The following is a 72,089-nucleotide window of genomic DNA, read 5'->3' on the forward strand; positions in this document are numbered from 1 at the left end:
CAGAGGAGTAATGAATAAAGGCGATGAATAGGCCGAAGTGATGATTTGAGTGTAAATGAGGATGGACAGCCGTGCTCCTCCTGTGCTGTCCTCACTTCTGAGTCTCTGACAGCCCACAGCATACAGATGGCACTGCTAATTACACACTGCAAAGGGAGAGGGGCAGCTTCTGCTTTCTCGCTCAGCAAAACCTAAATCTAAACGATGCAACTGCGCTAGTTTTCGTGCCCGTTTGTGCGCTTTCTTCAGCTGTCTTGCTGACATGTGTCTTTTTAGCTGCTAAAACTGTCTCGTGTCTTTGTGATAAAGGGAGAACCATTTCAGATGACTGCCACAGTTGGACATCTCATTAGTGTCCAAACAGACGGAGGGACAAACGCGCACAGAAAATACACAACGGCGTTTGGTGTCTAAAAGCACAACGCTGCACATGTGCGCTTTGGGTACATGTGAAAGGCGAGGTAGAATAAAGTTCTGTATGGGGAGATCAAAAGTTTTCTAACGGGAACTTATTTGTTGGATAAATATAATAAAAATAAATAAAAAAACAGGGTTAAAACTCCAGCAGACATCTATTTTATTCCAAATGCAACAGAGGAGCAAATGGTGCACCTAATCAGCCAGTCCAACCTGTGAAAGAACACAACAAAGAAGTCAGTAGATTAAAAATGCAAACACAATCTGGAGTTGGAGATATGCAGCCAGCAGCTCTTCATCTAACCGCTCATAGTGGCTGCTCCTTCTTGTTCCATTACTCACTACAATATTTAAAACTCATCCGCTTCCTAAGAAATGCTGAGAGTGACTGTCGGCGTGCTTCAGCGGGCTGATTTTTCATGAATCCCTCACATGTAGGTATGCAAATTGAATCCAGCTTGGAAACGCATCTAACACTGAAGGTTAATTACAGAATGTACAAACAGGGAGTGGTTCTAGCGAGATGCTCTTTATCGGTTTATCCGTATGAGCGACTTTAGTTTTGTACACCACTCTACTACTGCTCCTTTGCAATAAATTCCATAGAATTCAGAACCACTTGTGCGGGGAGGGGAGGCCTTTCTGCCCTCCTCTCCCCGCACACCAGCACGTAACAACATACAATCTGTCATCTTAAAATAAAGAGTTATTCCCGGCAGAATGATCTTTCCTTAATTGCCCACAATCAAACAGAAAGTACAGTATACGACCAAAGTGCACGCCAACAACACTAAAACTTTTGAAAATAATAACACGGCAGAAATGAGACTGAAACAATGGGTAAAAAAAGAAAGAAAAGAAAACTCAGAGGCTTCAGATGGCTGAGTATCAAATACAAATTATTCATGTACCAGTAACCCATTTAGTTGCATAACACCAGTGATTATGTATGCATAATTGCGCTTGTCAGAACAGAGAAAAGTCGGGAATATTTACTGGGAGAAGAATGGTGCTGGATGAAAGGATACCTCCACTTTATTCCCAGTCTCCTCTTGACTGCTTACTCTCACAGAAGCTGACCCATTCACAGTGTGTCTGTGGGGATTAAGCATCATCTCAGGTGATGTTCACTCTTTTTAATGACAGATCATAAGCCTTTTTTTATTGAAGTACAACACACTAACTTTCAAGCAAGGCTTACTTAATTGAAGAATTGTTCCAGAGGCTTCACACATAAAGCCAAAGGTTATTTATTCTGGCCAAACGTTTGGCTGGAGTTGGAGTTTATGCAGGCTAAATTTAGTAGGTGTGAGAACGGTATCCCAGGATCAAATTGGTAATCGACAGTATTTTGCTCAGCTAATCTGCTCCGGAGAAGGCTAAAATTCAGCAGATGAGCTCACAACCATTAAAGAAGCAGCTACTCGCAAGTCAGATTTCAGAGTGTACAACAAAGTGACAAATAATAAAGAGCAATCAATATTTTTCTACATTAGTCATATTGCATTGCTTGTCCACAGGTCTGGTTTTAGAACAGAGCATTTATCACACTAAACATAACGATGTTAGCGAGATTTAAATTCTGTACAGACGATCTCATTCTTAATGTGACTGACACTTTGTGATGATCTTTGGAAATAAAAACTAATCCCTCTGTTGTCTTCTATTAAAAGTGTGATCAAAGATGTTAATCAACATACATGATTATAAATGTACCGTTACAGTCATCAGATATGAAGTATTTGTCTTCTCTCCTTTCATTTTTTCTCAGTCTGAATGAGTTTATCCTGCATTCATAAGAGATCAAAGACATAAAAAGAAGAAAAGAAAAGAAAAGAAAAATGGGGCAATAGCTTTTCTTGCGTGTGTGTGTATCTATATCTATCTATCTATATATATATATCTATATATATAGATATATAGATATAGATATATATAGATATATCTATATATAGATATATATATCTATATCAGTGTCTTTATATATACAACAACACCCAGCACGCCCCTGCGGGCGGTTTATCCTTCAAGCTCGGGTCCTCTACCAGAGGCCTGGGAGCTTGAGGGTCCTGCGCAGTATCTTAGCTGTTCCCAGGACTGCGCTCTTCTGGACAGAGATCTCCGATGTTATTCCCGGGATCTGCTGGAGCCACTCGCCTAGCTTGGGAGTCACCGCACCTAGTGCTCCGATTACCACGGGGACCACCGTTACCTTCACCCTCCACATCCTCTCGAGCTCTTCTCTGAGCCCTTGGTATTTCTCCAGCTTCTCGTGTTCCTTCTTCCTGATATTGCTGTCATTCGGAACCGCTACATCGATCACTACGGCCGTCTTCTTCTGTTTGTCTACCACCACTATGTCCGGTTGGTTAGCCACCACCATTTTGTCCGTCTGTATCTGGAAGTCCCACAGGATCTTAGCTCGGTCATTCTCCACCACCCTTGGGGGCATCTCCCATTTTGACCTCGGGACTTCCAGGTTATACTCGGCACAGATGTTCCTGTACACTATGCCGGCCACTTGGTTATGGCGTTCCATGTATGCCTTGCCTGCTAGCATCTTGCACCCTGCTGTTATGTGCTGGATTGTCTCTGGGGCATCTTTACACAGCCTGCACCTGGGGTCTTGCCTGGTGTGATAGACCCCAGCCTCTATGGATCTTGTGCTCAGAGCTTGTTCTTGTGCTGCCATGATTAGTGCCTCTGTGCTGTCTTTCAGTCCAGCTTTGTCCAGCCACTGGTAGGATTTCTGGATATCAGCCACCTCCTCTATCTGCCGGTGGTACATACCGTGCAGGGGCCTGTCCTTCCATGATGGTTCCTCGTCTCCCTCCTCTTTCTTGGGTTTCTGCTGCCTGAGGTATTCACTGAGCACTCGGTCAGTTGGGGCCATCTTCCCAATGTATTCTTGGATGTTCGTTGTCTCATCCTGGACTGTGGTGCTGACACTCACCAGTCCCCGGCCCCCTTCCTTCCGCTTAGCGTACAGCCTCAGGGTGCTGGACTTGGGGTGAAACCCTCCATGCATGGTAAGGAGCTTTCTTGTCTTTATGTCAGTGGCTTCTATCTCCTCCTTTGGCCAGCCTATTACCCCAGCAGGGTACCTGATCACGGGCAGGGCGTACGTGTTGATGGCCCGGATCTTGTTCTTACCATTCAGCTGACTCCTCAGGACTTGCCTGACCCTCTGCAGGTACTTGGTGGTTGCAGCCTTTCTAGCGGCCTCTTCATGGTTCCCATTTGCCTGCGGGATCCCCAGGTACTTGTAACTGTCCTCTATGTCTGCAATGTTGCCTTCTGGTAGTTCAATCCCCTCAGTTCTGACTACCTTCCCTCTCTTTGATACCATCCGACTACACTTCTCCAGTCCGAACGACATTCCAATGTCATTGCTGTATAGCCTGGTAGTGTGGATCAGTGAATCGATGTCTCGTTCACTCTTGGCATACAGCTTGATGTCATCCATGTACAGGAGGTGGCTGACAACTGCTCCGTTCCGTAGTCGGTATCCGTAGCCAGTCTTGTTAATGATCTCACTGAGGGGGTTCAGGCCTATGCAGAACAGCAGTGGGGACAGAGCATCTCCTTGGTAGATCCCGCACTTGATGGTGACTTGTGCTATGGGCTTGGAGTTGGCCTCTAGTGTTGTACGCCACATCCCCATTGAGTTCCTGATGAAGGCTCTTAGGGTCCCATTGATCTTGTACAATTCTAGGCATTCCAGTATCCAGCTGTGGGGCATTGAGTCATAGGCCTTCTTGTAATCAATCCAGGCAGTGCACAGGTTGGTCAGTCTGGTCTTGCAGTCTCGGCTGATTGTTCTGTCTACCAGTAGCTGGTGTTTTGCGCCTCTGGTATTCTTGCCAATTCCTTTCTGTGTCCCAGTCATGTATTGACCCATGTGCCTGTTCATCTTAGCCGATATGATGCCTGACAGGAGCTTCCATGTAGTACTGAGGCAGGTTATTGGTCGGTAGTTGGAGGGGACCGGTCCCTTCTTGGGGTCCTTGGGGATCAGGACCGTCCGGCCTTCGGTTAGCAGCTGGTTCATTTGTGCTGCCAGACGCTCGTGGAGTGCAGTCAGCTTCTTTAGCCAGTAGGCGTGAACCATGTCGGGCCCTGGTGCTGTCCAACTCTTCATACTGGAGACCCTTTCTTGGATATCTGCCACTGTGATGGTTACTGGACCCTGTTCAGGGAGGTCGCTGTGGTCTGCCCTCAGATCCTCTAGCCACTGAGCATTGCCGTTATGGGTTGCGTCCTTCTCCCATATGCTCTTCCAGTATTGCTCCGTCTCCAGCCTTGGTGGTGCTGTTCTCTTATTATTGTTCCCTTGCCACTGAGAGTACACCTTTGCTGGTTCTGTGGAGAACAGCTGGTTTATTCTCCTGCCTTCTATCTCTCTGGTGTACCTCCTCAAGCGGCTGGCCAAGGCTGTGAGTCTTTGCTTGGCAGTTTCCAAGGCCTCAGGTATGGACAGCTTGCTGTATTTCTTATGCACCTTCTTTGTCGCACCTTTCTGCAACTCCGTTAGTTGGCTAACCTCCCTCCGTGCTACTTTGATCTTGCCCTCTAGCCTCCTTCTCCATGGAGGGTACTGCCCCTTGTGGCTGTTCAACTTGTAGCCAAGCATCTCACTGATCACTGCTGCCGTATTGTAGATCAGCTTGTTAGTGTCGGTAATCGTGGTTGTAGGTATTGTCCGTAGTGCTGCATTAACATCATCTAGCAGACCTTCTGAGGGTACTTTACGTAATCTTGGTAACCGGCTACGGGGGATCCAGGTTTCAAGCTTGGCCATTATCCTATTTTTCAGGTCAGTTCCTCTCGCACTCAACGATCCTTCTCCTATCGCACTTGGGGCTATGTACCCAATCTCGTGTGGGGGTGATGATATCTCCCCTCTGACCTGGCGTCCTGACTCCTCCTTGCCGTAGCATTTGTGTTGTACCTCGTCAATCTCTAGCTGTGAGAGCAGTCCCTTCTTTCGAATGTTGGAACACTGAGCTACTAGTTGTTTCGCCGTCATTGTGGATGTTGGGTATCGAAGAATCCATAGGTCCATCATCCTATTCATGTAGCCCCTGCCGCCGGGGTTACTTGCGTAGTAGCATTCCAACAACGCCCTGTTTTCGTCTCTTGCCCACCGATGCCTTCTTGTTCTGAGCCGGCATGCCTTCATATTTATCTGTCTCGCTCATGTCTGCGGTAGGCTCGCTTAGCATAGGGGGTCTAGCCTACATTTAAGTTATTAGTGCTCTCCTATTGTAAAAGAAGTCTTCGCTCCAAATTACAATTTCATTATGAGACAAACTCTTAAAAATATGTCTTACACACCTTAAACACATGAAATGCTCACTATAAATATTATTCTTGCAGTTAAATATGTGTTAGTTGATCCCTCCCACATATTCTACTCTGCCAGGTTAATGCTTATTATTATTGTTTGAGGGCGGCACATGGAAGGATGTGTTCTTCTTCACAGGAAGAGCTCATAATGGTAATGGGAGTACGATGTAGTAATTGGGGTGGTGTAATACTCTGAAAACTACAATGTATTATAGTGAATGCTGTAGGTGGCTGGCTGAGCAAAGGGAGTGGTTGTTCAGGACCTTGGTGAGAAAGCCATTGCAGGTAAACCACAATCAGGCATCATCAGTCAACAGCAACAAAACCTGCAACATGCAGACAACACGTCTGCCATGGGAAATTAGACTTACACTGCCCTCTATTTCTCCCGCTGCCCTGCTGGGTGGTTTTCTCAGATTTCTTGTAACTGCACATTTCCTTTCTGTGTCTTGCTTGTTTAGTTTAAAGATGTTTAGACACAGTTGAGCCTTAAGGAACTGACTGAGTTTGCATTGTAGACACTTTCTGAATGAAGTGGAGGATATTGTATAGGGGACAGAATTCACTGAGAGACCGTACAAGCAATCATCTTGTGGCATTTATATAAAAAGAGCCATTCATCCTCGGAGAACTGCAAAAAGTAAGGTCGGAAACTGCTCTAGATACTGAGAAAAATCTAAATTACAGCTTGTGCTCCTTGGCCTTTTTTTTGTGTGAATGCTCACAAGCCCTGAAAGTAGAGCATTTACTGTTGCAAATTCATGATATAAGCTCTCCTTAGATTTTGTTTTCTTTGCAGTCACTGCTGGCATCATGCAGTCAATACAGATACAATTAGAGGTCTCAGATCTGTAATCTCTTGGAATATGCAAGATGCAAAGACTTGCTCTGAACACTAAAAAAGGATGGGGGCTTTTATACAACAGAACAACAGTAGCACTTGAGCTAATTTGACATATTAATAGTTAGATGCTAATACTTCAGAAAGCTGCATTTGCATGATGTGGGAATTCTGGTTAATGAGCATCTTGTTTCATATGTGAACAATTTGTGGGCACTGGTGCAGTGCAGAGTCTAATTGCAGACAGCAGACTTGACTCGCTGCACAGCGTTTAAGTACAAACCACTAATAGAGCAACTACTGTGAAGATGATTGCATGGATCGCAATAAAGCCCTCGCTAACTCAATCTGGCTCCTTTCTGAAGTCTTGACATCCCACCCGGAGGAATGTCTTTGTGTTTTACATTGGACTTTTTATCGGTTAAAACGCTGTACTGAGTGAAGAGCAGAAAAGGTGCATGTCAACATTTTAATCTCCAGTTTGGGTGGCAACAATGGTCATGCAAGCCTTCTGCATGTCACTGTGTGTGAGATGAGTGTAAAAATGTGCTGCTTTGCAGGTTTGTCAGAGTGTGCAATGAACACCAGCTGCAGTGTGGCGCTGAAAAAGATGGAAAAAAAAACATGACAGGAACCACACGCCATCAGGTCATATCATGCTTCAGTGGTGCGCTATTTGTTTTGGAAATACAGCAAAACCTGAAGCAAGCTTTAAGTGACTTGTCTGAAAAAGCATCAAAAACTTTTCCAAGCAAGGAAGACAAAGGGAGAATGGACCTCGCTGTGTTTTGGGAAGTTTTCCCGTTTTATAATTTAATCTAGTTTGGTTTGAAACTAAGAAACTAAGACAAATACAGAACAAATTATCATTTTACCATAAAAGTTAACTTTTTTTTTTACTGATCTTCATAGATAGTCAAATGATATTGATAGATTTTAAAGATAAAAATAGTATCTGCTAATGGTCTTGCTGCTGCTAAAAGATCATTAAAACATAATAAAAGAAGATGTGTGCTTTTGGTTTTTGTAAGTCTCAGCATGCACGTGTGTGTATGTTTGTGTGTGTGTTTGATTTCCATGTGCATGGACTTGATTTTCTTTCCCCCCATTTAACATGCATCTAACATCACACTATGAGGCAAAACCTTCATGACATTCTGGCAACTGTCAAGCTATATCAAAGGCATAATAATTGGGATTTGTCTGTGTGGAGTTCACGGTACAAAAGCTGAAGTATTGAATCAGAGCAAAGCGCCCATCCCTCTCATCTGAGGGCTACAGATAGAGACATGAGATGATTCCAACTGACCTCGAGTCTTTTGGATCAAATAACATAAAGTGGCAGTGCTTTATCTTCTGTGTCTCTTTTCTTTATGTACATATATTGACAATATGGGGAAACTGCTGAAATTAATTTGTTAAAAATGTGATGTCATGCAGCCTTGTTATTAAAATGGCACAGCATGTGAACATGTTTGATTTGGAATATTTTAGTCTAAATCCACTTGAACATGGGTATTTTTTAAAATGTGGATTTGCCACTTTTGAAAACACAGTGGTGATCTGGTCCCTTCATAAAGCGCCTCAAACACAAGATCTAATGGACTTAAAACAAAAACACTGAGGTTATATCGGAAAATTCTAAAATTTATGGATTTGCTGATCATTGCAAACGCCAGGTACCCCAGGTGTGGTGCCCGATCTTCAGCTCCTTCTCCTGTTAGTATGATCATTTTTTGCTCTTTGTGACACATGACTTCTGACATCCGCAGTCCGTCTGTATCACCTTTTCATGATAATGAATGCAATGTTTTCTCCTTTGCACTGCAGGCAGATCATTCAAAGAAATCAGAAGTCTTATGTCTGAGGCAAGCTCAGTAACCCAGCGGTGGTGAAAGGAAAACAAGGATGGTCACATGTGTCGACACAAAGTGTTACATAGCTCTAAAGGTGATTTCTTAATAGCAATTATATATGCCAGTTCTATACATCTTCAGTTTATTCTTATTTATTCATGTCTACTCATCCATCTAAATAATGCTTGCAAATTGCCTTACCTTCAGTCTAAATGAAGAGTAGGAATGTGATGTTTGAAACATCCTGTCAATTCTCTGAGAGATGACCAAAGCTCCACTCAGGCCTTGGAGCCTGTGCACATGCTCATTAAATTCTTATGATTGACTTAACTCTGAATGACCTTTCAGACTTTACTAAATAGAGAAGACCTGCTTCAGACAAAAAAAGAAATCCCTCTATGTTCAGTATTTTCTGTTGGCTTTTTTTGTGTAGATGATGGATACCTTACGGAAGTGACTTTCTGTCATCTTCAAGCATTCAGAGCCATATAGAAGGCAGAGTTTCCACAGCAGTAGTTCAGTCTCATTTTTGTGTGGTCATTTACTCTTCTGTATTATTGTTTAGCTTTTGTAACATGCTTCTGGCCTTGTTGAATCAGCTGGCAATATTACTATCTGCACCTCCAAACCTGATGCGTAAATTCTTCTGGCAGGTTTGCCAGAAGACTGATTACAGGTTTTGAATTTTCTTTATAAATATCTCTATTCTGGTCGATCTTTAAGGCTTCTTCTTTTACAGAGACCACAGACACTTTACCAGTGAAGTCTAGTTATCTTAGACACAGTCTAGATATCTTGCAAAGATACTTTTGACAAGATGTGCAAGTATATGCCAGACTATCTGTGTGCATACCGGTTCTTTCCTGAATGTGTAGTCATTTATACCTGACATTACTCTACAACAACTTCAGCAAATCAGTTCATATGATGAATTTTCTTGGAATTGGTAAAATATCCATGGTATAACCTTTCCCCGTATTCTTAGCTGTAGTCAGCATTTGACAGATTTCTGGTCCATTTCTACTCTCATTTCCTTTCTTCAGAATGATAGCTACACCTCCATGATCTTGGTAGTCATCCTCAAAAGATTAAAGTACTGTCTCCTCTATGTGTTGGTCTTGTGCATACCTGATACTGCCTGTTTGAGCTTACATATGGCCCTCACAGCTTTTTCATTTTCATACTAGGCCAGTTTCCTTGCCTCATACATGGTCGACATGTTCCCAAGATGATCCCAGTCTTACATTTGAAGTTCTTGAGTTCTTGTCAGTTGATTCATTCTGAGTCACACTACTGATGTTAACAACTTTTGATGAGACTAGGAGCCTATCCCAACACTGAGAACTAATGGGCTGCACTTTATTGGGCCTCTATCGTCTTGATCTCTCCAGTTCTCTCCTGTTCGAAGAGTTCCAGGGTTTCGTTAGGCATTCAAGCATGTCAAGGTGGCAAGTATATATAAATATAGTTCCCTAGGAAAAGGACATCTTGTGCATGCCAGGGATAGAGAGTATGTGTCCTCCAAACACATTATATGGCATCAACAATGCAACCCTGACTCTCATGCCGAAGCTCAATCCTCTTCTGTCCCTTCGATGACTCGCCCCAGAGCATTATAGAAAAGCCTTTGAAATACAAACATGCAATTGCGCTCACATATCGCTATGACTAGAATGGGATCACACTTGAACTGTGTGTGTTTGAAGAGTTTGCTTAGTTTGAAGCTTTGCACGTGTTAGTATATGCATGTCTAATCTTGTGTGACCATTAGAGGTAGTTTACTGCACTGCTGCGCTACCAACAGATGGCCATTATCATGTAATGTAGCACATCTCAACACTAGGCAGGGGCCGCTCTCAATTCAGCAGTGAAGCCTCAGGCACATCGTAACAATAGGATATCTGCGTTCCCCCTAACACGTATAATACTGTAAATGTTCTCCACTCTACAGTAAAAAGATAGAGGGAGTTGTTTACAGTGCCTCATTATTTATGGGCCAGTGTAGTGAGAGAAAAATTTGGGGGGCCCGTTTTTCAGCAAAACACTTCCTCAGCCTCAAAGTTGTCAGGAAAACTGTAACACTGAAATTGGATTGAAGGGACTGAGCTCTTTTATAAGCTCATATTCACCTCTTTGATCTGAAAGAGGCACTTGGTTTCAAACTTCAACGTTTCAGTCTACCACTGAGATTTGGCAGCGTATAACGGAAAGAAAAGAAAAGAGGCGGGGAGACGGGAGGAAAACGGGAATGAAAAGCAAAAACAGATGAACAGGAAATAAATACAACTTCAGTTTGGAGTGTTTCTGTCACTGATGCAATTCGTCACATGCACTGATTTCCAAATTAATATTCAAATGTAAAGGCTGCCCTTGCAATCCATCAGAATCTTTACTTGATCAGTGCAGTAGCTTGGCAAAAAATGGGGGTGTCAAGAATGACTCTCAAACATGCATCACTAAAAGTCTTCCTTTGAGGGAGCTTTTGGCAGAAAAACTGGGCGGGTGACCAGATTGCACCATATACACAAAATAAACACACATTCACACAACCTGCCTGAAGGACACACACACACCACGGGCACCATATGACTACCTCTAAAGCTCATCCCACCACAGAGAGGCCTACAGTAAGAGGCTGTGCAAGAAACTCTTACCTTAAAGGGATACGCATTAACCTAGCTAATATTGAGGAGGCTTCAGTAATTAGTCATACCTTTAAAAGCCTCATTTCCATTGTCAGGAGATTTACTGGGTCACAGCATTTGGAGAGTCATTTTTAACATGTTTTTTTTTTACCCTCTCTAATGATGCTTCAGTTTCTTTTAGCTTATTTTTTAATAATCAGTTCCAGAGATTTAAAGTCCTCTTCACTTTTTTTGAGTTTTAGATGTGGTGATACTGTAGCAATGACACAAAAATTGGTCTGTAAAATAATATCTGTGATGTCAGTATGACATTATCAGATTTCTTCTTTTTTCTTCCAATACTATGTCTACCTCCTACATTTTTTTCATCTGCTTGGCTATCTGACTTCTGAGTGGCTCCATACTGACTTGGCCACAGTGAGGTCAGGCTTAACATGAACAAGTTGTTCTGAAGCCACTCAGTGTCATGAAAGAAAGAGTCCAGGCGCCCGCTACTCCGAGCTCCCTAACAGATGGGATGGGAATACAAAGCATTAGTTTCCCAGTTTGTTGATTTCACTCATTTTAAACAGAATATTGTGCCAAACGAACCAAAGCTCGACAGTGTGTCATGTATCTGCCTTTAATAGGACGAACTAAAGTGGTTTCAAAATCCCATGTCATATCGTTACTGTGTGATTTCAATTGTAAGGGTAAATGTAAAAGCAGTCACCGTGCAAGAGGAAAATATCAGCAAAGAAAACACACTCACAGCTGTTTAATGCAATCATGCACGCATCAAGCTCTACTCCGCCATGCATAGCAGCCTAATTTGTGTAGGTTGATTGTTTTGAAATTTAAAGATTCTGTGGAAATGTCTCAAATTGTTGCTGGACTCTCCTGTGCGCTCGAGTCTATGCCACAGTGTTTGTGTGTGACCATGAAGGATGCTCGCGTGCTTCTGTTTGTACTTGTGCGTTTATGTGCGTGAGTAGATGTGACTGGAAGGGAGGTGAAGTATGAAATGAAGTCATGGGAGCTAAGTTGAATTTGAACACAGAATAGGGAGGAGAGGCTACTACTAAGTTACCTCGGGGCCACTGCACTGTCTCTCAGACTTCATCTGCAGTGTGTGAGAATTAGCTTCCAATTATACAAATGAAATTAAGCGTTAGTAATCATCTGCCACAATGCAGCATGATAGGACCAGTAGATGCAGGAATAGGAGATAGAAACAGTGACTGTGTGTTGTTGGTGGTGGCGCAGTGGTTAGCACTACAACTTACAGCAAGAAGTTTAACATCCTGCTGGGACTGTTCTATATGAGGTTTGCATGTTATCCTTATGGAGTCTATTGCAGCTGTCTCAGGGCCAAAGGTGGGCTGTAAAGTAGATACAGAACATACATAGAAGGAAGTGTTTCTTCTTCAGTCACCTTTCTCACTCACTATGTGTTGATAGACATCTCTCTTCATTGAATCATGCTTGTTATTAATCTCTGGCTCTCTTCCACAGCATGTCTTTAATCCTGTCGTCCTTCTCTCTCCCCAACTGGTCACGGCAGATGGCCGCCCCTCCCTGAGCCTGGTTCTGCCGGAGGTTTCTTCCTGTTAAAAGAGAGTTTTTCCTTCCCATTGTCGCCAAAGTGCTTGCTCACAGGGGTCATGTGATTGTTGGGTTTTTCTCTGCATGTATTATTGTAGGGTCTACTTTACAATATAAAGCACCTCGAGGCGACTGTTGATGTAATTTGGTGCTATATAAATAAAATTTAACTGAAATTAATTGTATGAATGACTTGAAGGTCTTGAGCCACATCTTATTTCTGTATATGCTAGCAAAAATGGGAAATAGGGGCACTGATTTTTGAAATGTGCAAACATAAATGGAAACATGATTGTCAGCTGACTGTTCATGGATCACATGTAGGGTTTGTCAGCAAACTCTGTTTGATAATCAATAATTAAAACTGGTGCCTGAGTTGATATTTAGGTCTGTATCTTTTGCAGTCCTTGAGAAGTCAAAGACCATTTCTTTCTTTCCAACTCCAACTATCCCCACTCTTCCACTGTGCATCTCAGTTTTTGTCTGTTGCTTACCTTGCAACTTCATAGGCGCTCATTCTTAGGATAATCTTACCACGTGTTAAACAGACATGCTAGCAAAATAGCACATCAACTAAATGTGTCAGTACAAGATGTGCAAGAAAGCACAGACACTAGATTTATCTTCCCTTTTCTTTCCTCGTGCTCACTCACGCTGCAGCCTGAATTTGGAGATCTCAGGAAACATGTCACTCACTATTTCTACTATACCTACTTCTTTTCTTGCTTTTTATTTGTTTGTTTTTTAGCTTCAAATTGGAATTAGAATACAAAGTCTTAAAAAGAAGGGCTGATTTCTTGTAACACATCCATTTTCGCCCTGCACTAATAACTTCATTATTTATGATTATTTTTGGAAATTCTGGTAACACTTACTCCCCTCAGAGTCGAGTAATGTGGAGAAACAAAAGCGTTTGGTTGTTTGGAACATAGCAGGAAGTTAATTTGATAATTATAAAGTCAGTTACCTTTTTTGACTTCCGTGGGATTTCAAAGGTATTAGGCTGATAGCTCATCGTGTAAAACCATCATCCTACCGGCTCAATATCCTATTAACCATGTTACCTTTAATCCAAATATTGTACTGATACAACCATTTGATTGTTACCTTCTTCCGCAATACCTAATTATTCCCTTATTACAATCAGACAATGATTGTTTCCCTTATGCTGTTAAAAGTTGAACTTTCTTGAGTACTACAGCCTGCAAAATGTTTTCAGTCAATAGCTTTCTAAAGCAAACGACATAAGCTATATTTTATATTTTAACTTTAATATATCAGTGACTATAATCATTATAATCAGTTCATTACTACTATTATTAAAATACTCAGAGTTAAACTGCATCTTTTATTCTGTTTTATAAAACTTACAATAGAATAAAAAATTATTTTACTTACTATTTGGTCAAGTCTAATTTATCATCCCTCATTTCTTTTGAGATAGAAGAAAGCGTTGACTCTTTTTTATTATTAATATTTTCAGCCTCATTGATAAATGATGTGTTTAATTTGTTATGAAGCTGTTTGATGTGTGATTAGTGTTTGAAAGTTGGGGAGGATATCACCAACGTGCTATGCAAGAGGCTTATCTGGTTGTTACATGTTTATCACTCTGTCCTGGAAGTCTCTCTTGTTTTTCCAAATACGAGCCTCTCCAGGGATCCTTTCTGCAAATGTTTCCCGCTCTCCAGACGTGTGATGATGAATATCTCAGTTTTTTGTGTGTGTAGACTCTCACTCTCTCCAGTTCTCCAACCTGAATCATTTGAAGGCAGTGCTTTCTGTGGCGATGAAAACTATTTCGCAGCCCAAAGCTATAATTGCACTTCAGTTTGTCCATACTACCATTCAACACGGTCAGAGCTGTTTGAGTTTTAAGTTGTGCTTTTAATGATCAACAATCTGAGAAATGTGGAGGGACTTTAAACACTTTATGGTGCTTGAAATAACTACTCCCCACAGAGGATTCATGTACAGTTCAATAGGTTTATCATCTTCAGAGAGCTGCTCCTACTCAGATAAATATAGGTATTTGATTTTGGTCACACTTTGAGTGTTTATCATTCCATCAACTAAGGGTGTGATGCTAAAATCTCCCTGTCATAATGTTTATAGATCGACTGTAAATGGAATTAGATTGTTGTATAGAAAAAAAATATATATAAAAAATGTGTCTATATAAAGGTCAGGATAGTGAAAGATTTATTCTACACTTCTAATTCTTTCGTCACTTTTTCATTGCTTTAATAGGCTCAGGATAAAAACAAATGCAGTTTGGGGAAATTGACATTTTAAATGTAGAATGAAAATTTACCCCTCAAAAGTCACAAAAGTCTGATGCAGCATTGTCGTAACCCCGCCGGGTGGGGTGAATATGATAACTCCAGAACAAGGTGACGTATGAGTTCAATGCCATTGATGTAGCTACTAAAAATTGTAAATCTCAGTGACCTGAGATTTAGGTCAAATTCAGGTCAAGTTTTAACTTAAAATGCGATAACTCGAAAGTAAGGCAATGTAAGATTTTGAAATTGATAAAATATTTGTGTCTACTAGGAGGCTGAGCTCCACAAAGGCAAGACAGAAGATGATGGTTAAAGCCAGGTAAGGGACAAACAGCCAATCAGAAGAAAGAAGGCTCTAGAAAGGAGGGCCTTGAAGACATAAGATCTAAAACAACTTTTTTCAGACAGACTGAACTGACGTGGCTGAATAACATAAATACAACTTATAAATTAAAAACTATTTTTTTCTTAAAAAAAAGGTTATGTGAGGGCATTTTAACTTTAAAATCCTCCCAAGAATCTGTAACACATAGTTTTGAGACACTGAGTTTATGCTTTTTTTGCTCAATTTAACCAGAAGTGGGAAGTAACAAAATACAAATACTTCATTACTGTGCTTAAGTACAGTGGCTGTGGTGCTCACAGCCAGTTGTAGAAGAGATGAATCTGAAGCTGGCGATGCTTAGATTCATTCACTGAATTCAGCCTTCATACCAGCTCTGTACTGTCTAGTATAAAGACTGAATACTATCAGTGTAGGGGATGGAAATCAGCCAAGGTAGCTTGTGTAACATCTGCTTACATCTTGCTGAATTCTGTTGTGTAATTCCACAAAGAGCATCAGGTCAGCTAATAGCAGCCTGTACACAAAGAAAAAACCTACTGGTGCTGATTGTGAGTTCTGATAGGCCGATTTGAGGGTTCCCTCATCTGCTGAATCGCACTTTAACCCCCGACTGTGCTCATTTTTCTTTTTAGCTGTGGAATCAAAGTCCAAAAGAAATTTGTATCCCCATGTACTCATATTATCTAAGTAGTATCAGTTATCATTGCACAAAAATAGCTGGTAGAAACATCCTTCAAAGACTCATTTTTACTGTCTAACTTTGAGGACATTTCAGGGCCAGAAATGTGCTCAATGTGCTTCTTTACTCACTTTTACTTGAGTAAAAAAGTTGAATCGGTTCTTTAATTTTTAATACATATAAATGTAATTCTAAAAGAATGCCACCACTAGATTTAAGAAATCCAAAACAACATGTTGTTTAGAATTATAGGCAGCTTGAAAGATGCCTTTCTGCATTACGAAACCCAAAAGAGTTGCTTACAAGCTAGTGTCTTAGCAGCAGGTGTGCTTTTATTAAAGGATTATCTACCAGCCAACTGTTGATCTTGACTGGCTGATATTAATGCATCCGACATATGAGTGCAGCTTTTCTTAGTTTCTGCTTTTGTTGATGTGTGCTGTTTTTGTGTTTTACTCACCCAAAAAATTGGAAAAAAATAATAGATCAAGCTGCTTTGTGAAAATAAGACACACATAGATTCCACACCCATTCTTTACTTCAAAGAAAACACTCTAGGCATGTCTAAAGGTAACAATTTACAGCAAATGAAAAACTGGAGATCATAATCACATTTGTGAATTTTATCTGGTAGACAGCTTTCCCAAAATACATTCAGGAATATTTTAGATAAGACTTTCATGCCACATACACGATGTAGCATATCAATAAACTGATAAGTTGTCGTGTCATTTTTGACATTTTTTTTTTTGCAGCTGATGCTTTTTAGAGGTTGCCCAAAGAGACAGCACACCAAATAATACACTGGGTTTTTTTCTCAGAAATCTCAGAATGTGAGGCTCTCAGACAAGCAGACAATACAGCTTGGCTGTCATCACCTTCTTTAGGGTGTAACCACATTCATTTCCACATTCTGACTGGTTAATATCTAAAAAAAAAAAGGCCACTGAGAATTCCATATGTGATCATATCACATATAGTTTTGATTATCTTGACAGAATGTACAGTGTGTAAATAATAAGCGATGAATCAGATTACCGACTCATGTCAAAAGGAGATCCTATCCGGAGTCTTATTGGACAGCTGTCGTGTTCTCCAGCCAATGCGGAGCTGGCAGCATCATCTCTGTTGAAGCTCTGGGGCCTCTGTAAATTGATATTCAAGCCTGCATATTCTCTGCTCCCCCGGGGTTCTCATGAGCTCTCACTCTCCCTCCTTTTATCTGCCTGCATCCGTGTAGTGGTGTGACCCTGTCTTATATCTCACGTGTCAACAGACTCCATCAGCTTAGCTTCTTATGTCTTCGCTGACAAGGGGCAGCTTCCCTGGCAAGCTTTTTTTCAGCCACAGGAACAGCAGACAGCGAATCTCTGATGTTAACATGCACAGTCGTACTTTTCTCTCTCTAACTCAATTACTAGTTTCCTTGCAGTGTGGTAAAAGCACTATGTTCAAGCTGAAGGTAACAAGAGGGGGAAGATGGGGGCGAACAAATATTGTGAGGTTGCCATTGTATAAGTAATTTTCAGCTACTGGTATTATGAACTACTTAACACTGCCTACTTTTTAGATTTGCATTCAGACCTGTTGGGTCATCTTTTGCTCAAATTGTTGTTTTTTTTATGTAGCTTACTTAGTTCTAAATACAGGCAGTGAACTGTGGCCTGCTGGTGTATATGCTGAGGGAAATGAATGAAGTGGAGGCAGGTGAGTAAGAGGGCAGGGTAGGGTCAAGAAAGTTTACCAAGTGAGAGGGGTTGGAAAGTTATGAGCAGGAAAACGGTAACTGGGATATAAAATTGTGACAGTGTTACATTATTCAGCAGAAATACATGCAAATCATAGACACTGCATTGCAGTAAATGTATAAAATATATAGATAATATAATGGATAATATAATTTCCTTTATAATATCTAAATCTTTCAAAAATATTTAAAACTTGCTTTTTTGAAGAAAGATGCATTGATCTCATGTGCAGTTCTACTTGCTGGACTGATTGATGATTTTAGTTTGAAATGTTTGCTCTGAACATGTTTATATAAGATACAGAAACACAGAATGTTTACCACAAAACCCGAGAACTCAGTCAGAATCAAAAAGATGTATATGAGGCAGTGAATAACCATGCGGTTTTATTTTTTATTATCTAATGATTGCCTGATTTGTTGTTGTACCTACTTCACTGATCTTTGTCAAATTCAGGAAATGTGAGCTGTTGTGATGACCAGCTTGCAAGGTGATTGCACAGGTTGCCCGACTCAGATTGACTGCAATCACTCTCAGACATATTGGCAAAGGTTTGCAAATAGATGCTGTGTAACTTACGAATTCCAACACATTGTAGTCGGTCTGAGTCAGGCTGTGCCAGTGAGTGCATCTCGTCTCAAACGTGTCTTTTTGCAATAATGGACTTGACTCAACTAGTTGTATTCCAGTTATGTCCCTATATAAGAGCAAGGCTGCTGAGTGCCTGTGTTGCTTTGCAGTTAAATTGGTGTCCTGCAACAATTACTCACACCACTATTTGTGGAGGAGTTTCTAAATTTCCCTTTCAAATCTACAAGGTTCTGGCTGGAATCTGAGTGTAAGTGGTTGATATAAATTCAGGTTTAATGTGAGATTCTCTGAATATAGATGGCAACAGATTTGCAATATATTACCAATTTATCACTGTTAACTGTTAGATTTGTATTGTTGATTGTCATTTATGCTTAGAAATATTTACTTCTATATGCTTAGAGTTTTGTAATTAGTTGTAGATTGGTAGAGGTTTTGATCCTTGATAGTCTGCAAACTTTGTGTGTATTAGACAGCACTTTGGGAGCATGAGAGGTCATACCGTGTCTTATTGTTTTATGGTAGGATTAACGTAGTTGCGTCTGTTCTAGTCTAAGTGCTCTTTGTTTAGATGAACTGCAGGACTTCCTCACCGTGTTATCTAGGATGAACCATCTAGGGTGAGGGGGAGGCTACCCCCTTCCTGACCAAGGATGTTTGACCCTTTGATCAGCAGTCCACACACACACACACACACACACACACACACACACACACACACACACACACACACACACACACACACACACACACACACACACACACACACAGGCAAGGTACTCTTTGTGTGTATGTAGACATCATGTGTTAATGAACTTATGCATATTCATGTAACCTCAATAAAAGAACAGTGGTACGGGAGAACGGACGAGAGCAACTGGGGTCAAGCGAAGGAACGGTGCCTGTCCGGTTCTCTCCCGTGCACGAGAAACATGAAGAAGCTTGCCTACTTGTGTCTTGCTTTGCAGTGTAATTATATTGTCTTCAACGTTCCAGCGGATGGGTTCAAGCTACAAACCTATCATTAACCACCTTATTATAACAAACAGAAAGGATGTATGTAATTCACAACCCTATTCAATCACAAACTGGTAGCACCCTCAAATATTAAAAACATGGTTCTGTATAAAACAATGGCTGAAAAACAGTATACATTACAAACAACAGTTGGAATATATTGATGTGCCTACTGCAACAATACAGTGAACACAAAAGTGTTTATTAATACCCACACCATGAAGAAAGTCCCTAATTGGGTATTTATAAATGGTTAGTTGACTCATGTCATTTACTGCTATAATAGCCATGTGGTCTAGCATATGTTAGACAAACGTCTGGGGCATAGAGCCACTGCAGGTGGAGTGGAGGGAAAATTGAGAAAAACCAAGTGGAATAAATGTGATTTTTTGGAGGGAAAAGAAGTAAGTGTTTCTTGGTGCTTGGAAGTTCAGCTGACTGAAATTCAAAGTTGTTTGGCTTCTGAAGAGGAGAACAATCGTTTAAAAAGAACAAATATCATGAAGTAAAACTAAAATGGATCTGTCAGCATGCTTTTTGCAAATCTAAAACATGTTGAAGCAAATGTCTGTCTTTTAAAACACATGATGTAAATAAGCCTGTCTCAGAGTGATATAATATATACATTATATACCATAATAACCAACGTAGGAAAAATTACTGACAGAATAGAATTAGTGGAGTCTTAAAAGCAGAATTTAAGCGACTAGACCATATTTCCTTTTTCAGATGTGTATTTCTTCAGAATTTCAGTGCACCATGTAAAAACAAAAAGTTCATTCAATCTCGAGAAGGTTAATTAAATAACAGAGACTGGGAATAAAAGGAGAAAAATGCTGCAAGAATGACATTTTCTTTTGCAGGATGTCAGCGTTGCCCTCGGTTTTTGGTTTTTTGTAATCAATGAGAAAAATAAGCTCAGTGAGAAAAGGAAAGTTTATTACACATTGCACATTTTGTTCAGCAAGAGAATCTTAAAACAGTTCACATAAATGCAGTCACCAGAAGTAAAACACTAACCCTTTATGTGGCATGACACTGACTGTGCCCAGCAATATCAGTAGTCTCATTTAGCCTGCGAAATGCTGGGAAACAGTAAACAATATGAATAACATCTATCTATATATTTATCTATCTACACACACTTTGGCTTTATGTTGGGCAATATTAATTCACAAAAACACTGAGCCACAGTTCTGAGAGAATTTAATGCCTCTAAAGCATTAGGTCCCAGCAGGTATTTAAATTCACAGTGAAACAGAATCAAAGTGATTTTTTTGATCTTCTTTAATGTCACATATTTAGATGTTGGTAGGGTTGTTTTTCAGTTTAAGTAAAAAAAAAAAAAAAAGAGCTTTATTTTTGGGTAATATGAAAAGTTTGCATAGGTAAAAATGATTATGCAGAGCTTCCAGATCAGGACATATGATTTTTCAGGGAAAAAAAGAGATGGATTTTGGTATAAGTTAATATTTTTAAACATTTTGTCCCCTATATTGAGCTGTAAATCAACACGACTAACATAAATAACATATACTCAGCTTTCAAGAACTTTGAGAAGGTGTTGTTTTTATTTCAGTAAAGTCTATGGTTTACATGTCTGTTCAGTTTAAGAGTGCAGCAGGAAATGTGTGCAGACACATGAAGATAATAGAAATTCTGCAATGCCTGAAGCACTCCGACATTGTTTAATGCTCTGTGTCATAGTCTGGTTACACTTCAGCTATTGCAGGCCCTGTAAACACTTTTCAAACTGAATAAAAAATGTTTCTTCTTCCTTAACGTGTTTTTGTCTTAATCTGTCTCTTCCTTACGCACGTGCATCATTCCCCACGGTTTACACGAGAACGTAAATCAATGTTTGAAAAAAAAAATTAAATTTCAGAATAGGTATATATTAACACTGTATATGTATTTCTTTACAATTTCCAGAGATAGTTTAATTTAACCATTTAAAACAAAGAACAAACCATAATGTATTTATAGGCTAACTTATAAAACAACTAGAGTACAATTGAATTTCTCCTGTGGGCCTGTATAAATGTGAGTGACGAGATAGTAATTTACAGCAAACAAAAAAAATTTAATGATTTTTTTTAAAAATACGTTGTTCTACATTTGAAAAAGTTAGCTTCACAAAGAAAGCTGTTCCAAAATTGCTGTCTGTTTAGATACTTGCACATTCGTTATGATAGCTGTATCATAATTAGATCAAAGCTGTGTTTAGAGCCATTTCTGTGGTTATGACAGGATAGCAGGTGTTTGGAGAGATGATGAGGCACCAGAAAAGGGCAAACATTGTCCTGACAACGGTGAACAGCTGGTCGGGGCTGTGACACCTGTGTGCCCGCCCAGCGTTATGTTGGCCCTCTCCGGTACAAACTTCAATCAGGCTTTGACAACTGAACCAAAGCCATCAGAGCAAGTGCTAACAGCATCTGTCACAAATCACCAGGCTTACTGAGGAGAGATGATGAAGCAAGGATTTTGGAGGGCAGGAGGACTCTTCTGCAATGTAATGCTTACTCATTGGCATTGTTGTAAACTGGCTAAGGTCAGTGACAACATTTGGAAGAAACATTTATAACAAACTTGCATGACATTTGAAATAAAAGATAACATAAATTATGTCACTTAGGAAGAAAAAGGCTCCTGAACCGGAAACGCAAAACTAACCATACAAGTAGCAGTCACGGAAGAGGAGATGTCACAGCATCAGTCTCGCTTTGCAATTCTTGCACAGTTTACAGACTCGGAGTGATGAAGAGTTGAAGCATCTGGGTCAAACATCGGGTCTTTGCAATATTCAGTAGATAAGATGAAGACAAAGTCAAAATGTCAGGTTGAGAATGACACAGTTTGTACAATGGCAGATGAGGAGTCAGATTCTGGGCTCTACCGTGTCAGATGACGAAACTATCTTTGTATTTGTGGTTTTAAAAATAGGTTATCACAGCATAAATAATCTGGGATCATTCAGTCAGTCATTTCAAATCTTGCATCAACTATAGCTATCGCTCTTTTATTAAACTCAAAAGCCATGCTCATGTCATAGCGTATCAGTTACCGTAGCGTATCAGCCCCCAACAGGATGATGCAACTTTCATCAGAATATTATAAAAAGTGTGCACAGTTCGAAAGTAAAACTTCCTAGCTGTCAGCAAATATGTTGAGGCCCTGGAAAAATTAACAACTGTGGATCATGCTGAGTGGTTGCTAAGTGATTGCGAAGACTGACAGGTAGGTCTGAAAGCTCACAAGTTTCTTAGCAACAGAAGCAAAAGGGAGTGTGTAGTTATTACTGGGCATTTATTACTGGAGCTTTTCAGTTTTGTGAAGAACTATTCGAGAATTTAGTAGTTTTACCTGTGCTGGTGTTGTGCTCTTATATACTTGTACTTTTATTTTGGATTCAGTGTGACTGCATGCAAATAGATTAATGTAAACCAGAAAAACACCTTCAAAAATGTGCAATTATCTGTATTTATGTGTGCTGCATTTTAAAAAATAAAGGGGGGAAATTACAACCCAGCAATTACAGGAACGCTCGAGGCAGACAGCAGGAATCTGGAATAAAATATGAATCATTTTATCCAAATGTTTAAAGAAACAAACTAAATTTCATTTCAGCTTTTTCATTTTTTCCAGCATCACCATCATCTTGTTGACTTCAGCGACTTTACTAGTTATCATGGCAACAGCGAGCACATCCCAGGTGTATTTAGAAGTTTTTAATGCAGTTCATTTCAATATGTAGTTGTTTCCTCACTATGCATGTGTAGGTGTTGTCAAGTTGGTGAAGAGCTTCTCTTGAGCTGTCAGGGCCACAGGAAAATAAACAATCAACAAGCCCTGGAAATGTGTGCAATCAGTGCAGTTGTGTCTGAACGCACTCGACCAGGATGCATGTACATGTGATGTGCATATGTAATAGCAGGCATTAGGCCTGAGAATGAAAAGCTATTAAAGGCAAAAATGCTGTTTGTTTTTACACTCTTAGCAAAATATACAGTGTGATCTGTTTGACTCTGTCCCCAAAGAAAAATCTCTAGGGTCTTGTAGATTGGATCTGCTTCCTTCTAGAGAGATTAAAATAAATAAACCCTTTTTATTTTATACTACTATATCAAAAAGCAGTGATTTAAATCAATAATAGAACCATTCCCTGTCTAACAAAGATGAGTACCCAGTCTAGATGATGGCGATTGTTAATCTCTCTTATAGCCTTTATTAACTTATTTAGTCAAGCTACGCAATACCTACTTATGGTTTTTGTTTTTATATATATAAAGTAAGACAAATTAAAAGAAAAGAAAAATTAACCATGGGGCTCTAAACAAATACAGCTCTCCCCTCCATCGACAAGAATTGATTCCCACTAAAATCTAAATAATATCTACAGACAGGCCAGTAGCACAAACTGAAAAATGGATTATGGACATTGCTCATGACTATAACATCAACCAGCAAGCAGCAATAAGTGTACATCCAAATCTAAGTGCATTTATTTAACATTCACTTAAAGACTCACAAATATTGTTGTTCAAATCTCACAGAAAATGCCATTAATGCTTTAATCCCCATGCTCTCGGAATCTTCACACATAAAACATTTTGGTCATAATAGTTTAACTTGGTGAAAAACAAGGCTAAATTGATAAGAAACAAAAATTTTAAACAAACCACTGGCTCAGTCTGCAAACAGTGCATACCCATGTGAACTAACTGCATTAATAAAAGAGAAAAACAAACCAGTTTTGTTTAGTACCTATAGATTTTCTCATCGCCCCTAAAACCACAAATTATGCACACAAATAAAATCATGTAACCATATAAAACTATAAAACCATTCTGGCATCAGTTCAAATATGTACACGTACACCTTTTCTAGTTTGTGTTTAGTGGCAGGATCATATGGACGATATTATATAAAGAATTAATAATTTGAAATAACTCCACACATAACTATTCACAACTCTATCACCCTCTTCATCAACTGCATGTTCTCACCACAGCTCATATCAAACTCCATGCAGCCATTGGTGATGACTGTCTCTCTCTTTTGCCAAGGTACGCAATGTGTACCTCCATCTGCACGTATAACATTTGACAAGTTGCCCAGTGTACTAGATATTTCATATCTTGATTCCTGTGTGAATGTAAAGATATTTATTTTGCATCTCAAGCTCATTTTTAGAAAGTTTTTTTTTGGGGGGGGTGGTTAGGGGTTTTTAAATTTCAGGGCTCGAGGGTTCAGCAATAGCCTTGGTGTGTTTGGGTGATTCAGTCCCAATTGTTTATATGTGTAATCTGGAAAACTCCAGAGGAACATAGGATACTGATTTCAGACATCATATTACACTGACAGGTATTGAGGATAACGTTAATCAGGAGTGACACCAGGGATGTGGAAACAGGTTCCAAATGCCTGGTGCATATATACATATATATATATATATACTAGATAAGTCATCTAGTATATACAGTGGGGCAAAAAAGTATTTAGTCAGCCACCGATTGTGCAAGTTCCCCCACCTAAAACGATGACAGAGGTCAGTAATTTGCACCAGAGGTACACTTCAACTGTGAGAGACAGAATGTGAAAAAAAAATCCATGAATCCACATGGTAGGATTTGTAAAGAATTTATTCGTAAATCAGGGTGGAAAATAAGTATTTGGTCAATAACAAAAATACAACTCAATACTTTGTAACATAACCTTTGTTGGCAATAACAGAGGTCAAACGTTTACTATAGGTCTTTACCAGGTTTGCACACACAGTAGCTGGTATTTTGGCCCATTCCTCCATGCAGATCTTCTCGAGAGCAGTGATGTTTTGGGGCTGTCGCCGAGCAACACGGACTTTCAACTCCCGCCACAGATTTTCTATGGGGTTGAGGTCTGGAGACTGGCTAGGCCACTCCAGGACTTTCAAATGCTTCTTACGGAGCCACTCCTTTGTTGCCCGGGCGGTGTGTTTTGGATCATTGTCATGTTGGAAGACCCAGCCTCGTTTCATCTTCAAAGTTCTCACTGATGGAAGGAGGTTTTGGCTCAAAATCTCACGATACATGGCCCCATTCATTCTGTCCTTAACACGGATCAGTCGTCCTGTCCCCTTGGCAGAAAAACAGCCCCATAGCATGATGTTTCCACCCCCATGCTTCACAGTAGGTATGGTGTTCTTGGGATGCAACTCAGTATTCTTCTTCCTCCAAACACGACGAGTTGAGTTTATACCAAAAAGTTCTACTTTGGTTTCATCTGACCACATGACATTCTCCCAATCCTCTGCTGTATCATCCATGTGCTCTCTGGCAAACTTCAGACGGGCCTGGACATGCACTGGCTTCAGCAGCGGAACACGTCTGGCACTGCGGGATTTGATTCCCTGCCGTTGTAGTGTGTTACTGATGGTGACCTTTGTTACTTTGGTCCCAGCTCTCTGCAGGTCATTCACCAGGTCCCCCCGTGTGGTTCTGGGATCTTTGCTCACCGTTCTCATGATCATTTTGACCCCACGGGATGAGATCTTGCGTGGAGCCCCAGATCGAGGGAGATTATCAGTGGTCTTGTATGTCTTCCATTTTCTGATGATTGCTCCCACAGTTGATTTTTTCACACCAAGCTGCTTGCCTATTGTAGATTCAATCTTCCCAGTCTGGTGCAGGTCTACAATACTTTTCCTGGTGTCCTTCGAAAGCTCTTTGGTCTTGGCCATGGCGGAGTGTGACTGTTTGAGGCTGTGGACAGGTGTCTTTTATACAGATGATGAGTTCAAACAGGTGCCATTCATACAGGTAACGAGTGGGGGACAGAAAAGCTTTTTACAGACGACGTTACAGGTCTGTGAGAGCCAGAGATTTTCCTTGTTTGAGGTGACCAAATAGTTATTTTCCACCCTGATTTACGAATAAATTCTTTACAAATCCTACCATGTGGATTCATGGATTTTTTTTTCACATTCTGTCTCTCACAGTTGAAGTGTACCTCTGGTGCAAATTACTGACCTCCGTCATCATTTTAAGTGGGGGAACTTGCACAATCGGTGGCTGACTAAATACTTTTTTGCCCCACTGTATATGTACAAAGGGTCTGCCTGCACTGAGTAAATTCATTTTCTGTTAGAAATGAAGTAAACTAACTACTACTAGGAACGTCGTTTCATGTGGACTTGGACAAAGGCGGAATTTAATTTCCACCTGTGTCTCGTTTCTTTTTTGAAACACAGACCTTACTTCATGGACCCATTCTTCTGTCTCTTTCTCCTGCAGAGGTACGACTCTAGTGCTCAGCATCAGCTCGGAGCACCTGGACCAAACCAAATCATAAAATAAAGAGGGGGAGGAGGGGATTTTTTATTTGTTGTTAAAAACAACATAAAACTAATGCTAGGAAACTTTATTAGTACCTTGTGAAGAAAACATTATGTTATGGTGACAGGTTAATAATTTCCACTCAAAAAATTACTAACTGGCAGTTTTTTGGGCACCTGTCAGTCAAGGGCCCTTAGAATCGTCATCACTTTTCTCCCCCTTACAGCACCCCTGACTAAAATATAATTATCAATGAAGTTATTTCCTCTACTACACATTAATGTGAATTCTTGATAATGATGTGGAATACATTATGTGGGAGCCTTAACATATAGAGTTGGCCTACAACTCTACAACAACTATTGTTTTAGCCCACCACTGCTTGTATGAGTATGTGTACATGTGCTTGTGAAATGTACACAAGGTACAAATACTTATATTGACATGTGTGTATATATGCATGAAAAAACTATCGTTAACTTAACAAAAATGTTAAAAAGGAAGTATTTTGATGAAAATGTGACATTTGTTTTTTATTACACATCCCAAAAAATCTATCATTTTAGTGAAATTTGTGTACAAAGGAGAAAGTCAAAAACTTTCAATATTATTCTCATGTTGCTGTTATTTAGTTTATACATACTGGTGAGATTTCCTGGTGAGTTCAAGGATGTCTTGAACATAAAGCGTAAATGCTATTCATTTTCCAAAGCGTACTTCTGTGGCGGCTGAAACCAGAGGGTGCATAAAAGAGATCTCAAGTAAGGTAATAAAAATAAAAAACACTGAGAAGACAGGACGCATTCTGGATACTAGCAGAGGACCCCCACTTGGTTAGAGTGGTTCTTCAAAGAGATTCCTCAGCAGGCTTTTTCAGTCCTCCCATGAGTCTCTCAAGTCATCACAGCAAACTTCTTCCTTATTTTCCCTCTAAACACTCATTATTACCCCCCCCCCCCCCCTTGTTTGTTTATTCCTGTTGTCAATGTCCTAGAGATATAGCAAAATGCAATGTAAATTGTAAATTACTTATTATTATAGATTGGATATAGTTGGTCTCATTTTCATGATAAGGCAAGGAAGATGCTGAGTTTCTAAAAGTTCATTTTGGTATTTTGCTCTTTCTGCACTCTTTCAGATGATGAAGTGCTGAAAGAGATAATTTATAAATTGCAGGTTTTATAGATCATAACAACTCTTATTGAATAAACCTGTCCCCATGCCAGAGACAGTGTTGACTGAAAATTGATTTGGGGGCATAAATTGCAGACATTTTTGCTTTTCTTCTTCCCAGCTCTCCATATCCTTTTTTCTTTTTTCCTTTTCTTGCTTTTGCGGTGCTCACCAGCTCTCAAAAGCTCTGTTAAATGCTTTGGGATTATCAGTGCCTGTGGTGAATTCCCTCATCTGTGCCATCCTGTCTCCACCTCCTGAGCCACCCAGTGTGTTACAGACAGATACCTCACACTATGAACGGACAAACATCTGTCACTGTACGGTCTCGAGTAAAGCCATATGGCTGAAAGAAAGTGAATTTTTTAGAGACAGGAAGCTTCAGAGAGAAATGGCACAAGACGTTGACAGTAAAAATGCAAGCTGGAGAGTTTGGAAAAATGATAGCATTGGTTTAGTTGTGTATACAGTATGTCAGGAATGTCAAACTCATTTCACATCGAGGGTCACATACAGCCCACTTTGATATTAAATGGGCCAGACCTGTAAAGACCAGCTCAGTTTTTCTACATGATAAATGTTCAATATTACAGAAAATATTCTGGTAGCTCCAGAATCTTTTCTGAATCTACCCAAACTGTGCTGTGTGAATTTTTTGTTCGTTGAAAAAATGTTCTCAGTATATATTCTGGACCCAAAAGCAGACTCAACACAAATTTTGCAGCATGTACAAAGTTTCACTAGGAAACAAGAGTGAACTGAGAGCAACTATGGAGGTGAGTACCGGGAGGAGCAGTGATTGGGACTGTGGGAAAACTGCAAAAGAAGAGGAAACAATTATTTAACTGTGGGGAAGTAGGGGTGTGAGGACAAAACAGGATAAGGCTGCTGCAGGCTTACCTTCAGAGCCAAACCGTGGAGCTCGAAAGGGAAAGACGTCCGTGGGAGCGAAATGAAGTATCCAGCGTTATCCAGCGTGCAGGGCAGGCAGGAAGTAATTCCAGCGAACAGGATGGAGACCTGGGCACAAGGGAGCAAAATTAAGCACGAGCCAAAACCAAAACGAGAACAGAGCACAGGCAAGACTTAGTTACCACTAAGAGTGACTGAACGGACTGGTGTGGAGCAGCAGACCATGCTGGCTGAAGTAGTCCTCCTGTGATTGCCTGGGGATGGAATTCAGGTGCAACGCTGGTTGATAGGTTCATAGCTTAAACCTATTCGCTGGAACGTTCAAGATAATTTAATTACACAGCAAAGCCAGACACAAGTAGGCAAAGTTCTTTATGTTTCTCGTGCACGGGAGAGAACTGGGGTCAAACGCTGTTTGACCCCAGTTGCTCTCGTCCGCTCCCCCGTAACACTGCTCTTTTATTGAGGTTACATGAATATACATAGATTCATTAACATATGACGTATACATACACACAAAGAGTACCTTGCCTGTGTGTGTGTGTGTGTGTGTGTGTGTGTGTGTGTGTGTGTGTGTGTGTGTGTGTGTGTGGGGTCAGAGTGTGACCCCATAAACGACTTCCCTAAACCTGCTGGTCTGGAAGTCCAGGAGTACATCTAAACAAAAGGCACTTAGACTTAACCCTTGTGTGGTGTTCATATTTTTGTTACTCAGCCAGTGTTCATGGGTCTGGTGGACCCGCTAGAGTTTTGGCTTTTGAAATTAACACTATCAAACAATTTTATGTTAAATTACTCAACAGATGTTCACTTCATCCCAATTACAAACCATATGAACAGCAAACATGGTTAATTTTTTCCCTTTACCTTTGTTAGATCATATTTATGAATTAATGTGCTTCTCGTTTTTTGTTTTTTTTATAAAATGTTATAAAAAAAAATCAGTTATAATCAAGTGGAGTGAGTGGAAAGACACAACACATTTACACGTGAAGCAATATGTTTCACAACTAAATGGGATCAACTGCTCATCAATGGTGACATTAGGCCCAGGGTTGTAAAACAGGGGGAGGTGGTGCACACACTTATCCCACACTGTCCAAGCAGCTAGCTTGTCTCTCTGCCGTCGAGCTAGTCTGTCGTCTCGGTTATCAAAACAGATAATCCTGGAAATTTTGTGGAAGTTTTCCAGAGACATTGATGCACGGAAAGGTTCGTGCCGGTTTCTGCATCCCACAGGGATTCTGTCGATTCCCCTTTGGACCTGAAAACTCCTGCAAGGATAAGAACCCCAAAGTAGGCCTTTGGGGTTCTTAGATGAATTTTGTCCATCTCCTTCCTTCTTTCCAAAAACACACCTTCCTTCTAGATTACTGCAATCCAGAATAATTTTCTGGATGGAATCTGGGATGAAAAGCTCAAATGAAGACTTGATGTCCTGCACATGAGTAACTGTCAGCCGTGTTGGCCCTGGCTTATCACAGTAACAGCTCTGCATTTCTTGGGCAAGAAGACCATCCAATTTCACCAGTTATTGACATCCATATTTCTTCACTTGCTGACTGGTGGGCTTGTTCTGGTCCTGGAGCTGGCTGCAGATGGGGTACTCGTCTTCGTTTTGTTACTAAATGGTGCTCAACCTCATCCTCTTCTTCAAAGTCACTGTCAGACTCTGAATTTTCAGAAATGTGAAATATTCTGAAACCTCTTTGTCAACATCCGAAGCTCCTCTCTCTTCCAAAATCAATTGGATGGCCCTCGCAGCAGATAATCTTTTGCCATCTTGATCAGTTGTGATAAAGAACCACACTGGCAAAGTCTTATTTATAGTATTATGCCCCTAATTAGCAGGAGGGACAGGGAATGAGAAAATAAAATTTGGATCCCTCAAGAAAGAGGGTAAAATGTGCGGGAATGTAAGAGCAGACGGTGTTGATAGTTGAATTTTCAACAATGTTGCAACTTTCTGCGAGAGCAGGAGGGGAAGAAAACACTATCAGCAGCACCAGAAAGGAGGAAGACAGAGTGTGGGAACACAGGACCTTCACTTTCAACACTTTTATTAGACCTGGGTCCAGTGGACCCGAACACCTTGTATGTAATGTAAATGCGTGGGGGGAGGTACAGTATGAGGTCATTGAAAATTAGTTCGGATTTATGTTCTTCACAGAAAATAAGCCAAAGCCAATGAATTTCAGGTTGAAAAAATAATTAATTGTTTCATTTTTCTTTTGAAAAAAGGTGAAAACGGGTCTCACAGACCCGAACACCATACAAGGGTTAAACAGATATACAGTGGGGCAAAAAAGTATTTAGTCAGCCACCGATTGTGCAAGTTCCCCCACCTAAAATGATGACAGAGGTCAGTAATTTGCACCAGAGGTACACTTCAACTGTGAGAGACAGAATGTGAAAAAAAAATCCATGAATCCACATGGTAGGATTTGTAAAGAATTTATTCGTAAATCAGGGTGGAAAATAAGTATTTGGTCAATAACAAAAATACAACTCAATACTTTGTAACATAACCTTTGTTGGCAATAACAGAGGTCAAACGTTTACTATAGGTCTTTACCAGGTTTGCACACACAGTAGCTGGTATTTTGGCCCATTCCTCCATGCAGATCTTCTCGAGAGCAGTGATGTTTTGGGGCTGTCGCCGAGCAACACGGACTTTCAACTCCCGCCACAGATTTTCTATGGGGTTGAGGTCTGGAGACTGGCTAGTCCACTCCAGGACTTTCAAATGCTTCTTACGGAGCCACTCCTTTGTTTCCCGGGCGGTGTGTTTTGGATCATTGTCATGTTGGAAGACCCAGCCTCGTTTCATCTTCAAAGTTCTCACTGATGGAAGGAGGTTTTGGCTCAAAATCTCACGATACATGGCCCCATTCATTCTGTCCTTAACACGGATCAGTCGTCCTGTCCCCCTGGCAGAAAAACAGCCCCATAGCATGATGTTTCCACCCCCATGCTTCACAGTAGGTATGGTGTTCTTGGGATGCAACTCAGTATTCTTCTTCCTCCAAACACGACGAGTTGAGTTTATACCAAAAAGTTCTACTTTGGTTTCATCTGACCACATGACATTCTCCCAATCCTCTGCTGTATCATCCATGTGCTCTCTGGCAAACTTCAGACGGGCCTGGACATGCACTGGCTTCAGCAGCGGAACACGTCTGGCACTGCGGGATTTGATTCCCTGCCGTTGTAGTGTGTTACTGATGGTGACCTTTGTTACTTTGGTCCCAGCTCTCTGCAGGTCATTCACCAGGTCCCCCCGTGTGGTTCTGGGATCTTTGCTCACCGTTCTCATGATCATTTTGACCCCATGGGATGAGATCTTGCGTGGAGCCCCAGATCGAGGGAGATTATCAGTGGTCTTGTATGTCTTCCATTTTCTGATGATTGCTCCCACAGTTGATTTTTTCACACCAAGCTGCTTGCCTATTGTAGATTCACTCTTCCCAGTCTGGTGCAGGGCTACAATACTTTTCCTGGTGTCCTTCGAAAGCTCTTTGGTCTTGGCCATGGCGGAGTTTGGAGTCTGACTGTTTGAGGCTGTGGACAGGTGTCTTTTATACAGATGATGAGTTCAAACAGGTGCCATTCACACAGGTAACGAGTGGGGGACAGAAAAGCTTTTTACAGACGACGTTACAGGTCTGTGAGAGCCAGAGATTTTCCTTGTTTGAGGTGACCAAATAGTTATTTTCCACCCTAATTTACGAATAAATTCTTTACAAATCCTACCATGTGAATTCATGGATTTTTTTTTCACATTCTGTCTCTCACAGTTGAAGTGTACCTCTGGTGCAAATTACTGACCTCTGTCATCATTTTAAGTGGGGGAACTTGCACAATCGGTGGCTGACTAAATACTTTTTTGCCCCACTGTATATCAGTAAGAGCAGATATAACCTCTCTCCTGACCAGTGTTGGGTAAGTTACTTTAAATTAGTAACTTAGTTACATTACTAGTTACTTCTATCAAAAATAACTCAGTTACTTCAAGTTACTCGTTACTTTCAGAGTAACTAGTTACTAGGGAAAGTAACTTTGGTTTTACTCAGAATTCTCTTGTTAATGTGTTGCTTCCGTAACTGGATACCCAGCAAGAGTGCCAGTCTTCTAGCTTGCTTACTTGCCACAAGTGCACTGTGCCACCTACCAATAGAAAGGAAAAGATAATGTGCATATTTCCACGAGAGAAATCCCACGCCTGATTCTATCCTAGCCTGCTTTTTACATCCAACACAAAAACTGCAGTCGTGGTGCTTTCGATTGTACTCAGAACTCGGAAATTCTGCCTTCTGAATAGGAAGATGTAGGTAACACCAGACTGCAGATGAGCTGCATACAGGGCTGGACTGGGACAAAGAAATCGTCCCGGGCATTTTGACTAGAGACCGGCCGCCATTATAGGAAAAATCATAAAGCCTTTGAATGAAAATAAACACTGTTGTGACAGTGATGTACACTGTTCTGATGGTATATATATATGCATCAATCTATCAATCGTTTGTTGTAAGACTCAGATAATTATTTTTTTTAAAAGTGAGACATTTTAAATGAGAATAAGAAAGTATTTCTTTGTGCCCCCCTTTCCCTTTTAATGCCCTACATGGACCCCTGGCAACACTTTGCTAGACCCGCCCCTGCACAGTTACCAGCTGTCAACTACTTAGAAAAGGATCCTGGTGTTATTTGTCTCTCAGAAACAGTTCATAACTTCCCTTCAACTCATTCATGTCACCTAAAAGGTAAACCTGTTTCTCCATCACAGCTCTGATGATTCAGTAAGGACATCTCCTGGTTTCATCTTCATGTTTCCCTCTCACCACATATTCAAACCGACATCATGACCAGCAGCTTTACAGCTGTGGCTCCAGCAAACATCAGCTGATACTAGAAATTAATATTAAATAAATTCTAACAACAGCTGATCAAGCTTAAACGTGCTGCTGTTGTTTACCGCGACATCCGCTGGTTTCCTCTTTCTGGCGCAGAGAGAAAAGCCGATCAGCTGATCATTGATCAGTTTCATGATTGAAGTAGAAACAGGAGAGGGAGGGTGAGAGGATGAGAGAAGAAGAGGCAGCTGTGCAGCAAAGACACAGAATAACTTTGTGTCTTTTTCATTGTAGCTGAAGTCCGGGACAAACTGTTCCTTTTCACCTCAATACGAAACGCGTAATAATTTCTCTGAATATGAGACGATTCGTTTTTTACGGGACGGTTGGCAACTCTAATAATTAACCTTATGAACAAAATAAAGTTCAACATCAGTAACATAGCACCCACCCAGCTGTATAGAAACTCTGTCATGCTAGCTAGCACGAAGTACGAAAAAGTCAGCATAACGAAAATAAACTCCACCTACACTTGGTTCATATCTGACCCAGATGGACTGCAGGTTATAACTTCTTACCTGAAGTTCAGTTCACCTGACACTCTCAGACCAGCGGCTGCTTCGGGTCTTTCCTCTTGCCTCCCCTTCCCTCATCCACCTGCTGGCCTCCACCACTTGCTAATGTTACTGAATCTGTGGAAGCTCCGCGATAGCCACCACACGAAGTAACGAATAACGACCCTATCTAAATCCCAGTAACGAGTAATGCGTTCCCGGTTTTGGCATAATAACTAGTTACCGTGCTCGTTACCACAATAATAACGTAGTTACTGTAACGCATTACTTAATAACGCGTTAGTCCCAACACTGCTCCTGACCTTAAGTTGTGTGTGCATGCCAGAGTGCTCTGGGAGGCACACAGAGTCTCTACACACTACTAAGGATCAAACCTCTACCAACATGACATTGATTATAAAACTCTAAGCATATATGAGTAGATATTTCTAAGCATAAATGACAATCAACAATACAAATCTAATACTGGTGGCCCCGCCAGAGGGTGTAGCCGGAGAGCCATCTGGAAGCACTCCCGACACGATTGCTCCCACGGACCATGACATTATGTATTGCATAACTACTTTACTGTAGTATGAATGGCTGTGGGGAGGTCAATAAAAAATCCAATAATGTATGACTGTATTTTCCAAAGCTGTCCAGTGGCCAGATTGGAGTCTTTGCCAGACCAATTCTGGTCCCTAGGCCTTATGTTGGACACCCCTGCACTATATGGATGGAATTATTGGGCTATACCTCCTAATCATTGAATTCAGTTCATTCAGTCAGTCCCATGTGTATAAAATCAAGCACCTAGGCATGCAGACAGCTTCTACAAACATTTGTGAACAAATGTTTTGTTCTATTCTAAAGAGTTCACTTAGTTTGAGTGTGGTACTGTAACAGGATGCAAAAAGCTAGTTTGCTTTCTTTTCCCCTAAATATTCAACTGTAGGTGGTATTACTGAAAGAAAGTCAACCACAGACTACATAAAGTTACAGAGCGCTGAGGTGCAAAGTGCATCAAGGTCTCGAAAGCTCTGCTGACTCAGTGATTGCAGAGTTCAAAACCTCCTCTCAAACAATGTTGATGAACTAGAATGGACATTATGAGCCAAGCTCTCCCATGTAACAACAGCGCCTGACCTCATGAATACCGTTTTGAAAGAGTGGGCTAAAATTCCCTCAGACACACTCCAAAATCTTGTAGAAAACTTTCCCCAAAGAGCAGAAACTGTTATAGCTCCAAAAGGGGGACGAGCTCTATATTAATACCCATGGATTTATGTATTTACTGGATTTCACTGACATAAAAGCTGCTGAAGGTGTAATGTGTAGGTGGGCCATTACTTTTGTCCACATAGTGTAGTTTGACACCGCTACTGGGCTTCATGTTGTGCAAGTCCAAATAATTTGTCTAATGTGTGGAACTATAAAGTAAAGATTAGCTAGTCAACAATTTTAAGGGAGTGCTTGTTTTCTCAGGAGGGACATGTTTAAAGAGGATCAACGAACATCAGTTATTTGGCAGCGTTCTATCTTATTCTATCTTATCTTATCTTATCTTAAAGGGGAAACGCGAATGCGCAGGGGGGAGGGGGGAACAACTAAGCTGTAGTGCCTCTTCACCTCACTGTACAATACCTTGTGCAATACTTTTTGTAAATAGTCAACAGTGCAATAGACTCAATACTTGAAATGTGCAATTCACTTGTATTTTTATTTTTTATTCCTATTTATTCTATTTATCCCCTTTGTATATTTTATTTATATTTGTCTCTGTATTTATATGTGTGTATATATATATATATATATATATATATATATATATATATATATATATATAACAATTCTGTAACTTCGGTCGTTGCTGTGCTTTTTGGAAGTCGAATTTCCCAGAGGAACCCACCCGAGGGATTAATAAAGTTCTATCTTATCTTATCTTATCTTATCTTATCTTCTCAGCCCTGTCTTTGGCTGCTAGCTCATGCATTGTTTAGTCATGGATTTATTGTTTTGTAGGATTCTATCCAGAAACGGTTGAGTTGACAAGCTCGGGTTGTTTTATTTTTGTTGGACAGTGACTGCGTGTTAAATGTGCTCCTTTCAACATCTGCTACCGAGTTTGAATTTATGTGAGGCAGAGTTGTCTAACCAGCTGTGCTGAAGGGAAGATCTGTCACTTTTTAAGCACATTCGTTCAACTCTGCAGATTTTACATTGGTGCTAGTTCAGAGGGTGAGGGGAGGCCTAACACACCGAGCTGACATTTGTCTGGTGAGCCATTAATAGTTGACTGATGTTTCTATTTAGAATGAATACAACATAGTACTTGTTCCTTCCAATGCAGGAAAAGCTCTGCTCAGTGATGAGCATGTCTTTTGCAGCACTTTCATTTTCCTTTAAGAGAAGAAAATGAGAGAAAATGAGAGTCAGTGCATTAGTTGGACATTGCCTGGCCCAGCTCTTTGTAGCTGGCTTTGTATGTCAAGATCTTTAATCTTGTGGTCTGGGAATTGTAGGACTCAAACAATTTCACACCACCTGCAGGAAGAAACCTATTGGTGTAATCCGGATTAGGGTTTTCATTGCTACTAGCTGTCATTTCTTATTTGAGTTCACTGCATTGCATGACTTAGCACACATAACAATGTGGTGAAAAAGCCCATCAAACATCCATATTAAGTCATTGCATTCTTCAAAATCTTACAAAACACCAAGAAGCTTTGTTCTAGTTAACGTTCACATGTTTGGTGGTTTGTAAGGAAATCTTTTCTAAAGAGAGGCTAAGACATTTCTCAACATTTGCGGATTTTCAAAGTCTGTATATACCTCGCACCAACTGTGGAATCATTCATAAAAGCTGCTCAGTTACTGCATTTAACTGTACAAAATGTCTTCTTAGGATATGTAAGTACTGTAAAAAGTCATGAGCCACCATTAATTTCTTTATATTTTTCTTCCAAGGAGCCAAAAGTTCTTGTATAAGGTGGTCTTGCACAAAGGTTCTCTTGCCTTTCTGAAGGTCTTTCAAAGTTTTTCTTTGGACATTGGCTAATTCTTCACTCATTTTTAATCCAATCCTTGACCATTTTCAGGTTTGTTTCTTTAATTTGTTTGTTTCTTAAGCCACTTAACTCTGACCTATGAATCATTTAGGTGCATAAACATGCACCTTCCTCGCAACTTGCAGCACATCAGACAACTTAGCAAAGTCACACATTTAAGCAGACTTTTCAGGCACTTTGTTATAAGCTGCCTGTTGCAAAAACATTTGTTGTTATTTCTTTAGTTGAATCAGTTTCACAGAGGTAGTAAATAGTATTATTGCACCAATAAGGTGATCCCCAAAGAGCTATTAACCAAAAATCTTGGCATATCTCAGCACGGTGGGCAGTGTGTTCTTAAAACATTTAAGGAAACTAAACAAGTAGAAGAGAAAAGAAGAAGTGGTAGGTGCAAAAAAAATCTACAGCAGACATAAAATATCTGATAATCCATCTACTGTTGAAGAATAAAGGCGACCATACTGATGATGTTGACTTTCAAGCTTGTATGAAAGAGGATTAGGGCCACTGACTAAAAAGACATCCCCACTTTTTTCTTTTTCCAGTGTCCCTAATCCTTTTCCAGAGGACTGGGGGGGCAAAGGTTTGTTTGCCCATTTTTTCTGGCAACAAATAAAGATATTAAGAGCAACTCAAGACTTTTGCACAATATTGTAGCTGATTGAGGATACAAATTGCTGTGTCTTTTGTTAAACCTGCTTTTACGTTTTGGGAATGCCACTGAGTTTAATGAATGTTACAATTTGGAACTGTTAATATTCCTGTTTTCCTGTTATGGATTATTCTTTTTAAAAAAGTATATCATATTTCCTGTTCTGTTTATAGTTGCTTTTCCTTTAGCTGCTGTTTCCATTCCCTTGGTTGATATTGGAAGGGTCAAGGGTTAGCAGTGATGGGTTAGGATATGGCCACTGTATTTATGGGCTCTCGATGGTCCATGCTTTAATATGTCAACATAAACGAGGCAAGATGGAGTGTCTGACGACAAAGGGCACTTTTTCACTGCTCTCTTTACGCACTCCTTCTCTGCCCCACTGTTCAAGGTCCAGGCACTTTTTTTGTGGCCTGTGAAGAAATTTTGTCAAGGACACACAGGTGCTTCTAAGCAAGGGACATTTTAAAGGGCAAACCAAGTAAAAATGCTGGATAACATGCTTGACAAAGTAAGAGATGATCAATCTTTTATTAGCTATGAGACTGACTTTTCATTAATTTTAGTCCTGTGGAGTTTCAGCTCCTAATTACTAGACTACGAGTCCCACTGGAATATTAATTATACAAACCCAGAATAAGCTGCTGATCCGCTTCTTAACATGCACAAGATACTGATGTAACAAATTAGAGGAAAAAGCTTAAATCTCAACCCCTGTTTTTAAGTTTTCCATGGAATTCTGCCGGAATGCTTTAGGTCCACTTGTTACCTTAGACCTTTCCCAAGGGACCACATAAAAAAAATGGGACTGTTGAAGCTAGACTTAATTCTGCCCAATACACATTTTTATCTCCTTAGAAACATATTGATGTGGGCCTCCACAATAGCCCCAGTTTTTCGTGTGGCCCCCTGAGAGAATGAATTGACCAAACCTTCCTTAGAATGAAGGACTGCTACAAAGATATACCGAGTTTCTTTTGTCATGTCTTTCTCCCATCATAGCTGCTGAGCCTGGTTCTTGTTCTACCCAAGGTTTCTTCCTGTTAAAAGAGAGCTTTTCCTTCCTGCTGTCACCAAGTGTTTGCTCATAGGGGTTTGTTTGATTGTTGGGTTTTTCTCTGCATTGTTGTAGGGTCTTTACCTACAATACAAAGCTGGTGAAGTGACTGATTTTGTGATTTGAAGCTATATAAATACAAATTTACATAGCTGATGATTGAGTAATCATCGTATAGTGACAAAATATTTCTATCCTGATGCGAGTGGTATCATTTTACAGTTTACTTTGATTGTTTAGAAACACATTTTGATAGTTTTTCCTTTTATTTATAAGATGTAAAGATAATATAAAGTGCCTAAGTGCATCCCAAGTGCCTAAGATTTTAAAATTTCAGCGCCATATGGTGCTGAGGCTGATTTGCTTTTGTCACTGTGTGTGTGTCTATGTGTGTGGTCTTTCTTAAGACTTTGTAATCCTTTTCTTTATCTGTCTTCTTTATCAGCACTGAAGATATTTTTCAACCCCCCTTGAAGGACCAATTCAGATCAATTTAAACTGTGTGTGACGTATTTGATAAATCTGAATTAATCTCTTCTTTACTCTCAGTAATTAAATTCTAATCGCTATGTTGCAAAGATGCAGGGTGATATCTGTTCATTGTTTAGTCAACAATATTTTGCCCCTGGCTGTTGTTTGATGGCTATTTGCTACATGGGGATAAATGTATTCTGCCAGCCGAGGGTTCCTCATCTCCATTACATCTCGCTATAAGGTAATAATTACCAATCCCAGATGCCATGTGCTTACATGTGCTTACATGTACTGTCTGTATGTTGGTTGAAGAAATGTGCACCATCACGGGCCAGCTGTTAGAACAACACAGAGTGGGGAGGAGTGGCTGCAGGCAAACATTTCTCCACAACTTCATCATGGTTTGCAAAACGCTCCATGTGTGGATTCCCTTTCAGAAACCCAATCCCAGAATGAGTGGATCCAATCAATCTCAAAATTATAGCCTGCCGGCACAATCCATTTACTTTTGAAACCTATCACATTAAACATAGTGCAGTTTTGCTTTTTTGAAAATAAGTTTGGAATATCCAGCTGATATTTTTCGGAAGTGATTTCAGAGTCCCTAAAGACTCGGCTAAGCTCACTGCATTTCATCTGCTGCTCTGTGGATTATGTTCAGGTTCATGGGTTTGTGGTGTGTTGTTCAGACTTTTGATGTTGTTGTTTTTTTTAACCTAAAACTTTACAGTTGTGGTTCACTGTCACCACTTTAATCACTGCCCATTCTAAGTGCAGGTAGCTTTTTAAGTAATCTGGTTACAAAGCACTTGCGTATCAGAATGCACAATGCACAATCACACAGCCGCGTACATTTATAGCCATTTTGTAATATATTGGAAATGAACCTATGTGTGACACAGGATCAGAGTTAAGGAATCGCTATGCAGTCTGAAGACTTATGGCTTGTGGGGCTGGAGCTTAAGCTCCACGAGGGGGGAGGTCATTGATCTGTGGTGGCAGAGCCTTTTTCCCTCCATGAGAGTGCACAGAGACAAACAGGTTATCACTTCCCCACCCACCCTTCGTCCATGCGTTTTCTGATTATGACGGTAAAAATTGACTTTCTGTCCGCTCACAGAATGATCCGTGCACATTCAGTGCATTAGGTTTTACATCACTGTGATGTTCGGTAGATTTAGCATTTTAAACTTCTCTCTTGGCCTCTGTGAGTGATGATTGCCGCTCTTGTAAACAATAGTGGGAATGGAGACCACTGAACAATATACACACAGGCCCGATGGTTGAAACAACTGCCTCACCCTTACACACTGACTAAAAATGTATATTGTGTATTAGCAGGAATGGGAATTGATAAGAATTTAGTGATTGATACCAGTTATTGATTCAATTTCTTATGGAATCTCTTGTCAGTTCTCAGTAGGTTCTCGTTGGCTCTGCTTTGAGAGTCACGACCATCTCTAAGCAGCGTTTCATATGATCTTTTTCTTAGTATTTAGGTATGAACACAAAGCTGACAGCACAAAGCAAAGATGAAACCCAGCTCAAAGAGACTTCAAAACGATCGCCACAGTGATCCTACTTTGGAAACATGAAAAGGTGGAAACTGTTTGCAGTCGTGGAAAGCTGCAGCCTGACTGCTGATCACTTCTTTTGTTACCTGTTAAAGTTCAGGGTCTCACCGTTGGGATGGGGTCGGCATTCACTCAGCTTTATCATTACGCTGGTTTCTTAGCTAGCTTAGCGTTAGCGCTGTAAAAATAAAAGTAAAATGTCCAAGTAGACTACGTCACTATTTCCTCCTCCAGCACACAAACTGAAATCAGCTGATTGTAGTACAAATGAAACTGGTGAGCAGGATTGATGAGCAGGCAGATTATTACTTGGATAAGCTGGCAGACAGAAACGAACACCAAGTATTGTTTATCATCTGATTTTTGTGTTCAGTTTTATACATGACGATAAACCCTGATGTAAGTCCAATTCCACTATTTTTTAAGTAATATCTAACACTTGTGTTAAAGTGTTATCGTACATGGGTAACAACCTTAAATTTCAGTCTTACAGTAGCAGTCTTCCTACACACAAAATGCACAGGGTGAAAGAAGTTGTGATTTGCTGGCATCAAACAGGTACGGATGAGTGAATAAAATAATAATCATTAGGGTTACTGGATACTGCAATGTGCCAGCAACACATAGACGAACACTGTCCCGCCGAGGTGATGTGTCTCAGAAGCATCAGAGGTAAACAAGCCATTAAAGTGCTGCTTAGATTTACACAGCAGTTAAAGCCCAAATGCAGGTCAAAGCTGAGTGTACTAGCACAGAGATACACAGCAGCATACCTGTTTCAACATCCCTGCTTTACACAGACATGGACATATTTTACAGGCAAGAAAAAGGTCAGCCTCAAACTGCGAAGGCACAATATAGATTGTTGATGGTGGAGAGCGAGGAGTAGACAGCAGGTTACCTCTTCATCTCCCTAGTCCTCACCCTGTCGTGTATTACCACGTGTACGCTGGTAAAAGAGACCGGGATGCTGATTCACGCTGGCAGAAATGGACCACGCTGAAGAGAGAGAGAGACAGAGAGAGAAGAGACCCTAAAATGGCTCTGCCAATACCGGCCATAAAACTTAAGCGACAGCAGGCACAAACCCATGAATCAGAGTGTGACATGATTGTACAGTTCAGCATGGCAGGGACAGGTTCCAATCAAACCAATCGCTAACTGTCAGTGTGGCTGGTGGCTGGGTAGCATGATGTATGTCGGAGGCAACGCTTTGAGGGAATTAATGACTGTTTGCTGATACAGTAGTTTTATCTTTTTCTTAAACCTGCTGCAGCGCTATTCTGAATCTAGAGTTGGATTAGGAAAACACTGACTCAGATGGATTTTGTCAAAAAGTGCTATCCTTGGAGTATAAAGTACAGATGGCTTTGTCTTACCAGTTGGCTGTCAAAGCCCACAAATAAATGTCTACAGCGAGGGATAACAGTCATCTTGCTTTATTCTTATTTTGTGGAGCCAAGGAAAGAAGCAGAAGCAGAAGCTACTCTGTTGCAGACTGTTCACAGGCTTGAGGCACTTGCGCATGAGATCTAAGAGCTATCGATTTCAGATCACAGTATCACAGCATTTTCATTCTTTCCGTGTCACATTGTCGAGCATATCTCCTATTAAAAGCATCACCTCAGGTAGTGTGACGATATAGTGAATATAGATTAATGTTGCTGGTGATGGGGCACCCAGTGGGAGTGCGATTGTGAGGTGTTTTCAACAGCTTGCCTTCTCATCTAAATCTTCTGAAACCTCCTACAACCCCATAGGGAGAGAGGAATATACAGCTTGCCAGAAGAAGACAATGGAGAATGGCCTATCATCTCATCAATCTTTGGCTCACTTTACAGTTTCTAATTGAAGCAGAAACATATTCTTTTCAGTCTCTAAATCACAAAGTTATCTCCACTGGCTTTTTATTAGGTTTGATTTTCAAGGAGCTGGAAGTTTTATTCACAACACACACACACATATTTTTTCTTCCTTCACTCTAAATATAAACCAAGGTATCAACAAAGATTGTAGCCCAGTAATAGAGGTATTAACTTTTGTGGTTTTTGTGGTATTATTATACCCCTAATATTCAGTGTTCAAGCCATTCAAGTATATTGTAAGTGCTAAACCAATATGTCAATGTTTTACAAATTAATACCGCCACAAATTAATGTCTGCTTAAAAAAGGCAAAGAGGAAAATAAAAGCAATCAAGTGCAGCAAAAAAAAAATCCTATGCATATCCACTCGAGTTTTACCGACAATCAGTGTGGCATAGGCACTGCTCAGACAAGTGCATAGTGCACGTACATACACTCACAGAGACACACATGCATCATGCTGTTATCTCTGGGGTAAGCTCCAGGGAAAATTAGTCTCCTAGCTGCATCTCAAAAATCCCTGTTATGCAGCTGTGGAAAAACTTATTAGGGCAACAACAGGATGAGGTTTGTTGGACTGACAAGCTTTGGTTTGTTGCCAATGGCAAATCTTTAATTCTGAGACAGACACATTTGAAAAGCTTTACTGAGACGAACAGTTGCTAGTTGTCAAATGGTAATGGTAGCAGTAAATGGTTCAGTGATACCCCTGATTCACCCGTGTCTTTACCTGGAAAACACTAGAGAACGCATAATAGGCCTAAAGTTACAAATTACAGGTAAAAGAAGTTAAACAGCTAGTATAACAACGTGCAGTTTCATGACCCAAACACAGTGGAAAGAAGAGCTGATAGTGATAGACAAATGATGCTGCTGCAGCTATATACCTTTTTTTTTTATAAAGAATTGCTAATGTTACACTTTCCCTTGAAATAAAAACATCATCAAAATGTAGGTTACTTTTATTCAGACTGGCAGCTGTATTGCTGTGTGAAATATCTTAAGAAGTATTGGATGGTTTTCTAATAAAGACATTCACGCTTCCCCGCAGACAAATCCTAATACTTTGGTAACCGCCCGAATTTATTCAACTATGAGGCTCACATTTGTAGTTTTGGATTGGTGTAATGTTAGAAATTCTAAAGTCAAGCGCAAGCACTGTAAGCTTAACAATAGCTGCTCGTATTTGCATTATTATTATAGGAGCCCTTGCTGCATTTAATCACAGAGCCAATTTACTTTTTTCTACATATAATGGGATGTCAGGATCACTTGAAAAGATTTACCAGTTTACGGTCGTTCATCATTGTGTCACTCATTCCTTTCTCTCCCTTCTTTCCTTTTTCTCCTTTCTCTGCCTCGTGTCTCACTCTTTTTTTATTTCTTGGTGGTTCGTTGAGAGATAATTGCCAAGTCTAGACATTTTTGATCACTGTGTGACGTGTAGACAAACCCCCTGCTGCTTATGTGTCAGCATATACAGTGTGGCCTTAATGTCAAGGCTACTCAATCTTCTGCTTTCACAAAAATGAATCGTCTCCTGCATGGCCTCTTGTTCTTGCTGTGGCTTGCTGAGCATAGCGCTGATGCAGTTAATGAGAAAATGCACAGCAGGAGTAAGACAGCGAGAATTACAACTTGTTGGCCTAGACTAGAAATCTATAAACAATTCCTCAAGAAGCAGCGAGACTTCCTGTTTCCCTGACACCAAAGCCAGCTTTACCCTTGAAAAGTGAACAGAGAGGAGCAGCGGAGCAGTTTATTCACAAAGTTGTTCTTTGTTTTCCCCTCTCTCCTTCCTTACCCTGGCTCTGTTGACTTAGACATTACCTTGAATTGTAAACATTGTGTGTTAATATACCGTATAATTTGACACTAAATATGCAGATCTGTACAGCACAACACCTGATTTCACATCTGAGTGTCAAAGTGCCATCTGTGGGGTCACCTGGTGGCCCTGGTCTGGTGTCATGGCGAGTGCCGGAAAGAAACACGCAAAAGGAGGGAGAGGGAACAAGAACGAAAGAAACTATAAAAGAGAAAGAAGTGGCAGGGAGGTCAAAACACTCAGCATGTTTGGGAACAAAGAAGAGACTGAACTTCTCACAATGTTTTTTATAAAAGATGAGCAGAGGGTGCATATGCAAGAGAGGCTCATGGAAGAGATGGAAAAAGGAGCATCGGCATAGATTGAAGTTGCCTGCTTATATGTGTTCTGAACTGCTTAAGGTGGAGAGCATTGGGGCAAGAAGAAGTGCTCACTATAGTCGCAGAGACCACAGCTTAATGAATTATTAATATTACTTACAGGTTTCTTGTTCAGCTGCTGGTTAATGCAAATATCTATTAGCCAATAATATGGCAAAAACACAAACTGCATTTAGGAATCCAGACATGGTCATGATGACCTGCTGAACTTCAAGCCGAGCATCAGAATAAGGAAGAAAAGTGATTTGTATGAATGTTGCATTGTTGTTGGTGCCAGACAGGCTGGTCTGAGTGTTTCAGAAACTGCTGATCTACTGAGATTTTCCCATACAGCCATCGCAAGGGTTTACAGAGAAGGGTCAGAAAAAGAGAAAACGTTCAGGGAGTTGCATTTATCTGGACAAAAATGCACTTTTTCCTTTCTATTTAACGTTCACACACTCATACTCCAATGGCCGCATTGGAGAGCAACTTAACGTTCAGTAACTAACCCAAGGATCGAGCCACCAATCTTCAGTTAGTAGATGAACTGCTCTATCTCTGACCTGCTCACTCCAACAGTGAATCAAATCACACTAAATCTTGAAGCAGATGGACTACAGCAGCAGAAGAGCACACCGGCTGTTACTTCTGTCTGCTAAGAGCAGGAAACTGATGCTACAGTTTCAAAAGGCTCGCCAAAATGTGCTTTCAATTTCTTCAGCAATATTTAAATGGTCGGGTCAGACTGTCATATGGAACTGGAAATTCCAATTGTGGATGTGCAGCTAACAAATCAACTGAAACACATTGCTAGCAGTGAGTGTATATATCTACAATATGTTACTCTACAACTATTCACTTAGTGAGTATTTCTGAACACCAGTTATGTTTATAGGTTGTTAGGCTTTGTGATAGGGCTCATAATAGTCAACACTTCTTTTAAAAACTTTTTAAAATGTATTAAAGCTTCTACTACTGTGTTTCCTTTATGTTTCACTGCACTACTGTCTATAATTATGTCAGAAATCAAGACAGAGTGATAGAACAGAATGGGAAGACTGAGAGGAAGAGAGCATCTGAGCAAATGTTTATGAGAGGGCACATCTGTGTGTGTCTAATGTGTGTGTGTGTGTGTGTGCCTTGTATTTGTTTGCGTGTGGGAAATTGGATGACAGCACGTTTGTCACTGCAGTCGCACTCCACCGCTTTGGAGTGGCACTGCAGATGGATGTCTCTCAAATGCTTCAGTGAGCATGCCAATTCAACAGCTCAAACAGATGCTAAATGCAGATATAAGCTGTAACTGCTATTTGCCTAACTTTGATGATCGTGCATTCTCACAGGAAACTCTCATAAGCAAAATACAGTCTGTTCGCCTTTAACGCCATGTTACTGAGAATCATCGGATGTCAGGTTTGGGTTGTCAGTCTTGCACTGGACCAGCTACCATAATAATCTGATGGCCTTTACATTTTGTACTTGTATTCATATTTAAAAGAAGATAAATGTGCCTCTATAATGTCTACCTCTGTAATCCACGAAATAACTAATTTCCCACTTCTGATTAGCTCCGTTTGAGATGAAAGCTTACCCAGTGTTAGATGCACCACAAGTAATGAGCTAAAAAAAAAACATGTAATAATGTTTAGGTACTAAACATGTTAAAATGACAGATAATTGAGATCATGATCTCAAATTCACCATGGTTGAATACCTAGATATGACACTCTCTATGTATTCAGCCCCACTGAATTTAAATGAATGCACAATTTTCAGTTCAATTTTAAGCTAACTATGCTTGTTTCCAGTGATGTGCAGCAGAATCGAATGAAATGACGAAAAGCAGAGCTTAGCTCAGCAGACCGAGGAGTCTTAAAACAGGCAAATGACAGAAAATAAAATTAATTGAAATTGATATTAATGTTACATAATAACAGTTTCCTTTCCGTAGTTCATCCATTTAGCATTTTTTCATAATCATTTCTATAAAAATGGACATTCCAGCCTCACAGCCTCACTAGAGGCCTTTGTGCCAATTCAGTTCATAAGACAATATGCATGAAAATGTTTTTATTCTCAGCTGAGGTGACAAAGCATCCTATTATCTACTTTCTTTCTTTCTTTCTTTCTTTCTTTCTTTCTTTCTTTCTTTCTTTCTTTCTTTCTTTCTTTCTTTCTTTCTTTCTATGTATGTTGAAAAAATTGGTAGCATCAGAGGTAGCATTAGATCCCCTTTAATTTTTTGTGATTTGCCAGGGACTTTTTGATCTGGAGGCACCAACACTAACACCTGAAAAAAGGCCCTTCAGTCCTTCCAAATGTATTCACTGTCAAATGTCTTCTCATGACCAGCTGTTCTACATTTGCATGCTCCAAGCAGGCACGGCTCCCTTGCTAGCTGTGGCCGCCACACTGGAACAGATGTCACACCTGGTTTGTGTGATCTCTGTTGTGCGGATGACCTCTTGGTCTCTAAGCAACACACGTGTCCCAGCACTGATGGCCCCTGCAGATGCAAAAGCGTGTGTGTGTGTGTGTGTGTGCGTGTGTGTGTGTGTGTGTGCGTGTGTGTGTGTGTGTGTGTGTGTGTGCGTGTGTGTGTGTGTGTGTGTGCGTGTGTGTGTGTGTGTGTGTGTGTGCGTGTGTGTGTGTGCGTGTGTGTGTGCGTGTGTGCGTGTGTGTGTGTGCATAAAGGCTTCACTTCCCTGTGGATTTAATTGAGATTTTCAAACCTGTATGCCTGGGAGTTTCTTTTGTTCTCACACAGCATTTGATTTGCACAATTGGGTAGAAGCAGAACTAGGCTCATGGTAACAGAAAATGATGATATACTATATATGGGTAATATCACATGGTATGACAGAGTTGATATATAACGGGTGTGACACTATGGATATAAATAAAGTATTGCCCCCATCCCCCTCCAACCCTTTGGACAATAATGGTATTCCTGGTTGTCGTCTTACTGTTACCAAGAAAGCCTCGGAAATCCTTTCTCCCAGCCATCCACCCCAAAGGCACACTCATACACACACTGATACAACACTAATCTTCATCTCACAGTCTCTAATGCAAAGGATTCCGCTGAGTAGTTGCGGGGTGGGGGTTAGAATGCAAAGTGAGGTAGATCTGAGGGGAGCAGTAGACATTCAGTGACACACAAAGGAAATAACAGAAAAGCACATTTGTATGTCAATAATCACATACTGTCACATACTGTAGGCATGAGAGAGAAAATCCAAGGTAAGAGGGAGGGGAGAACATGGAAATCAAAAGGACACACACAAAGCGCGCCACCAGAAAGGGCTTAGCACTCTCATTTCATTCGACAGTTGGAGCTGAAGAGGAAAAAAAGAGCACTTTTCAAACGTAACTGCACCTACACAATCAGGGATTACTCTGCTATCCACACACAGTGTCAGTCCATGACAAGGTTTGCCAGGCTGACCCTAAAGTGATAACATACCTGTACAGCACAGAACATATCTGGTTGGACGTAGACATTCACCCTTTTCAAGTAATGCAGATGCTCTGGCTCATGCCATAAAACAAGACACTAGGCAAATGTATAGGAAAAGCATATGTTCACAATTTACGCTTTCCTGCGTGCAACAGTGTGTGCTGAAGTCTGTGCGCACATCTGAGTGAGACTTCAGCAACGCCCCTTCAATGCGTGGACAGCACTCTGGATTTAGGAATGCGTGGGTTTGCAGGGAGCAAGGAAGGTCACTGGGAAAATGTAAATGAGTTGCATGATTCAGCCAATCCAAATGTAGGCTGAGCATTGTGTTATATAAAGGCCATGCACCAACAAAAGATGATACACCGTGCTGTGGCTCGCTCTGCTTTACAGGTGACTGAGGGGGCTTGTTTTATTGTCCCAGAGACTAACAAAATGAACAGTAATGATCCTTAAATGGGAGACACCGCAGTGGAAAATGTGGTTCTTTCAGGGACTGAACAATTTGATATATTGAGGTATTTTGGTTTCAGAGCATCTTTTTTTCAGACTAATGGGGAAAAAAAAAAAGAGTCCATAAAAAGCCCAAAAATACACACAGGGTGTTTCGAGCTAATTAATACATATTAATGAGATAACAACGTATTTGCTTGTTTAAATTAGAAATTTCAGAGAATCTGAATTACAAAATAGAATTTTATTCATTTAAATTGTTACATTTTTAAAGTGATTTTTTTTCTTATATATACTGTAAGTATTCAATTTCAATATAAAAACATTTTAAAATAGCTTTAAAGGCTGTGAACATGACTGTTTTTTGTTTCATACTCTGAGCCAGAAACTTCCAGGTCAGTAGCGTTTTACTTTACAGTAGTGCCATTTGTACCTTTAAGCACAAAGACAAAAATGCCTTGTTCTTCTTATATTTAGTTGCAAATGCTTGATATGCAGATAATATTGAATGCTGTTAAAAAGCCATGAACAATAACAATGTTACCATTATATTTTCAACAGTAACTCTCTATTGAAATGTTCTGTCTGCTTCAGTTTATGCAGCAATAATAATGAGTTAGCTGTAAATAGATTTGAAAAAATACACTGCACAGTTTATTTTCATATTTTCTTTATTACTTTTTGTTACTTTGTTACTTGATTTCTTTTATTATTACTCTTCAGAAATGTATTTAAAAATCAAATACTTTGAATCTATGTACAGACCTCCCCTCTCACTGTCATATCTCATGCATTGTTTTATATACCTCACATTTGTGACCAATTTTGAATTTTTATCTCTGTGGCAATATTTTCAAAGCTGTGTTTACTATACATCAGCTGACACTGGTACTCCAGCGACATGTTTATTAGGTTAACTGGTGACTCCAAAATTAGCCATTGTCCTTTTAGTTTATTAATCACATTTGCTTTCAAAACCAAAAGTATAAATAAAGTGTTTTTAATCTATTTAAAGACATTTAAAATTACATACTCTGCAATTCTCTGGTTTTCTTTTTGTCTGCCCATGCAACTGCACTGTGTGTCTACCTACAGGTACAATATGTACACTTTTACTGCATGGTTCTACTTTGGTGTTTACGAGTGGGGGAGCACGTTAATGAGATCTTGCCCGAGGATTTGTCTTAATGTGTGCCTATACACCCATTTATTGTAATATAAGGCATATTGAGTAGCATGAGGACAGTGTAATGAACACAGGTTAATCACATGCCCCTGATAATCACTCGGGGTAAACAAAGTTTTTTATGAACACAGATGGAATTACTGTGTGTATGTGTGTGTATCTGTGTACCTTAGAGCATGTTTCTGTAACCGGTGCCTCATTATCTCTCTGTCAAACGCAGTCTGAGGAGGCTCGCCTCTCCACAGAATCATAGAATGACAGGAAGAGATGAAAATAATATGAGGTGATTTGAAATGAATACAGACCCAAGTCTGCATTACTGTGTGTATACCTGAACATTATTGCTTTTTTACTCCTTTTATATTGAGTTATCTTTGCATCAGTATAATTAGGATACAAGGGTTTCTGCTGCAAATAAAATAGGTGGAAAGATATATATGTTATATTATGTTATATTATGTATGTTATATATTTATTATATATAATAAATATATGAGTCATGTATGAAGAGTCAGACCGAGACAGAGGGCAAATCATTCATGTATTTTTCATTCGAAAATAAACACAAGTCACATAAATTCATCATTGATTAATACTTCAAAAATATATCAAATGACAATGACCTTAAAGACTGTGACATTTATGAACCAAAAAGAAATTTAGTGATATCAAACAATCTATACATGGATAATTTAGCAGCTGATCTGATTAATGGTACATAACAAATGGATCATGTTACTCAGTTTGACAGGAAAAGCTTAGGAGAGATATAAATAGCTGAATTAAGATGTTGTTTTATATTAAATACAAGTTTCAAAATGGATTACAATGAAATGGGGAGCTTTGTGAGTTTTTATTTTATTAGTGTGCGCTCAGGTTAGTGTGTTTACAGCACTGCAAATACAAAAGGAAAGGGTGAAGTTGAATGCAGATTAATAACTGCGATTAATATATATATTCGGGTGCAAACAGGTCATCATTGTCATGGAAGCTGAGCCGATCACACTTCAATAGGTTAAAAATAAAGGATAAGCTTTTTCAGCATTTCCTGTTTTCATGGTCTGGGTTTTTTTTTGTTGTGTCGTTTTGTGTGTTTTTGAGCTTTGAAGACTATATTTGTTATACTTTTACCTATTCTATTTTCTGATTTAATGTCCTTATTGTGTATATTGCTTAGGGACAGATTTCCTTTTATTTACTATTCTGCATGGTTTTTGGTTCCAGGTATTTTAATGTTTAAGTATTTTCTTGTCCTCAAAGGTATTCTATGTTTCCAGGTCCTATTACGTTTAAGTGTGGCTACTGAGTTTCTGTTATGATGGCCATCAGACCCTTCTATTCCACACTTGTGAGTCAATTTCCCTTTATTTACCATCTGATTTAATTATTTCCTGACCCGTTTTGTTGTGCTTTGTCTCTTGTGTCATGTCTTTAGTTTCACCTTCTGTCATTTTCCTTGATTATGTTCAGCTGTGTCTTGTTACCCTCCTGTGTCCCATTCACATGATTAGCCCTCAGTATCTGTGTGAGTATTAACTTTGTTAACTGTCAGATTGTCTGTTTGTCATCTTTGTGCGCTCCCAGCCTGTTAAGATTCTGTTTGTCTATCTCTTTGTTTATTATAGTTACCTTATGGATTTTGTGTGTTGGACCTTTCCCTGCCTAAAGCAAAGTATCGTGACACCTGTTGCTATCTAGATGGTGCAGAGTGTGAACAAATCAGAAGGTAAACAGTAACAAAAAAACCAAAACCAAAACAACAAAAGAAGACAAAAACAACTACCTGATTTGATTAAACCTCCTACATGTTTGCTCCCACCTCATTTTTCACAGTGCACACTTTATTGGTTTCCAGTTTGCTTTTACGTTTACCAACTTTGGTTTTCCATTTTACCCAGCACTCCTTCCCAATGTAACAATCACTCTTAATGACTAGAAAGCTGCACTAATCAGCTGCTTCTGTTCACTTTCACTCTATATGAACACTCTATACGCTGCTGATTTCATTTTAAACATATACATTGTTTTTGTCCATTAAGCTACAATCAATAACCCTTGATGAATATGTGAAAACCAATATTTTACTCTCTAACGTACAAAAATATTAAATCCAATTGATAGAGAAATCAATCGATCTATCTATCATGTTAAAAAATACAAAAAGTAGTGAACTTTAATGTATTTTATATTCATTGCATGTTAGGTGAAATATTTTGTATATATTTTGTAAATTTGGATAATTATGGCTTATGTTCAAGCTTTGAAAAGTTTACCATGAATGACTGGATCAGTGTGGTGTTTTATGGAGGTGATCACCTTGTGGCATTACTAAGGTGTTATTGAAGTCCAGGCTGTAAACCATTTGGTAGTAGTCTTGGAACACTGGGATGATGCAGTCCAGCTCTTTTTCTCCTTATCACAGGTAAGATAATTCTGATATTGTCTCTGAGTCTCTGACTCAATGTTAGGAATGTAATTGTTGTAGCTGCTTTCCTGAAGATGAATGTGGTGGCTCTTGATGCTCTGACACCAGCCTCAGCCCACTCCTTGTGAAGCTTTCTTCACACACCTTTCCCTTATATTCAACTTTCCATTAGTTTGCTTCGATGGAGTACTCTGTAAACAGTCAGCCTTTCCAGCAATGACTTTCTGAGGCTTGCCCTCCTTGTTGAGGGTGCTGATGATTGTCATCGGAATAACTGTCAAGTCTGTAGTCCTCTCCTTGGCTGTGCTAGTGCGTACAGAATAAAACAAAGACGTGAAGAGTATTTGTACTGTTGAATTATTATTTTTAAAAGTGCTTAAGTTCACGAAGCATTCCTGTGTTGGGCTCCTTTGGTATCAAGACAGGCCCCTCCAGGTTAATAAAGGGAATTCTTTAGCACCTGGCTGATGTAATCGCTGCTTGTCAGTGTCAGAAAGATGAATAAAGCTAAATAAAAAACATAATGGAGGTCTTTGAGGAAAAAAAAACTGTTTCAGGACGTAAGACTTGGACAACGGTTGATCTTTCAGCACACAAGGAAATAAATGCTTCAGGACCAGTCTCCGGCTGTCCTTGCATTACCCACCCAAAGGGCAGAATTGAACTCCATAGAACATCTGTTAGACCTGAACTTGTCAGTCAAGTTTGCTGCAAAGCCTGTAGAAATTAGAGAAAACTTAAACATATAATTGCTGCCAATAGGTCTTCTTCATACTATTTCATGAAAGATCTGAAAACTTAATGACTAATTTTTAACTTCATTTTTAATAAAATTACAAAAACTATTTCAGCTGTTTCACTTCACTTGATTTAATCTCAAATTTCTTTCGAAGTGAAAGCATCCAAATTCCCTCCAAAATAGCTGTAAATATGCTTGAATAAGTTTTAAAAGCTGCAATATGCCTCGTAAACCTTTGAGATCTGTCTTTCTTGCTTCTCTGCTAGAATAGTAGTGCTGTGCGATACTCAAACTTTGGTATTAATTTCATACCAAGTAAATACAAGGCCAGTATTGCAGATATTGATACTTTAAACATATAATTGCAGCTTATGTAGGGAAGATACTGACTGCAGGTTTCCCCAATTCCCCCAGCTGAGACTGAAGAAGTCACTTGGATGAGTGACGAAACGTTTCTGCCACTGAAAACGCTACATCCACGTGAACAGAATCAACTTTTGGGGATTTACTTGCCTGGATGACTGAGCATGCATCAAGTTGAAGATAGAAAGAAAACATGTTTATATTGAAACAGAAAGCATTTAAGCTCCAACATTCAGTCAATCAGAGCATCATTTATTGACCCAACTGTTGTGGACACACGTAATATACACAAAATCACATATTTAAGTACACGCTCTCATGACTTGCCAGTGGTTTCTTAGGAAGCAGGTCTGTAGAGTTTTCCATAAGGATGCAGTATTCCTGTGAAATACCCTATGCAGATAGTGTGTGAATAGCATTACCAGTAAACAACACATAGTCTTACAAGTTATTACATCAGCTGCTCTCACACACATTCACTTCAGCTCAAGTTATGCGATAACAAGTCAGCTGTTTCACTGAACATTCAGAACATATCTCTAAGATCTTAAAAGCATTACTACACATGCATATACACGAACAACCACAGAGTATTATGGTAGTTTTTAACCTTTAACAGAGTCTTCACATAAGAGCTTGAGTTGTCATCAATGTATATATGTCACCTTTTTTCCTATCCTTTTGATCTTTACACCTTTTCAGCATCATGAGTTTATTTTGTCCCTTGATATTCTTGCATTTTTCACATTTCTGGCAGTCTTCCTTTCCTTTTTCGTTCTTCAAAGACTTGCTACTCTTGCATCTTACTCCATTCACCTTCTTGCACACATACACATGCAGGCACGCTACAATAGGGTAACCCCGGGGGGTCAGAACAAAGCGTGCACTGTTAATCGAACCTGTGGCGAGAAGAGAAGGAGAGACATATGGGGAGGGGCCTGGGGTGGATACCCTTCAGCAGGCTAAGACACAGTGCTGATGGAGGTTCAACAAGATTTCTGTTTATCTAACAGAAATGATTTTTTACACTTACATTTTTATCAGCCTTTGCAGAGTGGGCATTTTTTATTTATTTTGAATGTGCTCAACTCAACTGAGTACATTTCTGGGATTGTGTGGATTTAAAGTGGGATTAAATAAAGATGTGTTTAATTTAATATTGAAGATGAACACTCCAGCTTTTTCCTATAGTCCAAGAACAAAATTGAAATTTGAAATTGAACGTAGGTATGAATATGCCCCTACAACAGACTGGGACTAGTGTCCTGCCCAGGGTGTACAATGCATTTCTGGACAGCTGGGATAGGCACAAATGGAGTAAGTAGAAGAAGACTGATGGATGGATGAATGGCTTAAGGATGAACTTCAAATTGTGATCTACAGTTTACGGTGAGATATTTTCAGTGTATTTGTGTCAAAATAAAACAGAGCTCGTGCGAAGGTTTGTTAGGCTTAAAAATTCGAGATACATGCTTGAACCTGTACAACTAATATTTTAATGGATGCAAACATTCAGTCAGGCATTTCTGCATGTCTTATTCTGGACCACAGAAAACATTAAATCCTTTAAGTGCAACTTTGTAAATCTCATGGTTCAGAATAAATATGATCACAAATAGCACAAGCTATAGTTCAGGCTTACTCTTAGCATGGCCTTAGCTGGATATGAACTTTAACAATTGTTTTGTGTCCAGTAAACACAAACAAGAACCGAGTAACTGGCCCCATTATGTGACTATAGTGGCGAGTCTTTAAATCCTGTCTTTGGAACACCTCCCTCTATGCATTCCCAAAATGATCTGTATAGTTCAGTCAGAGCACTACTATAAAGGCATCCACTTTTAGAGAATAACCTTAGAGAAGTGATTATGATTGTAGACGGTTTGCAAGGGAAAATTTGGAGTGTTACATGGCCCAGTGAATCATACCCAGCAGAAAAGTGACTAGACAGCTGACACTGACAACACACATTACCGGCTACGTGTTGTCATTTTTCAAATATGCCTCATTTAGCTTTCAAAACACATTAATCAATAAATTACAGCTTTTAAATCTGTGTAGTGAGTGAGCATAATTTTTGGGTCGCCAAATTGGCATCTCATTCCAGGTGCTGCAAGTGTAGTTTGTTAGCTGTTATGTTTGCTATTTCCACGGACTTCACAGGGAATAGAATAAGTAGCACAGTCACACATCCTGACTGGAAGTTGAGTTTAGGTTATTAAACAGCTTTTCAGTTCATTTTCTTGTAAAGCTGGACTTGACTTCCCTTTTCTTGACTCCTGTCATGTTAATTTGATGTTCATCCATCCATCCATTCGCTTCCGCTTATCCTTTTCAGGGTCGCGGGGGGCGCTGGAGCCTATCCCAGCTGTCATAGGGCGAAAGGCGGGGTACACCCTGGACAGTTCGCCAGTCAGTCGCAGGGCTAACACATATAGACAGACAACCATTCGCACTCACATTCACTCGGACATTCACACCTAGTGGCAATTTGGATTATCCAATTAACCTATCCCCACAAGCTGCATGTCTTTGGACGGTGGGAGGAAGCCGGAGTACCCGGAGAGAACCCACGCAAACACGGGGAGAACATGCAAACTCCACACAGAAAGACCCCGGCCTGATGGTGGAATTGAACTCAGGACCTTCTTGCTGTGTGGCAACAGTGCTAACCACCGTGCCACCGTGCTGCCCTAATTTGATGTTAAAAATGCTTAATTAACCTCCTAAGACCTGAACTCCTCCACTTCATGCATTTTTAATTTCTCTTTGATATTTGGGCATATTGGGGCCAGATGAATGTAAAAACAAAGAATTACCAGATTTTTTTTAACCTTATTTTTGTTTTGAAGAAAAATAAAAGCTACATATTAGGATATTTGTTTAAAATTTTGATAGAACAGTAGCAGTATAATGTCCTCGTAAGTGGAAATCAGGCCCATGTAGAGCAAAATTGAGTATTTTGGTCTAAATAACCCAAAATGGGATGTCCACATATGTGGACGCCAGGTCCTAGGAGGTTAAATTTAACTCATTACAATATAACTTGGATCTACATTGTAATGTTTAAGTTATATTTATTTAATTTATAAAATCTTTAAAAAAAAAAAGATAACAATGTTAGCCTTTTCTGCAGCTATAGGGGATTTATGGTATCACTCTTGGCTGGAAGCAGTGCTTAATCAATGGAAAAAAAACCCCAACTTTGTCCAAAAACCTTTTTCTTTGGTCATTTTAGCCTTTTTTGGCCAGGGTGAAGAGAGTATCTGTCATCAAACGAGGAGACAGCCGCATGTGACTACGACGGTGTTTGCTAGTTCACCTTACATGCATTCATTTAATAACGTGGTTAGCCTACTCAATGTAAATTACACACGAACAACATTAAGCTACTCACGCAGAGAAGAACAGCTGCTGCTGCCATCATCATCCGTCATCATTTCTGCTACACTGGCAGGGCTAGGGGCCAGGACTCTCCTCTTCGGGTTTTTGGGGGATGTTGCTAACTCCGGGTCCGATAACAGGCACCAGACCCGCAGTTGATGTGCTCGGTGTGAGGTCTCGCAGCAAACTATCAAATATGGTGCATTTCTCATTTCTGTGTCGCCAGGTGTTTCATCAGATTCGAGGTGTTGCCTCCTTTGCACAGTATCACCTTAAAGCACTTGTTGCAGGCTGCTGAGTTTGCATCTTTTGCTGTGAAGTACAGCCAGACTTTTGACCGCTTCGCCTTGGGCATTTTTAATCTGTAGCGCTGCTCTAAAAGAACGTACGTACCTGGGCCCACCTACTACACTTGCAAAGGTAAAATAATTGGCTGGAATCCAAAGTGTGTGACATCTCAGGAAAAAAAAGCACCGAAATGTGCTCTGCTTTTCGGTCTGGTTACTACCGTTTATGTCAGAACCGGTGCCATCATGGCACCGGATACCGGTACCCATCCCTAGTTCTATATAAGAAAACTAATTCCTCTGTATTTTAGCTTCTTGGCATCAAGCTGTGTTTGTTTATCAGGGAGTTGACAGTCAATGGCATCATGTTGCTCGGCAATCAATAGGAAAGGTTGAAAGGTTCAGATGATCTTTTCTCAGTGGCATTAAGCCGACCTCTCATCTCAGCTGCTTTCATCTGAAAACAAACAATGGCATTATCACCAATTAGAGCTTTAATTAGTATACAATTAATTAGTATCACATTTATAAATTACGACAAAGAGATAATTATTCTTTAAAAAGTTCATAAGAATCCTTCACATCACGGTCATGGCAGCTATCATTGCTGCCATGCAACACAATCCCAACGAAAAAGGGATTATCGTACAATGTTGCATATCTGAAGGTAAATTCAGCAACCTCCCGTACCATGGGTGAGGCATATGTGCAATGTATATCGGTCATTTCCCTATTTAAAATCTTAACATGTAATTATGTCTATAGAAACACTTTCAGTGTATGCATTTGTTTGTGTACTGCATGTCTGTAAAAGTGAGGTTAAGAAATGGAGATTTAATACAAAACAGTGTATTTTATGTAACAGTGCAAAGTAGATCAGAGAGCAGAGCATGACCTATTTTTAGGCCTCCACTGAGACAATGTTTCTGTTCCATACGCTAGAAACCCGACATATTCTCACTCAGCTCAATGCATACTGATCTCGGGTGTCACATTTTACTGCACTGTATACCTCAATGTGTTATTTTTTGGATATGCATGGTAGTGCTGTGTGATCTATAAAGCCTCTTGATAGATTATGATATATGAAAACAAACTAAAGCACACAGGAGTACTGGGATTTTTCTTCTTTTGTTTTTTCAGTTTTTATGTTAAGTGTAAACATCTTGGTCATGTTTCGGAAAAACAAAAATCATGGTTTGGGTTAAAATATTTCAAGATATTAACTGTCATTAGCTGTATATTTGTTAACTATTATAGTTAACTGTATTTTAACTGTCAAATGTCAGGACAGAGGATCGAGTTCCAGGACAAAAGGCAGACAAAGTGAACAAAATGCTGATGCAAAAGTAAAGAAATTGAGAGAGCGTAAAAGAAAACAAAAACTGAAACCCAAAATAATGAGTAGCAGAACATTGGAGGACATTATATGCATAGCTGAGTGACTGCTCACTGAGACAGGTGAGAACAGGTGAAAACAATGTGGGAAAATTTGAAAAAGACACATTAGAAAACCAAACAGGAAATAAACAAAATATAAAGAACATGGAGAGACTAACACTAAACAAGATGACAGAGACAGGGCAACACAAGAAGACAGCAGTATCCGGGAGACAAGACAGGTATACATCAAGGACACTATAAACTCAAGAAGAAAAAAATAAAAGCAAACTAAAACTCAATATCACAAAAGTGACTGGATAAACTAACATAATGAAAAATATAAGGACTGTTTTTAATACTTAATACATATCGGCTTCTCTTCATTGGCTCACTGTTAAATCCAGAACTGAACTTAAAATCTTTCTCCTCGCATACAAGGTCTTGAATAATCGAGACCTTTCCATCTTTCTGGCGCAAGTTAATCTTGGTTTTCTCTGCCCAAAGATTTTTTTTCCTGAACTGTGAAGGATCTTTCTGGCAAAGTTTAATCTGGCCTTGCTTAAGCGTAACCAGCGGTTTGTGCCACTGGAATCCTTCACTTGTATCAGCGTCTCTTTAGGCACCGTGTTAAGCAGTTCCATTAAAACAAAAGCTAGCAGCTAATAGCAGTTTAATGCTTAGAACTTAAAATCTTTAAAAGTGCTGCACTTAAACAAAGCCACATCCAGCACAGAAAAATACTTTTGCTTTATAATACAGGCTTGCTTTAGGGCCTCATATACAGCTTTATAATCTATAATTAAAACTCAAAGACGAATATTAGTTACAGCATCACCTGCCAGAGGTGGGACCAAGTCATTGTTTTGCAAGTCTCAAGTAAGTCTCAAGTCTTTATCCTCAAGTCTCAAGTCAAGTCTCAAGTAATGTCAGGCAAGTCAGAGTCGAGTCTCAAGTCACTGGTGTAAAAGTCCGAGTCAAGTCACAAGTCTGAAATTTTGAATTTCAAGTCCTTTCGAGTCATTAAAAAAAACGAAAAAAAAGCATGTTGCAGTTATATGCTAAATGTAAATATTAGACCATGTAATTTTTAAATCTGTGTTTTTCTCAACACATGACAAAATAGTGAACTTAGAAAATATACACAAATTGTGAAATTGCACCTCTTTAAAATGCAGCTCAATTAAACCTAGCTCCAAGAATAATTTTCACCGACAGTTCTGAGATAAGCTGCATGTTATTCTTGGATGCGGTTGTAGGACCGGCTTTAAAATCGCATGACAAAAATATCATACATAAATAAATGATATTTTTAAAAAAAATATCATTTAAAAAAAAAACTGCATCACCAACGTAGCCTGGAAAACATTTGCTAGTTAGATGAAGTCAGCTATCTCATCGTAGCATATTTATATGCATATTTATAATCATACGGTTCTTGGAGTGAGTGCACACACTCATGAAGTTTAGTAACTTCAGGTCACTGCAACAAGCCCAGGTACAGTTTACCGACGGATGGGTGCAGGACCTTGAAATGCACCGTGTAGAACGAAAGACCATCGTACATATCATAAGTTTACCAGTCTCACAAATTGTCGTCATAAATACACATTCGTTAACCGTTTATTAATAGGACCTTTGAGCTCAACGGTAATTAATTAGTAGTAGAAATAATTTCTGGTAGCATCACAGAAATGTAGCAGTGACAATAATACTGTATGCTGTAATCGTGCTGGGCAATTAGTGATACAAAAAACCTGTTTTATCCTGTGAATAAACGTATATGTTTTTGTCAATGTACCATAATAACAGAAGCAAAACGCAATATTGTGTCAGGACAATTCACTATTTATGCACAATAAATAAAGGAGCATAGCGCGACAATTTCTGTTCAGCGCCAGACTTGCTTGTAACCTATATCACCAATTATGTTAAGAAAAATGACGTATTAACTACTAAAAAACACTGACCTTTGTGGAAATGCTTGGAGCAGACTAACCTGTGAGCTGGAGGGTTCTGGGACGTTATATTTGATCTTTGAATGGCTGCAATCCAGGCCATCCGTCGCGTCTTTGTTACTTCGGAAACATGGCTCGAACAATTTCTCCTCAATGACGTAATCCGATAACAACCGATCTCTTTACCCGTCGGCTTCCCGTGGCTGTCATGCGACCGGCTATTTGCAGTTAATAATACAACGGCTTCTTGACATTTTTGTGTTTCTTTTTATCGCTGTATAACTGATTTTAATTGAAAGCCTGCGTGCGCTAGTACCGCTTGCCACGAGTTCCCAGAATCCTTTGCGGTTCTACCCGTGAATGACGTCACATTTTCAATCTCTATATAATATGCATGTTAAATTTTATATTTGGGGTAAAATATCAAGTCTTTTCAAGTAAACCGGTTCAAGTCCAATTCAAGTCCCAAGTCATTGGTGTAAAAGTCCAAGTCAAGTCACAAGTCTTAGAACATTTTTTCAAGTCAAGTCTAAAGTCATAAAATTAATGACTCGAGTCTGACTCGAGTCCAAGTCATGTGACTCGAGTCCACACCTCTGTCACCTGCATGCCTGGGAATACTGAAACAGAAGTCCTGAAGGGTAAGGGTAATGGAGACAAAACTAGAGCATCCTCGGAAAAACCAACCATATTCTAAAAAAATGTTAGAGCATTCCTTTTGACTTCCTGCACAGGCTTCAGCCTGGAAGAAGCTAGACACATACACCACCGGTACTCTGAGCAAAGCCCAAATTATTCCCCTAACTACCATCTGTCCCACGCATACGCGCATGCATGCAAACACACACACACTCATAATCTCACTTCACCTGCAGCGGGATCATTAGGACTATTTGATGAGTAAGTGGAGAGACCATGAGCAGAAAATTTTATCTCCTCAGGCAGAGAACTGCCTGGCATTTAGTCCAGTCCCAGCACTCCTATCACCACTTAGGCAGTGCGAGTGTGAGTTGGCATGAGTGTGTATAACTTTGTGTGAGAGAGCTTTCCAAACACTGTGCTCTTACTCTGGAAATGACCACACACGCGACATTATTAATCTTTGGTTGATATCTTCAGGACATGTGTTTATGCTTTTATTATATTTAATATTATATAACATTTAACTCTAGAAATCTTTTCAGAAACAGATGAGACTGATCCCTTAGAAAAAAAAAAGATGTAACTTATTTCTTATGGCCAACAAACACTTTGAAAAAAGAGTAACTTAGAAATACCACTAACGAGTATTACACGTGTAGCCAAAGCCTGATTTCTCTTTGTGCCATAGCCCATACAACATTAATGAGACATTACATTGCTTTTGTTTCATTACAATGACACTGTAGATATTTTTTTAATCAACCCATGCACACTGTCATTTTTATAGACACTGTAGTGCACCAAATATGGATTAATCCATTGCTGAAAGTAGTGCTCAACAAATGTGCTTTTTACTCCTTATTGAGTAATGTTTGCTAAACAGTGCACAGCTGTTGGAGGAAATTACTCACAAAGGAAGCAATGCATTTATGAGGCATTTAAGATTTGCAGCTTTGTTAGGAGTAATGAACAGAAAAAGATCAGGAAAGAGAGCCAGGCTAATGCATTACTGGTTTTGGTCTTATTGTGGGATTCAAAATATGTGTGTATACATATTTAGCCACATCCATTTTATGAACCAGTAATGTTATAATGCTATTTAGGTTTAAGGTTCATCTTATTCATTATTTTCTATATATACTTTTTTTCACTTGCCTCTGTGACTCCATCTTTTTTTTCTCTCTTCCTGCCTCTTTCTTTTGCCGCCTCTCTACATCTCTGCCTCTCTTGTTTTCTCTCTTCTTCTCCTTGCACGGTTACATAAAATGATGCGAAGGCCCGGCAGTGTGGGCTGCCGAGTGGAGGTGGGCCTCACCACTTTGTTAACTTTCATTCACCAAGGAGCTTCTAAGTTCAGCAGCCTGACGAACCTCCTCAGCGAGTCCACCGTGTCGGCGCTCAAGACTATTTATGAACCCACTTCCATTGCAAGTCACATTAATGTCCCAGCACACTCTGTTGTTTAAATATTATGGTCCCTCTGGAACATTTCGGGGTAATGGATGCCCTGCTGTTTTGTCTTCTGCCAGCATTGTTTAGTTTCTGCTTGTCTGTGTTTGTCATTGTCTGACTTTGGTTTAACCTCTTTTTTTTTTTTAAATCATCACTTATTCAAATGATAATTTCCCAGGGTGAACTGAGCCCAAACTGACATTTTCAAAATTATAGCAGTTTTTTGGAACAGCTAAAATGCCAAATGTATTTAAATCACAATGATAATTCTCATTTTAGGGAGACTATAAATGTTCTCTTTGGCTAATTGTTTCTGAAATACAATTATAATAGCATTTTATCCACTGTGCCAAAGTGGAAAAAGCTATTAAAAAAACAAATTAAATGACCTTCAGCCACTAAGGCCACAGTGGTTACGTTTAAAAACAATGTAGCACAAGTAGAGAAGAGCCGCTGCTTTATGAAAGATGGAAGTAATCCAACTTAGTAATGCCATGTAATAGAATCTATAGAGTTTACATAGTGACTACAATCTTTGCTAACAAAATACCAAAATCCAAAGCATTCTAAAATGTATTTCCTGTCCTCCATAATTTCCATGTCTTGTCTTCCTGGGGAACATCTACATAATGCTACATTCACACCTTAAATATGGACACTAGGGAAAACAGATGTTGGAAACGGTGGCACACTAATATTAGTGCGACTGTATACAGTGACTGTGTGATCTCAATGCTTTTGAAATGGTTGCTTTGAAGATGGAGACCCGGTCTGTGACCATTCACAGCAATAAGGGATAAGACGGCATTAAGACAGAGTCAGTTTGTCTTATAAAGACAAAAGTAAAGTTGAGAATTAGATACAATCTGTTTTTGATAATACAGCAATTATCTGTGATAAATCTGCAAAAATAGCACATTTCTTGAAGCCTGCTTCATATCTGTGGCCATGCACATACACAGAAATTCACATTAAGTACTTACAGTGAGAATCCAGCCAGAACCTGCTCATAGATTCTTCTCATAGATTTGAAGCAGAAATTTAGAAAGCCCTCAACAAAAATCAAAAGTTTGGACACACCTCATTTAATTCTTTATTTTCATGGTAGATTATCAGATTTCTGAGGAAGGTGACTCGGATGAATCTATCCTCAGCAGCAGAGATGACTCTTGGTCTTCCTTTCCTGGGGCGGTCCTCATGTGAGACAGTTTTGTTTTAGCGCTTGATGGTTTTTGTGACTGCACTTGGGGACACATTCAAAATTTTAGTAATTTTCTGGACTGACTTACTGTCAGTTCTTAAAGTAATGATGGACTGTCGTTTCTCTTTACTTAGCTGATTGGTTCTTGCCATAATATTAAGTCTAACAGTTGTCAAAGAGGACTGTCAGCTGTTCTGCACAACACAACTGATGGGCCCAACTCTATTAAGAAGGAAAGAAATTACATAAATGAACCCTGACAAAGTACACCTGTGAAGTGAAAACCATTTCAGGTGACTACATCATGAAGCTTATTGAGAAAAGGCTAAGGGTTTGCAGCACTGTCAACAAAGTAAAGGGTGGCTACTTTGAGGAATCTAAAATATCAAACATATTTAGAGTTATTTATCAATATGTTCTTCATATACTTGATGCCTTCAGTATGTATCTACAATATAGAAAGTAGTAAAAATTAAGAAAAACCATTAAATGAGGAGGTGCGTCCAAACTTTTGACTGGTAGCGTAGCTGCTGGACAAAAATTTAACTGCAAAATATAACTGTTGTTTGGCAACCTTTGAAATATAGGTAGCATTAAACCAGTTGGCAACCAACTGGAACCAGGTCTCTTGTGCTCTTTGGGGCAGACTTACTTACACTGATTGCAATGTCTTGGAAACCTGTCTAAGACAGGCAGAGTCGGACCACAATTATTTGGAGACAGGTTGCCTCCCACTACTTGCAATTGCCCACCAACAGTAACAGTGCACTCCCCGATCTGTTCTGTTGTTACTCTAGAGTGATTGAGCCATAAGCCACAATTTGTCAGACTTTAGTTGAGCTCATTGAACACAATAACCTCTGGAGAACTTCATATGTGATTTGCTCTTGTAATTTCAGACTAACTCAGTAGCCCCTGTACTTCATTTACTTATAAGATTTAAACCAAACAGTTGTCGTTTTTATGGTAGTATTGTAGGATTTCTCTAGCCAGTAGCCTTTTTTAGAAGATCTGATAATGCTCAGTTTAAACATTTCTTAAAGCCTTAAAAAGTGAAATGCCTCACATTTCACAGGGACAATACAGACCCTTTATGTGACACGGAGGAACTGACAGTTTCTCTTTGTTGTCAGTAATGAATTCTCTGCACTTAGTTGATAAAATTACAGGCCACTGACGCAGGAGGGGTTATCTGTCTGTCACCAGTGGCAAATTAGGTTGGTGCATTTTTAATGTTTTTGCAACAATGTCAGATCTCTCTTTATAGATGCACCAGGAAATTTGGTTTTCTCAGTTCAGGTTTTCACACGTTCAGCTCACTGTGACATTTTCAATGGCTCTTTTTTTCTCTAAAGCAAAAGACAATCTTTGCCTTAGATTACCTAATCCTAGATCACAGACTCAAGCATGAACATGAACACAGTAAGCAGCTATACTGATATATCGTTTTCTGATTAACTCTGATTAACCATTTGTTTGTACAAAGCCATTAATGTCAACAAACATGAGTGTCAGTATAAACTGTGGGTGAAGATTAAGTCTGTAGTATTTGCCTTTTTGTGCCTTTTTGTGCATGAGTTCTGGCTCATGGCAAGTTAAAGTCTAACATTATAACTTCACTAACACTTACACAGTCAAATTCAATGAAAACCTGAGCAGCTCATAAGAGGTGTCAAAAGGTTTGCACACGGGATAGGTAATAGGCTTTAAATGACATCCCGATACTTAAAAAACTGCAATAATAGTTCTGATGATGCTTGTAGTTTGCAGGCAGCAGCATTTAAAAAGTGTCAGTAAATGAAGAGCATTTTCCATCCCTCTTTCCTAATGAGCTACTGTCCTTGATGACAGGCTACCTCATTTAAAGTGTTTGAAACAAATTACCAGCAGCTGAGCATTATAGTGCTATAGTAGAGACACAGTATTTTTTTTTCCAGTGATACAGTGTAAGTCAGATGTAAGCACAGACGTAGCCTAGGTACTGCTTTACCTGGAAATTTTACGTAAAACTATAAAATGCTTAACATGTTAGTTTCATAATAACAAACGCTGCACAATGTTGCCGCATAACAAAACTGAAAAATATTTTCGAACAGGGATTTTGTGCTTTAGATCGCACTTTTAAAACAACTGCTCAAATGAATCCAATAGTGTATTTTTTAATCAATAAAACTGGGTTTTTTTTATATCTTGCTGTTTTTGTATAAGTTCATACTCAAGTTAAAAAACAAACACTAAAGCTATTCTGTTATACCTGTATGCAAAAAATACACAGCACCCAAATATTTCATAGTTCAGTAATACTGATCAATCTAATACACTTAAACCTACCCTATCCTCCCTATTCTGGTATTTTAAAGAGTAAGCAACCTAATTAATAGGGTTCTAAAACTCCCAGCAAAAAAAAAAAATTAAAAAAAAAAAATAGATAGGGAACCACCCACCCTCCACCTCATGATACTTAATCAACATAAGTGTGAAAAAAAATGCACAGAAATCAATTATTTTTTCAAGAATAATTAAATAGATCCAACATCTTTCTTCAACAGAAGTGCAGACTGCACAGATGGTATCTTCCCAAACGAAAAAGTACTATAGCTTACTAGGGTATATTAGACTTAACAGTTACTATATACAGTAATGGACTTCTATACATTTTACATCTGATTAAAACTTTGGGTGAAAGATTCAGATAATTATTTATTAAAAGCTAGACATTTTAAATGAGAATAAGAAAGAAAAGTGTGTCTTTGTGCCACCCTTTTCCCCGTTCATGCCCTATCGGCCCCCCTGGCTAAACTTTGCTAGATCCGCCCCTGCAGTTACCAGCCGTCAGCTGCATAGAAAAGGATCCTGGTGTACAAAGTTATATTAAATAAATTCTAACAACAGCATATCAAGCTGTAATAAACAAACAAGAGAGACGTCGTGACAGAAAAGCCGATCAGCTGATCATTGATTAGTTTCATGATTGAAATAGCAGCAGGAGAGGGAGGGGGAGAGAGAGGCAGTCACTCCATATATCGGTTGTTAAACTTAACGCAGGAATTCTTTACAAACATTCAGAGATGAACTTACACATTTGCTTTTTGGTAGCGAGGCTACAAATACACACAGCCGCATCACGTGAGGCATACTGCTGCTACGTGCTACGGTTATGAGCCGAGTTATGCCATGTCGCAAGTTTTGTGAGGTGCTGGATCAGATTACATTTTTTATTTCTTACCGATATCCGATCCAGTAATTTACATCAGTATCGGACTGATACCTACACATTGTTACGATTCGGTGTTGTCAGTGTTTTGTTTTAGGCGTGACTGTTATGTGTTTCCTGCTTTACTTTGAAAGTCTGTCTTATCTCAGTGTGTTCAGTTTACGCTTCCTTGTCTCGTCAGTTCTGATTTGCCCCAGCTGTGTTTCCCTCCTGTGGTCCATTCCCTGATTGCTCCCTCTATGTATTTAAGCCCTGTGCTTCAGTTTGTCATGGTCGCGATCTTCCCCCCTGGTTGTAAATAGTTTGGTGTTTTGATGTAAATAAATGTCTTATTTTGCTTTGATGTAAATAGTTGTCGATACTTTCGTTTTGGGGTTTTTTTGTGGAGACCCGTAGTAGTTTTTTTTTGTTTGTTTTTTTTTGTTTTTTTCCCCTTATTTTTATTTTTCCTGTGGTGCACGCCGGTTGCCTAGGCCAGGGTGTAACATAATGGGGGCTCGTCCGGGATCTTCGTCTACCTTCGCTGGAGGGTCCGAGGGACCGCTCCAGCCTTCGTCTGCCGTCGCTGGAGGGTCCGAGGGACCGCTCCAGCCTTCGTTTGTCTTCGCTGGAGGGTCCGAGGGACCGCTCCAGCCTTCGTCTGCCGTCGCTGGAGGGTCCGAGGGACCGCTCCAGCCTTCGTTTGTCTTCGCTGGAGGGTCCGAGGGACCGCTCCAGCCTTCGTCTGCCTTCGCTGGAGGGTCCGAGGGACCGCTCCAGCCTTCCGTTTCCGCTGGAGGATCCAAGGGGCCCGTCCAGCCATCAGCGTCGCCGCAGAACAGCAGCCGGTGCCGTATGCGCTGGTCATGAATCAAACATTTTCTTTGGGGTTACATGTTTTAAATGTTTGATTTTTGGGTGGGGGGAACTGTTATGATTCGGTGTTGTCAGTGTTTTGTTGTAGGCGTGACTGTTATGTGTTTCCTGCTTTACTTTGAAAGTCTGTCTTATCTCAGTGTGTTCAGTTTACGCTTCCTTGTCTCGTCAGTTCTGATTTGCCCCAGCTGTGTTTCCCTCCTGTGGTCCATTCCCTGATTGCTCCCTCTATGTATTTAAGCCCTGTGTTTCAGTTTGTCATGGTCGCGATTCCCCCCCCGGTTGTAAATAGTTTGGTGTTTTGATGTAAATAAATGTCTTATTTTGCTTTGATGTAAATAGTTGTCGATACATTCGTTTTGGGATTTTTTTGTGGAGACCCGTAGTAGTTTTTTTTTTTTTTTTTTTTTTTTTTTTTTTTTTCCCTTATTTTTATTTTCCTGTGGTGCACGCCGGTTGCCTAGGCCGGGGTGTAACATAAGTTCGTCCGTAATATCAGATCGGTCCATCTCTAATATGAAGTGCAGCTAGCAAGTGAAACTAGTGAGTGCTCCATCAATGCTCAGAAAAATTATATGGTTTATATGCTATTATCTCATCTTTCATATACTGGTTGTATTCAAAAGCATGTTTTTTTTTTTTGACTCAAGTGGCTTCCACCTTTTGCAGGAAAGGACTTCTTGCATATTTTGCAAAGTACTTATTCGAAGGCTGACAAGGCCCTTGTGGTTCTCTCAGGCATGTCTTAGCTTGTCTCGCTGGGGGATGTAAGTGCATGATATTGAAATAGCAATAATCGGGATATTCTTTTTTTTTTTTTACCCACAAAGAATATACCGGTATTATATGGCACAGCCATAATTTGTACAATATTTAGATGCCCATTGAATGTTTAAGGAACAAAGCAAGGCAATAAATGCAACTAAACACAAACACTTTTTGTGAATCTTGTTGAGAACTTATATGTTACCATAAAATGGTTAAAAAAATTCATTTTGATTAATAGTGCAGAATAGAATACATGATTTAACTGTGTACTTCAGATGTTAATGGTCTTTATATGTCAGTGTGACACAAAAATGTTGAAACACTTCAGTCTTTTGAATGTGTTTGATAAAATCCCTGATGGATCTATCATCTGTTTTGCACAGGAGTTGCTGTTATTGTGTTGGCCTCAATGCTTTAGTCCAGGTTAAGAGTTTAGATTAAAAACAGACTCTCCCCAGTGCACAGTTAACGTCGGAAGCTGCCTTTTTAAAAAAGAAAAAACCACATCCTAACATGTTTACATCAAGATAGATGGCATGCACAGTGCAGTCATAAAGTAATCAGGAAAGTCATTTACATTGTTCACTTTATATATGGTTGATGAAGACGTTTTAAAACATCCCTCTGAAACCAATCAATTCTGGCCTGACTGAGTTGTTTATATGGAACATTTCTATTTTGTGTGGGCTTTTAAACTAATTATACTCAGAACATTAGGCTTCATGTAAGCAGAGCCATGAAAAAAACCCCAAAATGTTCAGCAATCATTTTAAAAAGACAATTACATTTATCTAAAAGCTGCTAAAATTAGCAATCATAAGCTGCTATGCATTAGTTATATCTGAAGTAAAGCTGTACATAAAAATGGCTGAACTTATTGCAATAAGAGCTTTGTATTTACATTTAAAAAGTTGTATTGTCTCCCTTTGAAGCCTTGTGTGATGTGATTGTATCCATGTGCTTTGAAAAACACATCACTTCAGCTGTAGCAGAGTTCAAGCAGACATGAATAACTGTTGGCTGAATAAGGGAGGCAGGTTCTGGTTTTAATTTCCGCCAGTGTTGATCTTAGAGATGCTGTCCATGCTGCATAAAGACTGAGTGTCACTTCATAACCTGGACAGACAGGATTAGTATCAGCACTTAACAAATGAAGAACATCCTTCATACTAATCTTCCAGCTGTCAGACATGAGCGAGCCAGGGAATACTCCTGCTCCCTCACTCCAGATCAGCTTACTACTAATGACACACCCACTCCTGCTTTCTAACCCACCATACAAACACAGCAAACGCAGCACGACTGACCAGATGTGAGGCGGTTATGGCCGAATTGTTGTATGGTGACCGATGAATGGCATGTGTGTCATTGCCATAAATGCAGCCATGCTGATAATGTAGGATAATCCAAAATAACTTGAAAAGGAAGAGTGAAGCAAGCTTGAACTTTAAAAGAAAGTCATTCACATGGCTGCTTTTTATAGATATTTTTCCCACAAGATTTTTATGGGTTGTTTTTTTTTCACTTTTAATACTAATTACAAACATTTTGCTGCAGAGCAAATCAATCACGGCATATCATGAATCATCACATAAATTCATGCAAAATCATTCAGAGCAGAATGATGAAGTGGCAAACATTTAACACTCCTCTTTTTGTCACTCCAGGCTAACAGTGCTCTTCTTCCGTCCTTTTCCCACTCAGTCTTTTTTGTGACCTTCAGTAACTTGCTGTTTTGTTTGCAATTGTCCTCTGTGTGTGTTTTTTATGGTTGGCTGATGGTTTTCTTTTCGCCATGCCACAATGCAGATGCTCTCATTTCCCTTCAGTGACACAGCCTCAGTGCCCTTCAATGTTTTTGCCTGTTTATATTAAAGAGAGATGAAAGATAAGCCTATTTCCACACTAATTAGACACAGGGCTGCCTTTTATTGATGGCAGGGAAAGGGCTATTTTAGATAAATTCCATGATTTGATGTTCTTAAAAAACAATAATGTTGAAATCTAATAATGGTGTGATGAAGAAATTTCTCACGATAAGAGTTGGAGCCTGATTGCCGTTTGTCTGGTTCAAATCTTGATTGGAGTGGTCATATACACGCTGAATAACCAAATATGGCTGTTTGGATGTCTCAGCCACATTCGTAACTTTTTTAATTTCAGTGAAACGAGGCAAGAACAACTCATGAAAAGAGATTACAAAGTTGCAGAGCAGTGACAAAAAGAGATTTCAGCAATCCCGTTCTGTTCTGTTATAGAAATTGTAGAAATCACATGTTTTCAGTGCATGGATAATGCAGTTTGGTTTATCTTTTTGACCCATGAACCCAAGATAAACTAAAGCTCTACATGTATGAATAAATTGCTTGTAAATGTTTTCCACATGATCATTTGTTTCACATGAATGAACACAGTCAAGATTCTGATTTTTTTTTCCCCAGTATTGGGGTTTAAGAGTGAGAAATAAAGATTTTAATGAGTATGGCTAAACGTCTCAGTGTAACCACCGCATTCGTTGCTTTATGCACCGCCAGTAATGTCATCACACAGCCACTTCTATTTATGCTGCCCGGCCCGGGAGCCGTCGCCAGTCCCCTTCGAGGCCTTCCCCAAACTGCAGCGCCAGTTCACACTTCCTCATCCCTCATCGCCCATCATTACCGAGAATGTGGTCCCAGCTAGTGAAACTGTAAAAAAAAAAGCTGACACACGCTCAACACGACATCCAGCTGATTTTAACAGATGTGAGCAGAGTGTACTGTAAATGAGTAATCTATAACTTGCTATGACAATAAGACAAGATTATCTCTAAACTGCATTCTTGCATTATCTTAGGAAGGCTCTAAATAAGTATCAGTATTGGTGTTGATATTATTGGTTGAGTGCTACTTCCTAGATACTATGTAACACCAACTGCCTAACTCAAAGTATACCATAGAAGTTGCACCAAGTAGGACCCAGAAAGTATGACAATAGAAATGTAGTAGCCAGTATCAATACCAGTAGAAATGCATGATTTTCAATAGTCAATTTAATACAAATAATATTCATAATCCCATATTCTTAAACATACTCCTTGATTAAAAAGTCATTTGAACTCAGTGACCTGTGGTGGCAGAGTGGTGGTAGTGAAGCCTAGTAACATTACAACAAAGTATAATGTTAGTTACATTACATCAGTATAAAACATGGTTGCTCTTACAATGCGAATACCAGCTCTTAAAAAAAACCCTGTAATGTGTATTTCACAATAAAAATGCCTGACTATTCCTTATTG

This window comes from Maylandia zebra, linkage group LG16, assembly GCF_041146795.1.
Source record: "Maylandia zebra isolate NMK-2024a linkage group LG16, Mzebra_GT3a, whole genome shotgun sequence".
Taxonomy (NCBI): domain Eukaryota; kingdom Metazoa; phylum Chordata; class Actinopteri; order Cichliformes; family Cichlidae; genus Maylandia; species Maylandia zebra.